General features: G+C 34.5%; 1 protein-coding gene and 1 pseudogene across 1 annotated transcript; both read left to right on the forward strand.

Moving 5' to 3' along the window:
• The first annotated feature begins 4,263 nt into the window (after positions 1-4,263).
• Positions 4,264-8,849, forward strand: LOC123560860 (uncharacterized; annotated as a pseudogene).
• Positions 8,850-34,956: 26,107 nt separating this feature from the next.
• On the forward strand, positions 34,957-36,823 carry LOC128546320 (nociceptin receptor-like). The gene has a single exon (XM_053516721.1). It carries the CDS (start codon positions 35,171-35,173, stop codon positions 36,281-36,283), a length of 1,113 nt encoding a protein of 370 aa, XP_053372696.1. The 5' UTR covers positions 34,957-35,170; the 3' UTR covers positions 36,284-36,823.
• The last annotated feature ends 35,266 nt before the right edge of the window (positions 36,824-72,089 follow it).

A 72,089-nucleotide genomic window follows, 5' to 3' on the forward strand; every position in this document is an offset into this window, starting at 1 on the left:
TTTGATAATGTTTGTCACTAGGTAGCAATCTTTATTTACATCTCATCATTGTACATACATTTTATAATTGTAATATAAAACAAGGTTAACAGCATAAAAGTACAATGCCACTCCTACATGGAGTTATAAGAGATGGCTGACAATATCACAGCCATTTATCGTTATCACTGTACAAGTTTACAGAACAAAACCGAAACACCACTGCTATCCAGATATTACATTTTGATTTCTTTAAAACTATGATGTTTTTAAAAACAATGAAAGTATAAAAAAGGTGCTAACACGCATGAGTTAAAGAGGTGATAAATGACATGAAATATAATTTCGCTTTGATCAAATCAAAATAAATAGGATTATACTTTAATATTTACCTTAAGTAAGAATATTGACATTATGTACAACATTAATCGCTATTTACAGATTAAAATCTGACGTCGCTGTAGAATCATAAAACAGGTTTTGGCACAACTACGAATCATATCTGCGTTCGAAAACAGAAACAATATCTATCATAATCAGATAATGAGAAGAAATTGGTATTCAAAGAATTTGCTTTTGTTAACAAATCTTGTCTTAAATCACTGTACAAAGAACAATTTAATATGACATGAAACTCATTTTCTATAGTAGCAATATCACAAAATGGACAAGTCCTAGATTCCACTGGTAAACCCTCATACCATCCGGTTTCAATCCTTATGGGTGCGATTCCCATCCGAAACTTGCAAAATGCAGAACGGTGTCTTGGTGATGAGAATCGGACAGCTGAAGCAGAATCGATTAAACGGTCCGATTCTGATCTCTCTCCGATTTGATTAATCGAAAGAATCGGAACCGAAAGACCAAAATAGTCTATTGTAATGTAGCAATATGGTAGTAACAGCAAACCATTCCCCGCACATCCCTGGCTGATCTGGAGATAGTTCAATCATCTCTATTAAGCTTTTCAATTTTCTTGTCGAGCTTATGACCAAACTGACAACACACAGAAAACAAGTTCCAAAGTATTTACCAAACATAACTTTCATATTGCATTTTGCAATTATATTTTCGATCCAGATATGATTAAATAGATCTACACATGTTATATCAACAACAGTATGTGAAGAAAACTAAACTGCCTTATAAATATAAATTATAATAGATCTTCTTAAGCGTAAGAATAATAAAGACGCTTGATTTGATTACGTGATCGATTCTGAACCGACACTTGTTTTGATCATGTGACCTATTCTGAAATCCAATAACTAGTTTCAATACGCTTAAAAAAATGTGTTCATGATTCTGCGTGAAAATAGCAACTACTATAAGCAACGCCACTGATAAGCCGATGGATTATTGATTTTTTTCATCACCGTGCCTCGACACTGTTGTGAATGTGTATTACGGAGAAACTTTATCAGTTTGCGGCGATCAGTACCGTTTATCAGTAGGCGAATCTATAAATATGCGGCAACATCCTATAGATCCCGATTCGCAATCTGTTAAAATATCTTTTCTGTGCAGATGTCATTTCTAAAATATTATTTCAGAAAATAGAGTGCTGAAATGAAATACTTTTCGCATGTCTAAGAAAATATTTTCAAGAGATATGTTATTTATAAAAATTAATACTATATAAAAGATAACGATAATAAAAATAAAATAAAAAATACAGTGGTTTACTTGAAATAGAATAGGTAGAAAACATTCATTACTTATTCGTCAGTTTGAATTTATGACTTGTTTGGTTCGTGAAGGGGAGGGGGCGGGGAATTAATTTGACAGTTTGATTTTTTGTAATTATTATCTAATCTAATAATCGTCAGTAGATTTTTTCTCTCGAATTATGTATATTATACATTATTATTACATTATATTATACATAATTATGTATATTATACATTATACATTATGTATATGGCTTGTTTAACATAATTATAATGTTCGGGAAATCCTTGAAAAAGGACCGAAGAAAACATTCATTCCCAGATTTTTATTAAAAAAAACCCCGCCATATACGCTGATCAAATTGGTATTTATCTGCAGGAAAATCATCGTTTAACGTAAAAAGTGCGCTAAATACTGTTATAATTGCGCGTACATATACGTATTTCATCATTTTTCAGACCGGGTAATTTTTTCATGCCGGAACGGTCCAGCTTGGTCGTTATTGGGTGTCAAATATCACCCTTGGGAATGAATTAGGCCGGTCGCTGGTCGCGGTCGCCAGGTGGTCGCTATTCACGGCCTTTTTATGAGCACTTTTCTACGGGGGGACCAAAGGCCGGTCGTTGCCGACAGGTGGTCGCTATTCACGGGTGGTCGCTAGCACAAGTTTGACTGTATTGTAATTATCTCTTGTTCATTAGATTGTATGTCTCTGAGTGTGAGATTTAAAGTATCAAATAACTGTTCTCTGTTATTAACTCTCCTGCATTCAATTAAAAAATGCATTTCGTCTTCAACTATATTATAGACTGAGCAAAGCCTTTCAGACCTTGATGTTTTGGGCCTCGTATATCTACCTCTTTCTATTTGTAATTTATGACTGGATATCCTTAGCGCAGTTAAATTCTTTGTTACTGACTTAGTTTATCCTATTGTGAGCTATGGTTGTAACTAAAACGTGTCATATGTAAAACATATGAAAGAAGTTTAGTTTATCATCCTTGGAGTTCCGAAGGTGTTCGATGTGGTTTAACATGTTTTGCTTACTGTTTTCATTTACAACAGTTTTGATTGACTTATTGTCCGTATTTTTGACTTCAGTATTGAAACCTTTCCTCCAGATCTTTTATGGAATTGAGCCATGACTTGGATCCGCTAGCCTGTAACATTTCATGGCATTTGAAAACATCCATGAGCAGTTTATTTGACGTGTTTTCACGAATTCTCTTATAGAATTTGAGCGTTTGTTGGGCAATATATGTTAATGACGACAGTCTACACAGTTCACATTTAGATGCAAGGTTTGAAGATTTTTTATGCACTCCGAGTGTATATTTACAAAATCTATTGTGTATTTTTTCGAAAGGACATTGATCAATATTCTGTTTACTAACGTCAAAATCACTTATTCATATTTCTGGTCCATATGTGTATATTGGCATTATCAATGAGTCGAATAATTTAAGGCTTAGTTCCATGCTTACATTTTCTACATTTGAAAGTTTTGATCTCAAGGCAAACTATGCTTTAAGTGATTTATTGTATGTTTCATGTTTCCGTTAAAATATAAAACTACCCCTAGATATTGTTTAGCATCAAAAAGCAAACAGTAAGTGTGTTTTTTATATATTTAAACTGTAACTTTCAGTGTCTCAGTAAATGAGACATTTTACACATAAATATTGAATCAATATATCAACTTTTACAACTTCTTCCAGTACCCTCATTAAATGTCTTTATATATATATATACATGTATCTGCAGATTTTCTTTCAAGTAAAATCATCCAAGCCACACTGTGTACAGTCTTTCAGGATTGATATTTTAATAAAATTTTGATAAGAAGAAATAATCATGCTTCATGAAATGCATGTATAAAAACCAGAAAATATGCGCTTTTGAGTCTGGTGGCTAGAATAAGATTGTAAAAGTCACCTGATTGTTAAATATTCCATGTATCACATGTGTTCATAACAATAATCTCTGGTTTTCCATTAATAGCATGTTGCAGATGAATTTAACTCAGTGTGAAAATGGCAGCATATATCTTAGTGACCTAGAAAGAAAATTAAAAAATAAGTTTACTGGGCAAGAAATTGGAAGAGCTATCCAACATGTGTTTGGTAAAATACCAGCCAAAACAGTCAGAAATAAATACTACTGGTCCAAGTTCACAAAACAGTATATTGGCATAACATGGAATGGCATACTTAATAATGAGGTACCCATACATTCTGGTGAATCATATAGAACAACAAGTCATTACACAAATTTTAGAGTACATTATAAAAGAAGTAAACATGCCTGAAAAAATGCTGCTATAAATCAAATCCCAGCTTGAGTCAGTACATAAAAACAATGGTAGATATATAGTGGAATTCTCAGCTCATTCGTTTGTGCCTCACTATTTACTGTAGATCTCCTAGAGCATATGAAGACTTATCAAAGAGTGGCTTTCTCTCTCTTCCATCTAAAAGGCAAATACAGAGAAATAAAAATAAAAATGACCAGCAGACAGGCATTTCTAAAGATGTATTAAAATAGATGTTGTCTGAAGCAAAACTAAGAAACTTGCCCACTGAAGGATATGAAGGTGGTTTACCAATTGATGAAATGACAATTCAAGAAGATGTTCAACTTAAACAGAACGGTGATTTCTTTGAAATCATTGGCTTTGTTGACTGTTGTGGTGAAACCGTATACATGTAAAAACTCATTGGTAACAGTGACCTTAAAATGGCAACGCATGCACTGCAACTTTTATTTCTTGGGCACACAGGATTCCGCTTTCCTGTATAGTGTGTTCGCTAAGAGCCATATTTTGGACCCCGTGCGATTGGAAAAAAGATTAATGGCGACATATACCAATCGGTTCCGTAATGTCTGAAGTTCATTCTAAGCATTGTCGCCTGTGTAAATTCTGCGACTGGACCAAGTTATGACGTCATCAAAATGGCGGCCATTTTTTAAAATGTAAATATATCATCATCTTCAAATGATTGATAGAGTTGTTTGTTTTTGTTGCTGAAAGTGAAGTTTGTTGTTGCTTACATCGTCCACATACATAATGATTAGCATTGTGTTATTTTAAATAAAAAGAACGTCATTTTTACAATATTATGCCCAAATTTCATATTTGAATATATGAACAATTGTCGCATATCATTTATGGAATTATAAAATAACCATGTTTGTGAGAATGAAAGATGTGGTGTGTAAGGTTCAAATTCTACATACTGATTAATGTGTAAATATATTACGCTACTAAAACTCTGGAAGTCTGTTTGAAACAAATGTTATTTTACAGACATTTAATTGTGATTGCAGTATACGCAGTTAGTTTATATATTTAGCCAAGGTAAAGATGTTTAATGTAGTTTTTCTAGATTTAGATCAATATGCAATTATGAAATATTTATATGTAAATGGTGAGCATAGTACATCTTTAAAGAGACGCGAAATAAAGGAAAAACTTTGATGCAGTAGTTTCTATGCTTCATCGTAATTAAATGTTAATCAACCTGTTGATAATAGTCTAATAACAATAATCTTACATAATTGAAAACAGTAATAATAGATTAGACAAACTTATAACCAAAAGCACAATCATCTCGCAGGGTCCTCACGACCCACGACCCTTCAAAATTGTATATTAATACACTGTAATATAATTCTACATGTATCTTTCTGAATGAGTGCACTATTTTCTTTCTAGTGAACTCTTCTTTTACTATTTAACACAGCTGGACATAACTATAAAATAAAAGAGTATAATATCTAATTTATCTATCACATTTATAAGTTACTCTCTACTTTCTACTTTTCGTTGCTGTTGCTGTGACATTCCTGTGTCTTCGCTATTGACCCATTCAAACAGATGTGTCGTCGCCAAATCCTTTAACCGTGAAATATCACTCTTCCGTAAAATATACACAGCATTCAGTGAAAACTGACATGATGTCTGTGGAGCATTTACAATCATTTCAGAAATGTTTAAGCTGCTGTATGAAACACTCATTAAATTTGCTTCAAACATTTTCTTGACAATGTTAGATTTGAAGATTGAATACTGCTTAAGCCGGTGCTAGGGGGTGTGAGCTGTGTTGCATTTTCCATTACTGCTCATGAACAGACTCAAACAACCCGAGTCTACAATTTTCACTGTTTGCATTGTTCTCGGTGTTTCCGAGTAATCTACTTTTCAGGTTTTATTTAACATATGTTCGTAAATATCTTCTCTGTATTGTTTTATACCTGTAAATATGTATCAAATGTCTGATCACAACAACACTAAGCTCCAGTAGCACAACTTTGCACGATATGGAAACTATGTACGGGTATGATATATTAAACATACAGTGGTAAAATGTGCCCTAGCGCTTATGCAACAGTCTTTTCTACCATTCGAGAATGCATTTAATGTGATGATCGCGATTTCTCTGACAGAGACTGACTTTGCATCTTGGTAAAGAGATTGTGATAGAGCCGCGTCAGTAGGAACACAATGGACCGCGCTAAAATCAGATACGAAACGATTATTGTTGCAAAAGCAATATAGTCAAATATGACTGAAAATAAACAAACACCCCTAGTGCTAACTAGAAGTGTTACAATGATTCTTTTAGGAAACAAGAGCTCCGCAATGCGGAGCAATACACGCCCGAATGTATGACATGTGACCCATATGTGTGACCTAGACCTTGAAGCCAACTATCCGAAACATGCACTCTGCATGTTGTCTTGATGTGGTGAACATTTGTGCCAACTGCTTTTAAATCCTTCAAGCAGTTCAAGAGTTACAGAGCCGATAGGAAACAAGAGTCATATTTGTGAACATCTGTGGCGATTTCTTCGAAATCCTTCAAGGGTTTCAAGAGTTACAGAGTGGACACGGACAGACGGACACCGGCGTCATAATATAATACGCCCCCTTCGGGCGAAGAAAAAGATTGTTTGTTTCCTGTCAAGACAGGCAATAGCAAATATTAGTTGTTGAAAGAGGCCAATGCTCTGTGGATGAAAAATTACAAACGGCGATGAAAAAGTCTTACGTCTAAATCCGGCAATAAACACAAAATATGCCAAACTATTGTCGATGAAACAATTACATACTCAGGATTAGCAATTCAGTTTTTGGACGGAAAGGCTAACAGACAAGAACTTTCCTCTACAGCTAAATTCTTTAGGGAAAAATGATACTCATTCCTCAGGCTGGTACTCAGTTACCGCTGACAATCAAGATCTTATTTGGAAGTCCAGACCTACCGGTATTACATTGCATGTTATCTACGTTGGTTGATTCTTGGTCCTTCCGTGGAAACCAAGAATGACAATTTGAACATGTCAACGATAGTCACGTTCCCAACTCGTCACAGAATCTTATGTGCTCGACGCATACATCCACAAACCTACTGAAACTTTTCGTGGTTATAACTAATAACATTTACAGGTTACAGCCGGTGTATTACACATTAAACATCAAGAAATATAGAACTAAAATACTTCTTACACGGGTTATATATTTATATAGACTACTCTTAGCCTATTAGAATCAGTTAGCTAATAATAACCGTTCTCTAACTAGGTTGTCTATATTCCAAGACACTTTGTGAATGGTCGCCATATATTCTTTGCTGTTGACAATTGTGATTTCAAGAAAGACACTTTTGTAACAGAAATTCTGTCGTAGAACCGTTATGAAAATTCTCCAAAAATGTTATTAAATGTTGTGCCAGCCCTTGACAACTGACAAAGTTATCACAGAACTTTCAGGAGTTCCTAAGAATGCCGGACGATGGCAAATGTTTCATCACACAATCGTGATACCCATCATGAAAAGTTTCCATCTCACAAACGGGGCTAAAATGACCGACATATTCTAAAATGAAGGTAACAATCCAAACTATGGACTATGGAAAGAATGTTTAAGGTCATTGTGGAGTTCAACGCGTTACGACTGATGGTGTGTCAGCAAATTGGTACTGTGTTCATGTGTAGCAGAGACATAAAGCACACATAAACAGCTACAGCACTATTGGAATATGACGATATTCGTATATTTTGATGGTATAGCATATATCAAACAAATATATTCAACAAGAAGATAATCTGTTAATATAAAGTGGATGGGGCAAGATATGTTTTATTATTTCACATTATTTAATTGTTTATATGCTTGAATATTGTTATTACATTGACAACACATATTCTAGAATGGAAAACCGGAGAGAATAAGATGACGTTTTGCTGTGTAACATAAATAAATAATGAATTACGCAAAGTTATATTTTCAAACTTTGCCGCCATTTTGATGACGTCATAGATCGGTCCAGTCGCAGAAATCGGACTGGCGACATGTCTTTTTGTGACATTTAGACATGGTCTTACAGTCTGGTATATGTCGCCATTAATCTTTTTTCCGATCGCACGGGATCCCCATTCTGAATACATTAGTAGGCCATTTTGTAACTTTGCAAACCAGTCCAGCTGAACTCTATTTAATTTTTTGGAAAAGTGTAAAAATGTTAGGTTTATTTGGTTTCACAGTGACATATGTAAGTCTAGATGGTGCACAAAATAATAGACTTTTCATGAAAATGCTGCTGCCTGAAAATGAACAAACTTCAAGTACTATGAAAACCATGAAAACTAAAAACATCTTTGAACCTAAAAAGCCAGACATATGTATCATAATGGATTATTCTCACTTAATGAAAAAAATCAGAAACAATATTTCTAAAAGTGGCATAACAAAAAGCTTTAAAAGGAATCTGGTTTACAAAGTAAAATTTATCATTTGGGAGCATTGGTACAAAGCTTACCAGTGGGCCACAAGTACAAACTCTTTAAAAGTATATCAGAAACACACAAATGACCACTTCTTTTTGAATCCCCAACTCAAAATGAGAAAAAGTTTAGCAGAAAATGTCTTAAACAACAATATGCTACATCTTATGAGAAAGTATCAAGATGCTAAAGAAAATATTTTCTCTCAGCAAAGGGGTCTGCACAATGGAGCTAATACCAATCCAAATTTCTTAACATATACTAGAACACAGAACAATGTAATTCTTGGTCAGTGCACCATTTCAAGAAAAAGCAATACAGGAGATACAGGTGCAGAAGTTTACAGTGGCCAGAGACAGGCTTTGAAGACCATACTAAACACCATGAAGAACTCCACTGTGAAAAGTATCTAAATGGTAAGTAACACAGACTATTCAATTATGACATCATCTATTATACATGTATCATTATCTATTATACATCTATTATATAAGTATAATAGATGTCAAATATGCAAATACAGCTCCTACAAAAATGTAAATTGTGTTTAGCTGTTCTAGCCCACTTTACTAAGATGAAGTTTCCTTGTTTTAGAATAACCATTGTACAGCTAGCCCACTTTACTAAGCTTTCATTAATGACAAAATCAAAATCATATAAAAATGAAATTTTGATTCTGATTATTAAAATCACTAGATTTCTGTCAAATTATATATTTATTTAAAGCTACTAACTCATAGCTGGCTAGTGTCAAAACTGATTTTTTGTCACATTTTATGCTCAGAGTACAAAATGTTTTTTAGACACATAAAAAGAACAAAAAAATGGAGTATATAGTTACAGTAACTGTCCATCACTCTAAATAAAATGCTGATTGGATATTTTTTTTGTTGCAGCCCTGGATAGATAAATTCTATATAACAGCACATCTCACTATGTTTAACCCTTACCCTGCTGAATTTCTATAATGAACTTTTCCATCTTCCAATTTGGACAGTACCATTTACTGTCAAACGATGTGCAGGCTAATCATTGTCTACAATGGTCGCAAAGGCAGAATCAATTGTGTCAAGCATGGTAAGGGTTAAAGCAAAAACAAATTTTATATGGATATATATTGCTATAAAACCAGTCCTGTTAGGATTTAGTAATTGCTATCAGTTAATATCAGTGAAATAGTGAAAACATTTATTGTATCAAAAATGTGGCATCATGAAGTGTATCAAATGTACATAAATAAAGTAAAATAAGCCAATCCATTGTCAACAGGTAAAGCTGGGTTCTGGGTTCAAATCCCTGGTGAAGTAAATTTTTTGTACATGAATTTAGAGGGACAAACTAAAAGCAGCATAGTCCCATCTACTGTCTTTTTTTGAAAAATGCTTGATAAACCTTCACTACCTTTTTGAACAAATAATTTTATCTTATATCTTACCTAAGTAATGAAAGGCAATTTCTAATTGGATGGCACATAGGGCAAATGAAGACTGCATTATTTCCTGAAAAGTACTTCCAGTCAACAGCATCATAAAGTCCAACACATTTCCTGTGACACCATAATAAACAGGCATCACATGATATCCAAAATTCACCTTCTTCTTCCTTTTTGGAGCAAATTCAACAGAGTTCACTATCGTCATTTATTTCTTCATCTGAACTGACAGGTTTTTTGATCCTCTTTTTAAACTTTTTACTACTACTCATTAACTTTTTAGAAACTGCTGTGCTTGTACTTTTTCTTCCTTTACCTTTCAGGACAGACTTTTTCACTTTGTGTAGACGAAGTCCTTCAAAAGATGAGTTAGGTTTTGGTTCACTGTCATTTGAACTATGTAAAGCGCCTTTGAACATGAAATTGATCATGAAAAGGGCGCTATATAAATCTGGTATAATAATAATAATAATAATAATAATAATAATAATAATAATAATCACGAACGACCCTACCAGATGTTCCAGGTTGTGGCTCGGATTCTGTGTTAAAAGGGATCCCTTTCCTCATTTCTGACACCACTTCAGACACTATTTCTGATGACTGTGTTGATTCTACAGAGATGCATTCTGGATTACTCATAACCAAAGTGTCTTCATTTAAAAGGTAATTGTATAAATGTTCACCTAATTGCATTTTGTTTACTTTTGCAGAAATACTCTGTCCATAACCTTTTAAAAGTTGAATAACTTCTGCCTTTTTGTAAGCCATATAGAATGTGGAATCTTGTATAGCAATAGCTTTCAACTTCAGATGTGATACTGTTTTCCAGAAGATCTATCATTTTTTATTGTTGCTAATGTCACTGTATCAGTATCTTTCTTTGCTTTCTTTTCCAACACTTTTTTCTAAAAGCCTTACCTTTTTCCCTTTTCAAAAACCCGCAAGTAGTCCTTTCTGAACTGGGAGAAGACAACAACTGTAAATAATCGAACAATTCTTTCATATGTTAACAGGACATATTCACATGTCAGAGTTAGTAAATCACATATTTCATTAATATCAGTGTCATCATGTTCACCTGTATCCTCATCCATTCTCTGATAATTACAACAGTCTTTCACAAAGCATTCAAACAAATCTGAATCTTATAAAAGTTTGTCAATGGTAAACCTATACATATACTTAGATTCTTTCATTAATACTTCATATGTCATTAATTTCCGTGATGTCGCTTCTGAAACGGTAAAAAAAATACCAGGTCTGAAATATAAGTTAAACTTTCACAGATATTTTGTTTTATAGATGTTTCCTCAAGACTTTCAATATATTTTGTTGTGGAAAATTTTTCACTAGCTGTAATAGTTATTTTATCTAACATATTTCTTTGGTATTTTACGTTTCTTACATCCTGTTCCATTCCAGGAGAGAAGAGGCAGTCTTTCATGGACCTACACAGTCTATACCTATACTTGGCAATACAGTACCCACCTATATACCTGATCTTTCCTTTTCCAGCTGATGAAATTTGAGAGTTGACATCAGGTAGCACTAAAATCTCACTATCTACAGATTGTACAGCTTCAGATTCTTTTGACAAGAGATTAGCTAGAATAACAAACATAGTAGATGTTAATATCTGATGAGAGAAAGGACATTTTAGCAGTTTTTATGACATCAAAATATTCAGCAGAAGTGAGATACCTGTTAAAAGCAGTATAAAATTCAGTAAACTGTTTTTGTATTAAATTACCAGGTGTTTCTGTAAAGCACTGTTTGTACATGTCAGTAACATTTGTTTGCTGTGTATGGTATTATTCTGTAACTTCACTCTTATCACTTAAAATAAAGTTGTAAGAATTTTTAGCAGCTGCTTCTTCAGGTGTGTCCAATTCACTGTCCACTGCCTTGTCAAATGAACTTTTAATTTCCTGACTGTCCAGGGTTTGTGGCATGGTTGCAATTTACTTCAAGGCAGGCTATACTCATTCCTTGAGATTTGTGAATAGTCATGGCATATGCCAACTTCAAAGGGAACCGACACCTTTTGGCAATACAGACATTTGTACTAGGATCAAACCTTGTGAAATTATATCTAGTTAACTTTGCCAATTTAGACTGACCATTTATGTAAAGATTTACTTCTACATAGTCATTATTCAATTCTGTGACATTTCCAACTAAACCACCATTTGCTAACTGGTTGTCAATATTTTTCAATAACATAACCTTAGCTGACGTTTTTGAGGCTAATTTCCTTAGAACTATCTTTTTTTTTCAAATAACAGGTGTCACCATAATCAATAGCTGCTTCAAATAGTTTTGTTTCACCATCTGCTAATTGTATTTGTTGATAATTGTACAAATCAACATCTATACTCAAACGCAAAAGAAAGTGTGCACTTTTTAAATTTGAATATTCTCAGTTCTAAAAGAGGTATCCGTCTACAATGCTTTCAATTTTACGACAAAAACTGGATGGAGTCAAGGTAACTAGCGATAGTGGACTTTTGCACGATTTGCACGTGCTGCCCATAGGAAATGTACATGTCTACAAAAACGTGTTTTGTCAGTTTTCTTATGCCTTTGGTGAAAGGAAAAACACATTAGATTTCAAATCTGTGCTGTAATAAAATGCCACGACTTAGTGAAACTCAGCGAATTGAAGCATTAACAATGCTTCTACGGGATGACAGCGTTATTTACGTCAGCAGATCGTTTGGGTGACAAAGTTATGTCATAATTCTTTTGCATCAGCAATTTCAGTAAACTGGTCGAGTTGCTGTACGCCACAGATCCAGCAGACCTCGGGTGACAACCGCTACTCAAGAATGGAATAAAATTCCTCGTGACGTCAACCTACTGTTACGTTAGGCCTAAGCGTTGCCATATCAATGCTTGAATAAATAGTAGAGGTAGTCACACACTATTTTTAAACAAAATAATGTTGGAGGAACAGGCAGTTTTTTTTATCATCTGACAAGAAAGAGATTTACAACTTCCGTTTTTGACCCCTGTTGGCTTTGAATAGCCAAGAATCTCCATAAATATCAAAATTTTGAAAATAATCGAAACCCATCAAATTGGTCATAAACTGCACTAAATTTTGGTACCAAACATACTTTTAGACAAAATAATCTACTTCGGACAACATCATCTACTTCAGTTGACGAAAACCTGGGTGCACACTTTCTTTTGCGTTTGTGTATGTATTTCGTGCAAATAACTTCACAGTCTTACTTTGGATCTCTGCTGGCAGGGGTCGTGACAGGTTCTGCAAAAATATATTTGTTTCATCGCTAGGGCGACCCATTTCAAGCTCATTTATGCAGTTTATCAAGTCTCTATCAGTTTGCCTATGTATTGTTTTTAAATTTATTATGTGTAGAAACATTGAACTAAAAAGTTTGTTTCAAAACAAAAATTACCAGCATCTCCGTATAACTCGTCAGGAATTGGTGGCAGCTGATAAAAGTCTCCTGAAATAACTATTTTAACACCACAAAAACAAGCATCATTACCTCTTACTGCACGGCGCACGTATTCTACACTTTCCATTACTTTCTTACTAACCATAGACACTTCGTCAATGACTAATTCATCTGTTTGCAGGATCCTTAATTTAGTTTTAGTAAAACGTTCATCATTATTTATTACAAGCTGAACAAGCTTCTTGTTACAATGTCGGACGTCTTCTAAACCAGCAAAGTGATGCAGAGTCATCGGTTGTAAATTTGGGTACTGTAAGCACGCAATACCTGTATAGCAACATACGCATACATTTTTACCTCGTACACGGAGTGCTTTTACACTCACTCTCTGATTTTCCTGTACCTGCCTGCCTTAATAGAACAATCTTGTGGCCAGAGAGTATGGCATTAAATGCTTTTGTTTGGTATAAAACTAACATCATTTAATTAAACTAGTTTGTTTACATGTGCGCTTTGTTTACATCCGGTTGCATGTGACTCGGTTTGATAATGCGCCGGGCGATAAAATCGGGAACCAAAATATAATAAAAATCAAGCCGCGCCGAAGGGACACTATTCTAACCGAACGTTGCGGATAATATAGCGGATGTCACTCCTTTAGATTTTTTAGTATACCCGAGTTTGTGAGTAATTTTTAAAAGTTGAGATTATGGAAAATTTGGATCATATTCGTAAAGGCTGTAAGCTCTGTCAATGCATAAAGGCCGGATAAGGCAGAAAAATCTGCGTTCCCGACCTCGAGCTCCTGTGGTTATACAATTTTACAATATTTCTCTGCTTCATATTCAGTTTTAAACATTTTATACACTCTCAATTTATTACGCCCGCGACCAGAGGGACCTACGACGTTGTTTATTCTTGTAGACCAACTATTTGTACAATTGCGAAAGAATGAGATATAGGATTAATAAAACTGGTATACATAGAAAAATCATTACCATCATAATAACATTTAACATTAAAATACCAATTCCTGCATGACCGACTAGCTTAACTGTTTGTCCAGAGTGCCATTCTTTTATTGACCCTTGTTATATTCATACATGATAACTTAGACCAGTATAACGAGATGCATTTCCATTGTCGGACTACTGTGAGTTTCCAACTCATATCGCCTGATTTACCATCATTTGGTGAATATTTGCCAACACCAAGAAAAAATCGTATTGCTCTATTATGAATGGGTTCGATACACGAATATGATCGAAAGCCCCAGAAGGGAGCACTATAACCGAAAACTGGCCAAACAATAAAATTGTATAATTTTGTAAAGACATCATATGGTACACCGCCGATTGTCTTGCATTTAGCAATAAGCAAACCTAATGCACGACTGTCACTCTGAGCAACAGATTTACCAGTAATATCGTAATACAAATTTTCATGCAGTACAACACCCAGATAAGTATATCTGTCAACAATGTTAATCTGATTTATACCGCACCCAAATCTAAACTGGGTGTACATAATTCTGACTTGGGCCGAACATGTACAACATTACTTTTATAGGCATTAACATTCATGTCATTTTGACAACGCCAGTCATTTAAAGCATTTAGTTTCACCTGTAAACCATCAGCAGGCTCAGACAGTAACACAATGTCATTAGCATAGAGCATAAAACAGACTAACTCGCCTCCAATGGATATACCATTTCCAAATGATTTAAGATAAAGTGACAAATCATTTATGAATAGATTAAACATAAGAGGTGAAAGTATACACCCCTGACGTAAACCACAATTTACATCAAACCATTCTGTCTTAAGATGATTAATCCTTACACATGACTTTACAGATATATATCATGAATTTACAGCGTCAAGCATTTTACCAGCTATACCTATACCAGATAAACGTTTCCATAACATATTTCTATTAATAGTATCATAGGCCTTTTTAAAATCTACGAAGGCACAAAATGTAGATTGGCGTAGCTTTTTTCTTGTGTCGATTAAGTTAGTTAGCAGTAGTACTCCGGCCTTTTCCAAACCAATTTTGTTCATCCGAGACTTTATCATTTGCCTCAGACCAAGTACTTAGCCTACTGTTTAAAATAGAACAGTATACTTTGTACATAGCGGGAGCTAGCGCAATACCTCTGCAGGACAGCGGGTCTCTTCGATCCAGTGTAGAAGATTTCGGTATGGGGTTTATTAAAAACTTACTCCATAATGATGGAACAATACCATTATCAAAACATATATTGAACAATATGTGAAGAAACGAAATCGCTGCGTCATTATTAAGTACTAATACAGGGACATTGTCTATGCCAATTGCTTTGCCCTTATTGACAGAAGTAATAGCTTTATGCACACAGATATGTGATTATTAAAACATATATTGTCGTTATACATACTCCTACTATCAGAAGTATTCGTAACATTATTTGCGGTTTGAAATAGAGAGCTAAAATCTTGTTTCCATCTTGCCAAAACATTACTGACGTCTTTAGAAATTGATCCATCCTCTAAAACAACTTCCATTGGAATTTTTTTTTTATCTTTTTTACAGTCTACTCCAAACTTGCTAATTGATTTCCAAAACTCAGATGTATCAACAGCACATTTATCCAGTAAATGAGCTTGTAAGGAGTACCAATGGAAACGCTTAGCTCTCTAAACCTCGCGGTCAAATAATTTACGGGTATAAACATAATTAGACTTTAAAGTAGATTTGTTACTTTTATTTTTACACGAGAGCCAGGCTTTTTCTGACAAACAAATATTACTCAGCAGAACTGACATTCTCAGACCACCATGACTTTCCAGGTGGGCGTCTTTTGTTACTCATACCATACTTTATCTCCTTACAAGGAAGACTATCATGCATAATCAGTTGTACAATACCACACCAATCACTATATACATCATCAATATCAGTCTACAGAGGCTGAAAACTACATTCCAGTTTCGAAATTGTTTGATTTACATAAAACAAAGTGTCTGGACTAAGCATGAAATCAGCTGGAACATTAACTACATCATATTTGTAATATTTATCACCCTGCTTATTAATATCACAAGTTTCTTGTTCATAAATTTCATCATCAGTGATAATACATTTTGTACTCCAAAATAGGGACCGAATGGTCTGGCAGTGTACTAGACGCAATGGAAGAAACAAGCTTAGTTTTATTATTGAGATCTGTCACTCTTATAGCTTTGAATTGTTCAAATATACCCGAACAATGATGGCTAACAAAACAATAGTCTACTACAGAACTACCTTTAGTAGAAATAGAAGTAAAATCATTACACTCATTGTTACATTGATTAAGAAATCTACCAATAATTCACCATACATTACTTATTAAAACTAAAATCAATTATTTCCCGGTCAGTTAAATTATCAATTTTTCTAATGTAATCATCATTATCTCCGCATCTACTATTAAAGTCACCACAAATAAACATAGTTCGGCAGTCTTTATACATGTACTGGTAAACAATAGAGAGCAAAGAATCATAACATTCTAGAAGAATTAGAAGTTAACATCAAACATTCTAGAAGAATTCTCAGGCGGAAGGTAACATACACATGGAAAGAAAAATTGTAATATTTGCAAACTTATGGCAAAGTTTAAGAAGTAAATGCCTTCATTAGACTTATCAACTAAAGATACAATAAATTGTTCGAATAAAGTGTTTCTAATAAAAACTCCAACACCGCCGGAACCGCTCCTGGAATTTCTGTGTACGAGGGTCCTGGTGTGACCATACCAAGTAAAACCCTCCAGATGGAGTATATCGTCGGCAATAAGATGGCTTTTGGCAACACCTAAATATCATTTGTCATTTGTTAAAACACACGACGAGCTAAAAACATAATTGTCAGAGTTCTGATCCACTTTCCACCCACTCACATTCCAAAATCCGACACGAATCTACCTACGCCCTCGGCTGTAACCACTAGGGCGTCCATGGTTAGAAGAACCCCTAGCAACACCCACCCCCCTTCCCCCCAGCAACATCGATTGTCATCACGACGGGCATCATTCCGGTCATCGCGGTGATTGTCCCGGCGGCTGTCACGTCGATCATCGCAGTGGTTACCGGCCCTCGGTCGAGAATCTAAATGAGATGTGTCTAGGGATCTGGCTGAGTTAGTACGATCATTATCGGTGGTATCTAATAACAACCTGCAATCCCCTGATGGCAAGCTTATCAGAGTTAAGGGCATCCAAAATAGAAGCAAAGTTCATACTCGCTTTGCGCTCGCGGGGTCTTGCTCGTGATGAATGAAGACTTAACAGAACTTATCTACAACTCTGTGTGGAGCTTGCTCTGGAAGATCAGAATTGTACAAAGGCCTTCTTGTTTTCACTTGAGTCCTGTGTTGCTGGTGAATTACAATTTCTGGCTTTCTTAGACGTAGCGTCGCAAGTACCGGACACTGATCGATGTTGTTTTCGGCTACTTCCACGCGGTGTGTCCACTTTAGAGATTAACTGTGAAGACATTATGGAGTCAACATAATCAGCAGCCTCCGAAACAAATTTTTATGATGACGATTTTACATCCATGGTTCCGACTAGGTGAGCCAAAAAGTCCGAGCAACTTGGCCCACCGTAATCTCTTGTTCTGGGGAGCGCGTCACTAGACCGTAATGAACTCTTGGCGCGGTTTGGTTAGCACGCTGCACCAGCGTTACAGGTTTATCAATACAATAATGTCCACTAAACGCTGCTAAATCAAGCGTGACGAATTTTTGGCGATATACACCTTTTACAGATTATTGTCACTGGTCAAGATTTATGAAGTACATCAACGTTACTATAAATAGTAACACACCAATACACAATCGATTAAATGGGCACAAAGTCATCAAAAACAAGTTGAAACCTGCGCTGCGACTCGACAATTAAAGAATACCTTTATCACAATCCAAATAATCACAGTCAATTATATCTTATTACAAATAAACACTAAAACTTTTGAAAGTGTTTTCTCTCCACACGCTTATTCACTAGCCGACATTGACCGGAAGTGTCTATGTTTTTGAAGAAAATGATCAAATCTGATATGAAATTGTTTTTTGCATTATTATTATTTTGATTTTTTTATCAGTGCAAAATTTGAAAAGCTTAGCATTCAATTTAATCATTTTTTTATCTGTGATAAAATATATCACATTAAATGATACAAACAACATTAGCATTTGACATCACAGTTCTAAATCTAACAAGATAAAAAAGTTTTAGTGACATAGTTATTCTAGGATTGCTCATTAATGTTTTACAACTTATTTCCAATATAGGGTCCTTTTGATAACATGTAGGGTCAAGGATAAAAACATTAAATATATATTTAAAAAGTAAATGATTAAATACTGGACTATACTAGCTAAATTTGAAATATATTGCAGAACCAAGATAATGTAAACTTTACATGCATGGAAGCCGTGGAGGGCCATTTAAAATTAATACTTAAAATTCAAAACTTAAAAGTTAATTTTTAATACTAATTGATTAAAACTTTATATCTAAATATTGCATATTAAGTAGAGATAGAGAGAGAGAGAGAGAGAGAGAGAGAGAGAGAGAGAGGGGAGAGAGAGAGAGAGAGAGAGCATGACACATGCATTCGGCGACGGCTTCCTAAAGGCAGTTGCATGAATTGGCATTTTAGGGGCAACTGTAAGGGATATTAACGAACTAGTTTATTTTGAAGTTGACTACCATCGACGTGGACCATCCAGTAAAAGTGACTCTCTTGTTAGTTGTGCTATCGCCGCTTCAGCAAGAGAACGGAAACACAAGACTGGAACTGATCATAGATTACTTTCATGAAAGCTTGAAATATTCAAAAAGAGTTTAACTTCTACTTTGCCGGTATAACATCCTTTAGGATCTTCGTTAATTAAGCATATACCGAGAGATAACAACTTCAGTCAAAGCTAAGTCACATATACTACATTATACGATGCGGAAAACACCACAGAGAAAGAATAACAATTAATTAATCATAGAAGACTTAGGATACGGAAGCATGTGGTAGCGTCTATCACATTATTATTATTTTAAAGTAAATAGAAAGATGAAGAGAAAATGTAAACACATACATTCGACAACAATTTTTCAGGCATAATCATAGTTGGGTTGGACAGTTTCGTGTATGGAAAAAGTACCATAAACCAGCAGATTTAACGTTGGTGGCGATACTGGACTGGAAGCAACTGGAATGAGTTGATTTATAAACACATTGAAGGATCTGTGTGCTCGAGGAAAACTTGATTTATTAAATGCGCTCCGTGTGAAATGCATGCGGTTTTGTGTAACAGATATGATTTAATCAGAACTTTAATTACCGCATTGATTTTCACTAGAACTCACACAATGTACGACCACAGAAATATATAGAAGCTTGTACTTTAAACAGAAATTCATGTCAGTACTGGTGATAAACGGAACCAATGCCAATTTGCAAGATGTTAAAATTTGCAAAGAAGTTTACACCATACCACAACAAATATGCAAACACTTTTAACGATTTGGTTTACATTCCAAATGCCTCATACTGCTAAAACATTAGAATTAGATGAAATATTAATGACAGTTTATGAATAAGATCAGTATGTTTGATTTGTAATAATGTGTAACTTAAAGTAGCTACGATTCGTATGCTTTTCACGCGCCTAAAGTTACACAAAATCAAACAATAGATAGTATTCGTATGATATATGCAATGCCAATATAAATATAGTGTGTAATCTGATAGACTTAAAAGTTTTTGTTTTATGATGTGGGGATAGAAAATTTAGAAAAATACCCAAAATGTTGTCACTGTGATTGATGGAATGAGGTTTTGCTGTTCAAGATCAATTTGACGTTGACCTATGATCTTTCAACCAAGAAATATATAGGGGTTAGCTTGTAATGAACTCATGAGGAGCTTATCCACGAATTTAATGACTCTAAGCTCGTTCTCATGAAATTTGTCGGACAAGAACCACAGTGACCTTGACTATTAATCTTATACCCAGTCATATACACCATATGATTATGACGAACGTCTCTAAACGTTTGAATGTTCTAGGCCTAACCATGTCTAGTATTTCGTCAGACAATTTGATGTTTCCAGTGACCTTTCTTTACCAAAATAGACAGAGGTCCTGTATTGATATTCACCTACATCCGTACCAAGTTAGAGGACTCTAGATTTAAGCACTGGTCTGGTAATTGGATGGGCAAGGATTTTTTGATATGCAAATTAATAATGGCCATTTATCTCCTAACCCAAAACTAAAGATGAACGAATTACGAGTCATAAAGAACATATCAAATTTCAGGACTGTGGACCTAAGGCTTACCCGTTCTCTGGTAAATGTTCGGACAAGAAAATGTTGTTCAATATCTAGGAGACTTTGGCCTTTGGCCTTCTAAACCAAAAATTAGTATGTACCATCTACTGGTCACGGCCAGCCACCTACCAAGTCTTAGGACTCTAGGCTAAGTCATGATACTCTAACTAGTAAGAGGATGTTTTGCTAATCAGTCAATTTTGACAGTGACCTTGACCTTTTAATCCCGTTATTAATACAATGTACGCGCCATCTACTTGTCATGACCAGCTCCCTACTAGCTTAATAGACCTGAGGCTCAATCATTCTCCAGTAATTTTTCGGATACTATTTTGTCTTGCGACAACCAAATAACCCACTCCAATGTGTTGAACAAATGCACCACTGTTTCTTTTGCACTTTGATGTTTAATACCCAATCTTCAATCGGGTACATGTGCGGTGAGGAAAGGACAGTGGAAAGTGTCATAATTAAATATACCTGACGCGACGTGTGTAAAAATGGTAATTAAGGGCAAATAACTTAACAAGTTAACAACGTTGCACTTTTTAATGGTCGGGTAGAATGACTAAATCATTGAAGACGTAAGCATAACAATGTATACATTTCAGATAGAACTTTTTCTTTATACATGTATATGTGATAAATAGACATATCTATTTTGTAATTTTGTCCTTATTGTCCTTTTTATCCGTCGTGTCACATACTTATATTAATGCAATATAAAATCGACCAAGGACTAACACAAGTATATCAGCTATTATATTTATTGGGAAAAGTATACCAACAATAAAGTTTTTTTCTTTAGAAACAAGATGTTGGTCAAAATGGCCAATTTTGCTCATCTGTGTAATGTCATTTCAAAAACTGTTTATACAGTCAAACTACGTTAAAACGGTCATTTAAAATATAATATTGTAGCAGCGTCCAATATAAAAACTAAAGAAATAACCTTCCAAAAGTGGAAACAAATCAATATTATAACAATAAAGATAACAAAACATATCATTATGTTTTTACCCTAAATTACGAATGAAAGATAAACACGTGAAGGCATACTGAACAAAAGTGAATATTTGGAAGATTTAAAGAAGATGAAGAATCAATAGAGCCAAACTTCAGATGGTTTCCTTAACACTTTATAGATATTAAAACATGTTTCAGCCTAAAGTCAAGCATATGTCATCTTTACATCCACTGATAATGTTTGTCATCTGGAAACAGTAAGCAACAGTTTGAGTCTTTCTGCTCTCTACATTCTAATTACGGAATCACTCCACTTCCATTGCCTTTGTACCTGCATGGTATTTAACTTTCCATCTCTGTAATTCAATAATGCAATTTGTGTCTTATACGCCTTTTTCTGGACTCTTTCTCTGCATTTGCCCGTAATATATTTGCAAAGTCAAATATAAATCATTTATCTCCAATTCACGAAGATCACACAAGTAATCCTCCGCTTAACATGTACTTATATATTGATCAATATGTGTTAAACTGTTAATACATAATGTTTTAACCTGACAAAGCATTGAGGAGAAAAAATGTTCGAAGAAAAAAGTTCACGAACCAACTGACTGACTTTGAACGACGGCAATCAGTTATTACCCTAAAAACACACCGGAGGACTTGAGATGCTCTGTTGAGCTATAAACGCAATACAACGGTTTTAAAACCATGTTTCATCGTGTTTTCTCCACATTAAGCATCTGCAGGAGTGCCCCGTAATAAATCTATTAACCTTAAAAGCAAAAGTCTTTTAAATCGTCAAATTTAAATCTTAAATATCAAAATTTGATAATTAAGCCTTAAAATTTAGATATTAAATATTATAATTGAAATCTTAAAATTTTAATCTTTAATCTTAGATATTAAAGTTTAATACTAAAATGTTAAAAACTTAAATTAATTTCTTAAATATTAAAATTTTATTCTTAAATATTAGAAGATTTATTAATTTATCTACGTCTCATCAATGTACACCAATTATATATACATAACAAGTACAAAAGTTGCTGCAAGATGCAGCAAAATGAAACTCCGCGCCAAACAAAGCAGTGTATGTAGTACTGATAGAACAGGAAATGATATAACGATACTTGTGTCTTTGTTGCAGACCCTAGGCAAACAGACATTATGGTGGGGTTTGTTGTTTTCTTCACATCCTCCTTAGGAGAAGAGCTTCTGAATACGCAGCGATGAATATTACTAAACCGTTCGCTACTATAAACACCTTTACCACTTTATACAGTCATATACTGATCAAGTAGTATTACATCGAAGAAGATTGCGCATTTTCAACCCCCTTCCGTTGTATGGTTATAGTAGTAGCTTTTATACCGGTTTATCAATACCATAAGTCTCCTTTATCTTATTTTTTTCCCTGTTAATTTTCATTTTCTTATTATAATAATTACATTTAATGAAGATCCAAGACTTACATAAATAATAGATACAGTTTTTCAAATAAAAATTCAGATACATCATTGATTAATAACCTCCCTTTATTATTTTTAATTTCTATATGGAAACCTACAGTGCTTAAGGGTATAGCGGATTTTAGGGTATAGAGGATAGGTTGTTAATTTTTGTATTTAGTCTTGAAAAGTATTGTATAAATTTTCATATCGTTCTTTTACTAGCATGCAGACAGACATTCTGACATACATTTTAAATGTTTGCTTGTTCTGTTATTTTTCATATGTCAACAAATAAAAATTACGGCTATCCTTTACTGACTAAATCAGTGTATATGTAAAAAACATCAGTGAATGGAAAGTATTTGATGGAAATTTAAAAAGCTAAATGTTTTAAAAGGGGATACATTAGTATTCTGATTTATAGTAAAAACATCTTGGAAATTTTGTTTAGATGTAGAGAAGCTGACCAAAGCTGTCCTGTACACCCTAAATCAGCGCATATGTAAACAATGGCATGGAGAAAAAAAACATATGAATTTCTATTAAAAGCTAAATGTTATGAAAAGAACAGCTGTTTTCTGACTGATATACAGAAAAAACTACTAAATTTTATTTCTTTGAATTTGAATGCAAGAAAATAAGTTAGCTATCCGCTATAACCTAAAGCACTTCAAATAACTTTCTATAAGTAGCGCATGTTTTTAAGTAGAAAGTATGTACCCCAATGTTGGCGGGTCTACGTCGATTGTATTGTTTACGTAAACGTCACTTCCGTGATTCCATATAACGTTACATATGCATTTGTTAGCCAGAATAATTGCAAAATATGTAATCTAAAAATTGCGCATGTGACTTGATAAAGGCCCTAGGCTAGCCTGGGAAGCCGTTGATAATATTTGTGCTTTTTCAGAAGAAATCATACTTAATATCTATGCATGAAAGATCGTGCTTTATTTGCGCTAATTAGTGTTAATTGGCATTCATCGAGTTTCTGATATTGTCAATTTACAGGTAGAAAAAAGTTAGAAATTGTCAGACTGGATTCCCAGGCTAGCCCTAGGCCGAAACGTTGTCGCAGTTAGTGATGATAAAAATTAAAAAAAATCCTACATTTATATAATAAATATATACACATGTACTAATTTATGTATATAACTTTATTATATATAGTACCAATAAAGATAACACAATGAAAAGGTTTAAAAATTAGCATGAATTAACTTTAAAAAGCAGTATCCGAAATTTCGTTGGAATAAAAGGTCTATACCCCCTATCATAGATAATAAATGTGGCAAAAAGCCAATGCCAACAATATAATAAGTCAATATTTAAAATAAAATAGAAAATAAAATTATTACACACGAAAAAGGAAACCTTTTTTCTCGCGCATTCAAACTGAAAACAAAAGGAATTTCCAAAGTGATGTCCGACACAAATTGTTTTCTTTCTACACTTTCTTTCGTCTTTCTTTCCTGTTTCTTTATTCTAGTGAAACTTATTTTTCTTGTTTGTTTTGTTTAATCTGATTCCATTTTTATTGGCCAGAGCAGACATTTAAAATAAAAATTTGAAATTTTGCAAATCGAAAGGAAAAAATCTTCATTTACGACATACACTGCCCACTGCACTCACATAAAGCCATGACAAATACTCCACGCAGAATAAAATAGTTTTAAGTGCACAAAGACATTCAAAATTGAATTACATCAGACTATTTCTGAAATAAACACTCTATCATCATTTAAAACATACCCCTTATGTCAATGGTATTAAGAGAAGCAAGGAATATTTCCTGTTAGAATCTAAAATGTTCATATACAGTTAAAAAAGAATCCATGACCATGTACACTTCTAATATTATCTATTTAACCATTATCACATTTGACCTGAAAACATTATTCTAGCATGTGTAACGTATGTTAAGTTAGAATAGAATTTTTTATATCTTGAAATTTGTTAGTGGATTCTTAAATCCCCATCAATTTATTTAAAGGCAAAAGTTTTAACCGGATCAGAAACAATGCATATCGACTGTTGAACTAAAATTATGTTATAGTCCAACCAAATAATTAACACACTATTTCAAACGGGTAATAGAGTTCATCCAAACATAAATTGTGCTACTGTTACTCTTATTGTTGTAGGTACTGTGTTTTTACATTTATATAGAAGGCCATATTGGAAATAAGTTGTATGTATACTACATGTATGTACTCTTAATATGTCACCTTCTTAAAATAAAGTTATTATTATTATTATTATTATTATTAAAGATTTTATGCACATTTTTAGCAACACAATCCATCTCGACAGCTGTGGTTATTTTGCATTTTTTTTGTAACAAGAGTCATACATCTCCGTCTACTGGACGCACTAGATTTTGAAGGAACCGCTGTGACAAAGCATCCAATTCTCAACTGGTGAAGTATTGGTATCATGCAATTTCAGCTACAGATAGCTCTTGTTGACCCAAATCTTATACACACAATATTAATAGTCCCCGGGCTACCATAGACCTCCCTTCACCCCCCTTGGGATTTTAGATCACTATTATATTTTGAAAACTATTTGTCTTAGGTATATTTTGCCGAGTGTTTGCCATTTTTAAAATTGAGATTGAAGTCGTGACAACGACCACTTTACGTTACCCAATAATTTCTTTATAAATTATAATTTTTGCAACACATTGTGTTAAAAGGTGTTAATGTCTCTCCAATATCAGGAAATAATAGTAACTATGTAGTTAAATAGTCAGTATATATTTCATTTATTAGTTTTAGAAACACAGACACGCTGATTGACAATTTTAATGATACATTGTAATAATCATAACGTACGTTACATACGTTACATAATTAATAAATGAATACTGTTCATGCCTACAGATATATGTAACGTGCAAGTAAATTGTTTTTCATTTAATAACCATTCATTGTGTTTTCTTAGCATAAGTATGGGTGTCAAAACAAAATGTAACATCCGTTACACGCGTTACTTTTATTACTTTATATTGATACGAATTTGTACAATATTAGTTTTACAAACACGATTAAATATGACATTTTGTAGGCCTCAAATGTATTTCTACCTTGAAGAACATATATATTTGAACATATATAATTGTCATTCAATTTATGTGACAGGTATAACATATATTTTAAATACGTTACCTAAAACGCTAAATGATCAAACAATTACTGAAGGACAGACAAAGTTCGAAAACTTAATAAAGTTATACAGAAAAAACCCATATATAATAAATGCCTCAGCACTGAGTTGACAAAATATAAAACATTCCCATAATTATTAAATGATCAAACAATTACTGAAGGACAAAGTTTGAAATATCAATATAAGTATACAGACTTAGATAATAAATGTCTCAGCATTGAGTTGACAAATTATAAAACTTTTCTATAATTACTTCTTTCAAATGGGATCACATCTTTGAGTTTATAGTCACAAACGCGCATTTAAGAAATTATGTGCTAAAACACAATTAAACAAAGTTACCGAACAAAAAAAATAAAATGTGAATGAATGTCAGATCATAACTACATAAAGCTTTCTCTGAACGTATGTTGACACTAAAAATATAATACGATGTTTTAATGTCTGGTTTTCGACCAAAAATTTAGTTGTTACTTTAACTCTATGAATTGTGGTTACTCATATCCATGATCAATATCAAGTCAATAATGATTGTTCTTCATCAATGTCTTCTTCAAAAGTGTCCACTATTTCATCAGTTAAACTTTGCATCTCTACATCTAAATCATCGTCATCCTCTGAAACACTACTGCCAGGGTTTGCTGCAGACAAAATATCGACCTGTTCTTGGGGTATAAACTTCCCGTCGCTCCAGTTGTATTCTATGCCCCCGTCTGAGTCATATTGCCATCCTTGATCTGCTGGATTAGTAATTTCGGGGAAAGGAACATGTGCATTTTTCCAAATCAATGCTTGGTAGTTTGAACGATTGATATGTATCTGTAGGCATGATCTACAAGATGGTAATAAACTCAAATCGATTCCGTCAAAATCTGACAGAAGAGAACCACTGCCAGTTTGAAATTTCCGTTTTGCTATATCATATCTCAATTTGTTGACATCCGTGTACGATTCCTTTCCATATAGGCGACATACAAATTCCTCTAAGTTACTAATTTGATCATTTGAAACAGATGAGCTGGATCCAATTTCTTTGAAATCCTTAAAAAATCTTGGTGTTCGCAATAATAAGAGGTTTCAATTTTCCTTTACGTACAAAGGCACTAGTGGTGTCACAACCAGTGAATGCATGTAATCCAAGAACTGATTCGCATGTATCTTTACCATGTTTCCTGATCTGATAAGCATGTGAATATCGAGTATTCTACACTTATTTCCGACACCAGTGCCGAAGAGAAGATGTTTTGTAATTTTGTGTCCATATGCGAGTAAGAGAAGAAATAGATCTGTATCCAGTGAACGAACTACAACATCTGGGTATCCTGAGTGCACATCAGCATGTAGGCAAGGTAAACAATTTTTGTATCAGCTTCTTCATGTGATGATATAAAGTCTACTACTGGATGGCATTCTGTACAAACTCCATCTTTGCTTGTCAAACGTACGCAGTTGTTCTGGCATACATACATAACTTCCCTCCCTACTAATTTCCCTGCGTATTTGTTACTTGACCATTCCTTCAATAGAAGTTTAATAAAGTTGTCTTTGTTATAATCATTTGAGAGAAAACTCTTCCAATCTCGTGGAATTTTTGTGGACGGTCCATTTATCAACTATTTTTCGGCAGACCCTCTTCTTTGTCTTTCTGCAGACTTGATGGAGTTGACTTTGTATGAATCTGTTACAAAATCTACACGTTTAGCTCTAGGAAGAACTGCAAATACCTCTTTCGCAAGTTCTTCGAATGTATTTGGTAATTTCGTCATGTCCCGTATAACAGCATTGCCATCTATGATGTAAATCTTTTCAGCTATCTCTTGCTCCTGCCTTGGTACGGACTGTATTGCAGTTTCTTGTTCTAACTTGTGTAGTAATGCCGATTTATCAGTCTTTGTTAGAAGTTCATCAGATGTAGCCAAAGACCAAGGAACAGGTCCAAGTGGATATTCTAGAACCTTTGCTAAGTCAAGACTGTGCTCTTCAGACAGTTGCCCAAAGAGATTTTTTTGCGCAGTAATTTCTACCACCTTCTTATCTGTTGCTTTAATTTTCGTTGGTGGCCTAAGGTCAACAAATGTTTTAAGTGATTGTCGTTTCAATGGTGCATGAAATGGGACTTCCTTTTTTACAAGTCTTAACTGCACAAATTCTTCGAAGCTTTTCCTTCCTAAATTATCTGCATTGATTAAATCAGGAGCGATTTCATCAGGTATGAATGCCCCTGACGACAAACATACTAAGCTGCCTTTTTTGTTCTATTTCAAACGGGTTGATAAAGTTCGAGAACGACTTCATTAACTTCTGTGTGTCCACCTCAGACTGTTTTATTTCAGCAGATCTTAAGTTTTTATGCGTTGTTTCTTCTGATTTATCCATACCTGCAAATTCAAGTGCTGCAGAAACATAGCTAGCGCGGTTATGTCTAGTTACACACCACCGATAGTAGGCTGGGTAATTTCTACTGAAGCCTATTATACCTCCACTTAACTTCGCATGTATGTTGACTGTTTGCTCTATGGTTAAATCAACAGCATTTCTCGAAGCAGGTACGGGTGATCTGGAAACAGAGAAACCTTTCTTGTTTAACAGTTCTATAGCTCCAGGATGGGAATGTTGCATGTTAAGCAGTGTTATGAAATAGACTGTCAGGTATCGTGCATAGCTGTGATGATCAGAACTGAAAAGCAATGGACATAGATCTTGCAGTCACAATACGTGTAATTGTAGGTCATTAACTTTTGTTGCCCTGAGAAATCGGAATATAAGTCAAATTCTATCAATATACTGCATCTTGCATCCAAAACTGTGCTGTTTTCCTAAAATGTCCCTGTCTAATGTTTTCCTTGATATATATGAACGAATTGTACCTGTTATAGAACTGTCTGAATGACTTATTGTTTGTAAGTTCGGTATATGTCTCCTTATTTAAATCAGTAAGAACACTTTTTGATTCTTTTTTCGCCAATTCTAAAACATCATGTTTACTCTCGTACACATCGAACGCTTGCAAAAGTAATCTTTCTAAAGCTTCTAAAACAAGCTTGTGTACCCTTATTATTCTGTTGTAATGTTTTCCTATCATTACTTTCTCGATTGAACCTCCTGCACAAACTCCTGAATCTAGTACTATATCTTCGAACCCAGACCCTCTCATAAGCTTTCCGACAGAACTGAAATAAGAGCAAACATTGTGGAAAACACCCATCATCCGAATGATCACTTTACTGTAATATTGAGGATATTGCCATGTTAAGGCATATGCAGTTTTTGCCACTGCAAGATCAAAAGTTACAACTGTGTAGTCTTGTCCTACTTCTTGAGTGCCTTACTGTGATATACGCAAAACCTCCTGTACAGTAGAACTTGCAGTTATTGGGGCATTTATGGGTGGCATATAGTCAACAATGCTCTGAATATTGTTTTCGCAGGCAGGGCCAATCGTAGCTGACAGCCAACCATTCCAGCTTGGAACGACTTGATTCTGAACATTACAAGAGAGTCGCGAAAGTATCCAGAGCATTTCAGTCAACTTTATGTTGCACGGTGTAACTGCATCCGTCATCTTCGTTTCAATAACAGTCAAGCTTGACTCTGCTTTTGACTTTAGGAAACAAGGTTTAATCTGTTCTACATTATATTTAACAGATCTCTTTTTATTTTATCTGGGTGACGTTTCCTCATCCCTGGTCCTCATTGAAGTACCACTCTTTTCTGAAACTTCTTAAGTAGCTATCGCATGAGTAGAATGGGTAGTTCCTGCACCAGATGGTGTTTCTTCGTTCAAATCAAAATTGTCCCAGCAAAAATTCTGTACACAATGTTGAAGGAATAGTTTTTTGGCTCTCTGTTTCTTTGTCGCACATTGCGGTTTCAAGTTCCAACAAAACTGATTGTGAAACGCAATGCCCAAAATGATTCAATATAATAACAAGCTCTGCATTTCCTGTTATATGTCTCACTGACATTCCCAATAAAAGATGCTTTTAACCCGCCCGCTTAGCTCAGTAGGTAAGAGCGTTGGTCTACGGATCGCTGGGTCATGAGTTCGATCCTCGGGCGGGGCGTATGTTCTCCGTGACTATTTGATAAACGACACTGTGTTTGAAATCATTAGTCCTCCACCTCTGATTCATGTGGGGAAGTTGGCAGTTACTTGCGGGGAACAGGTTTGTACTGGTACAGAATCCAGGAACACTGGTTAGGTTAACTGCCCGCCGTTACATGACTGAAATACTGTTGAAAAACGGCGTTAAACCCAAAAGAAACAAACAAAAAAGAGATGCTTTGCTGTTTTCCACTTACCACAGCCAACAATGTAACACATGTCCTGCGCAACCGACAATGCTAATGTCTCCGTCCTCTCTGTTGCATTCTTGTTTCGGTGTGATGAAAACATGGTTCGCAAAAACAACAGCAATTTATCTGGAGGATTGGGGGAATCGGACATAAGATGTTTAGCCGATGGTGGCCAAGGTAGTTGTCCTTGTTGTCTTTCTGCATCAATGATAAGTCGTCTAAGAATTACTGCTGACTCTTCTATGATTCTTTCTTCTGAAGATGCTTTCTCGAATGCCATTTCGACTGCATGACCCGTCAAAACTTTATCAGAATAAACAAGCTCACTTCCATAATTTGGCTTCCAGAATTTCAGTTTGCTTCCAAAATGCTTTACTAATTTGTTTTTTTAATTTGTATATTCTGTAATCAGGATTATACACATCCGGGAAGTATTGTTGCATGTAAGTACAGTATTTCTCTTTTAGCATAGACATTCTCTCAACAGCAGACCCAAAGATGATACTCTGCTGAACATACTCTGAGATATATCGGAATGCATGATAATGTGCTTTCATTTCTCCTGTTTCATCGTCACTGCTGCTGAGGGTTTTTTCATAATTTCTGGTACATTCTTTGCGACATGATTCATGATAATGAGCTCCATGAGCAATCAGATCACGATGTCCTACTTCTCCGATCATGCGGAAGTCATTTTTTATTTCAGCTGATAATCTGATAGATGTTTCTGCAGTTTTTGTTATGCATCTTACAAGCCGATCTTTTTGTCTTTCGCGATTTTTATACACGTACTTAACTTTTTTCTCGCAAATAATGCATTCATTGTCGGAAAGTAGTATTTGTGGTGGAGTGTCTGATCTTCTTCGTTTCTTCGATGAATATGTGAAACTGTCACTAGACTCCTCTTGTATATGTCTCTTGCGGAGATATTTTGTATTTGTAAAGGACTGATAACAAACTCTGTGATAACCATGTTGTGAAACATCTAACTCTGATGGAATATTCATACATACATCCTCCTGTCTGTCTTTAGTAGACACACTTAATAATCTTAGATGCCTGACTTCTTTAATTTTGTCAATTGTGATATCGTTTAAAGGTCTAACAATACCATCAGTTTTCAAATTTTCATAATGTATTATACACCTCTTCTGATGATCCGCCAGACAACGCTTTCTTTCTTCCTTATCCGAACAGGCCTCTCGTCCGACATTACTCAACAAAATATATATATAGGATTTGATTCGGCTAACCATATCTCAATATGATACTGCGCTTTGTTGATATATACATTTATGCATTCAGACCCCCTGTAAAGTGAAAAAGGCATGCAGCCGATAGTTATTCGTAGTAAATTACTGCGCAATTGCTATATATTCAAAGTATGTTGAACTATGTAGTATGTTGAACTATGTTTTACTTGTAAGTTTGCGATACGGCTGCCTCAAAGGTGGTGATAGAGATGGTAAACTATTCCGCATTGAACTACATTGAACAGCGGAAAAATTACAAAATAGTTTTGAGACAGTCTGTTCCTGATTAAATTCTGTGCGGTTTCATAGAAAAGATTTTGATAAAAACACCTTCCAAAAACAAATGATTCAATGGTGATTATAACTCGTGTGGTGCTTTAAAATACTCCGTACTGGATCTGTGCTGCTTAACTTTCCGACTTATTACAAGTTGGTTGATCTAACACTGCTGGCCGGTATTGCTCTTCGCACTTAAATGTATAAACAAGACGAGATTAAATTCAATTTTGAAATTATTACAGGAAATTCAATACATTTAAAACAAAAATATAGTAAAATATACTAAATTTGATAATTCTCAAAATGAATGGAAAATCTGATTTCTTGATGATATTCTACTGTACTACTCAGTCGATAGGAAGCTCACAATTTGATCTTCTTTTGTCAGCATATTATTGGAAGAATAACAATAATTAACACACATTAGTCAGAGTTAAGATAATATTCACACATAAGTGCCATCATTTCAATCATTTTAATCTGGAAAAAAATGTATATTCATTGTAAGAAAATGCATTCATCTTCGAAAGGTGGAATACAATCATTTGAACGATAAGACGTCAGTACACAACCGTGAAATTCAAGCTAATAATCGCTTGAAAACAGATTAATGTGTACGTGACCACGAGAGTAATTGTATACAAATGTAAAAATATGAATATCAAATCAAACTTACCTTATTCAAAAACATTTTTAACCATTAAATATCCATGAAATATAAAAGTAACACTTTTTACTGATCCACAGGCACGTTTTCGCAATTTTGACGTCATGATGACGTCACTTTTACGTCGCCTAATAGAAATGGAACGTTAATGAAGTTACCAATTTAAAACAAACTTAATTTACTACAAATTGGTGTATTTTGAGAAGTTTTGCGCTTATTTTGTATAAACTGTGCTTAAATCTTTATGTGTACCCCCATTTCATTTCAATTTATGTAAATTATGGGGTAGGGTCCTTAAATCGAACGTACTTTTCTAAATCTCAATTCTAAAATTGGCAAACAAGTAAAATTGGATGCTAAACATATCATATAATAATTCTATAATAGTCTGCCAAAATCCCTGGTGGGGTGAATGATTTCACCTAGTGGCCGGGGGACTATAACTGTCATTGTATATGATCGTATAAAACTGGTGGGATACTGACGTTAAAAATATGTTTATAAAATTGTGCGTTAAAAGTTAAGAATATGGTACCTCAAAATTTGTTATATTCGTTCTCGTATCTTGTCATTTTTATTTTTGTTCATAGTGTCCTTAAGTACAAGTGCAAGACCCTAGCTTCAGAGCAAACCGATCAGTGTCTAAACTGTTCGCTGTTTAATCTCTGGCAATTATCATAAAACTTTGAGAGAATTTGTGTTTATCATAAAACTTTGAGAGAATTTGTGTTGGACAGTGAACTATAAAAACTCCGGACGGATGAACAGACGGGCGGACTACAACTTTGTCAGAGGGGTAAAACTTGGCCGTAAGAGTCAAGAGAGCAGATATTATCAATTGTCATCATAAAGTTACCATTGTGTTTCCTACTCTTTTTGTCTTCTGTTCGGTCCGTATAGCCTTCACAAAACTCCCATCGGTCTTCGAAATTAATGTTCTTTCTGTAGTGGTGAATTATGAATATCACACAGTTATAGATATTATGCAGGTAGCAGTCGGGGCTCTTTATCTACAGGTAGTTAAAAAGGAAATTCGTGCGCATTTAAATGTTTGTAATTTTAAGGTTTTCAAACAACATATACAGTTTAAAGGGCCACTCTTACGTCAATGACAATAGCAGTTTTTGAAACTATATACCGAGAAGTGCTACACACTTGGGCTATTTGGTAATATTATTTCATTCTCATCTATACAACCAATCGTAGCGTTAAAAACGTTAAATACTTATAGCAATATTACAAAATCAATTTAACTGGTCAGTATTATTCTCTTGGCCATGCGACTACCATTTGAAAACTGTCATCAGATGCATGTGCGCGCTTTGTGTTTAATTTACTTAGTATGCAATATTAAATTTAATATTAAAATTAAGTTTTAATTATTTAATATTAATAATTTACTTTTAAGCTGTACATTTTAAGTATTAATTTTAAATGGCCCTCCAGGGCTTCCATAATAGAAATCAGTTTATGGGTGTATTATCATTCAACAGTGTTTATATAAGAAGAATGTTAGGTTGTTACCACATTTGGTAAACGAACGTCATTAATAATAAGTTGCAATGTAAATGTAATTTAATTAATTACATTGCTAAATTTCATGTAACGGTAATTGTAATTTAAGTGAGCACTGTAATTTAATTAATTACATTTTAAAGTGATTGACCCTAGGTTTGTAACATGCAAAAACTTAACCAAACCGGGAAGCGGACGCAGACGCGGACGCCGATGAAGACGCGCGGGTGTAGCAAATAGCTCTACCTATTCTTTGAATAGTCGAGCTAATGAAAAATTCATTCATTCTTTAACTTAAGTTCTTCAGTCTAATCAGAATACTTGCGACTTTGTCTTTTGATGCAGAATAACATGTGTATAATTTCATAACTGTTTTCAGAAATGGTATCCATGCGATTAGGTATGATTTCTCTATCAAAGTAAGATAGTTTAGTCTACGACAACAGTCATTTTCCGGCAGTTCTAAAAGATGTACGTTTCTATCCAAATATGGCCGAATATATCTGTGTTATCCTGTCGCATAGAAAAAGACGCATAGAAAAAGATTCACTGAAACTCATTTTGTCCACCTAACAAGAATAGTAATTAATTGCCCGGTAGATATTTTTGTCTTTCCCAAGGGATTAATTTTTGTTTCATTTTTTATTAATTTTCTTAAAACACATAAAACATTTTCTTGTTTCAGATTTGAATTGAAGACCAAACTAAACGTAGTAAAAGATTACAGACGCAGTGATATATAACTTCTCATATAAAGTGACGATGAAACAGGTGTCGGACACGGTAGTTTCTCTTTTTCCAACCAGAACCGCTAATGCAGCATATTCATAGATGAAACATTAAATGGACCGGCATTCGGGCTAACATCTTTTAACATCATTGATAAATTTTCTAATTACAACAAGATGAATACCACGGAACGTCTGTGTTATCAAAATGATTCTGCTGCAGCGTTTTATGACACAGCGCAATTCATAACTGGACTAATCATATACCCTGCACTATGCTTTCCTGGAATTGTTGGAAACATATTGTCCTTAATTGTGTTATTTCACAAAGATATGGCAACATCTACAAATGTTTATTTGTCGGCACTGGCTATATCAGATACTGTCAAACTGATTAACGACCTCTTTTATTTTATCTTGATTCTAATGAAGCACACAGAAGCTGCAAATGCTGGAATGATTATGGCGAATTTGTATCCCTACGCGCACTACATTTTCAACTTCGCAGTTTGTGTAACAGCATGGCTTACAGTGTCTATTGCAGTAGAACGATATATTTCAGTGTGTCATCCAACACGCGCTAAGTCAATCTGCACTATACCAAGAGCACGAACTATATCTATCTTTGTCTTTATTACAATGAGTATTATAACAATTCCCTCTGCTATGCGATATCATGCGGTTTTTGTAACAGATCATATTTACAACTTGACGTGTTATGTTGTGCAGCCCACGCATATTGGCAACAACCAGGTTTTCATGAAACCATACACTTGGATTCAAAATTCCTTTCGTTCAATAGTTCCATTAGTGGTTCTAATTATTCTAAATGCCAGAATCATAAACGAACTGAAACGTGAGCGTATAAAAGGTAAGAGTCTCTCTGGCAGAAACAGAATAACTCTGATTATGATAATAATAATAATTGTCTTTCTTGTGTGTATTACACCTGATGCAGTTATGTCCATGTTCTTCGGATTTGGTTACGTGGAAGAAAACAGTATTGTTAAAGGAATACGCGAAATAACGGACTCATTGTTGGCTGCTAATTCCGCATTTAACTTTGTTCTGTACTGTACCATGAGCCAACAGTTTCGAGGGACATTTTGTAAAATATTTGGAATTACGTCTGTACATAGCAAAAGATCTGAGCGTGATAGATTATTAAGTACATATACAAAGTCGGTGAATGGACGTGTATCTACACATGAAAGCAAACCTGTGGCTCCTGTAAGCAACACCGAGTATGAAGGAAATTCTGCTCTTACTTTACAAGAAACATTTGTTTAAATTGTTTATGCGCAATGTACATAGTTTTCGTCATATTGCAAAACACTGTCACTAACTTGGGGTTATTATTTATGTTTCGTTCATAAAAGAAAACAATATATCCGGTTGTTACATCAATACTTTGTTCATAACCATTTGCCAAAACTACGTTCTGCATGTAGAAGTATGTGAAAAACTTCAACCCTGGTCGTAGCATAAGATTCCAAGGAATTACATCGAAGATATATTTGACATCAAATTTAATGCTACTGACATTTGTGAGAAGTTAGAATACGTGGCGAATTTTAGAACATCTGCAACATTTATTTGTATGAATAATGTTTGGCGATTCATCATTTATCAATAACACTTTTCTTTAATGTGAATCTTGAAAATGGCTAACACTTGTTGAAATATAACAATCAATGTGTATTGCCTGATTTCGATTTCTACATGTTCTGTTGTATATTATAAACTCTTAATTATTACAAGAAAATACTAGAAACATTGTACCAAAAATATTATTCAATACATATTTTGTTGAAGAGTTTAATAAAAGAGCTTTTTATCGGTCAGTTTAATAAGTAAATTGTACAGTAAAATTGTGTATAGATTTGTGTAATTTATAGGTTAGTGGTTTTGATTCAAACCCATGAAAAAGATCAAGTACCATGGAAATCAATACAAAGTAGAGTTTGTTACTAGATTTATTTCATTTTGCTACAGTAAAGCTATGTCTGCAACTATCAAAATTTAATGATAGTTATATATCATCCCTTGAATAGCATATTCATAACAGAACATTTACACTTTCGTGAACGAGTAGTCATAAAACTGCTAAAACTTAAGATACGTAAGAAATAACTAGTCAGAAAATAAAATAGCGTGGTGAGTACGATTAAAGTGTTGTTTTCAGATAAAAGCACTTTAAACATAATTGTGCATGTGGTATCTGTCTGAAATTAATGTTTTTTTTTTAATGTTTTCGTCAACAATAAAAAACAAGAATTACTTATTAAGTTGTTTTATGAATAACAAATATACTTAAGTAAAATAAATTTCTAACCTAAGTAATACTTAAATAAATAATCAATTTCTTATACTTAAGATGCTTTATGAATACGGTCCCTGGTTAGGAAAATAGGAAAAATTTGACCATGACTGAAACATACTTTCAAAATGGCTTTCATAAAAGATGATACTGGAGAGATAAAAAAACATACAAGAGCCTTCTTTTACGATGAATGGCTTATAAACAAGAACTATCTGTTGACAGCGCGCTCGTCTATTCGAAGAATTGATGGAAGTATGGGGTCAAAATATTACCAGAGATTTTCAGACAAAAGAAGCAAAATTGACAAGACAAACAATGCACCTGTATTTGCGGATTTGGATAAGTCTTGCAGTATATGGCAATATGTGACCATGATGGGAAGCAAGCGTTCAATTTTTCAAAGCCATATATCAGTTTAGACAAAATATGGAACGGTATGCCAAATTTCTATGTCAAAAAGGGCCATAACTGAGCTAAAGTCCTTGTCATAGTTATGTAGTAATGCCTACATATGTAGACTATGATGGTAAACAAGTGTTCAATGTTTCAAAGACATGACAAACAGGTTTGGCAAAATATGGACTGGTATGAAAAATTTAACTGATTTCCAAGTCCAAAAAAAACTTAACCAAGACTTGTATATTAAAAGGGTCATAATTCAGCCAAAATCCTTGATGGAGTTATGTACTCTTGTCAAAAACTGGACATGGTGATGGTGCACATAAGTTGAAAGTTTCAAAGCTTTATCTCTAAAGGTTTTGTCAAAATGTGGACTGGTACGAAAAACTTTACATAGGTGTGACGCCGACGCCGTTGTGAGTAGGATAGCTCTAATTATTCTTTGAATAGCTAATAACTATATTTTATCGCCAGCAAAGAGTCAAGACGGATTTGATAGGATACACGATATACGATGAGTGGTATTCTAATTTACACGCTTTACCCAGATATCATTTAAGAAATTATTTGTTTTTCGGTCTTCATGCGAAATAAACGACAGAATAGGCTAATCGCGTTAGCGATTCATGTTTAATTTGCTGATCAATTTCTGTCGTTCATTTCGCATGAATACCAAAAAATGTTTCATTTCTTATATTAACATTATATTTCGATTCCATTTGTAAACAAGATTATATTATAAATTGCACACATATTGTATTTAAAATAAGTCATATTAAGTATATATTACTTGTACAAGGAATCATGGTGATCAAACGTTAAATAGTATAGTTAAAGCTGTTGAAGTAAGTCAATTTTGTATGTAAACGTGCAAACTTCAAATCCAACAGGACTGGTGCAAATACGCAAGAAACCAAATATTTGTTAAATAGATTAGTTATATACTGTAACATGAACGAAAAGTTATCAAAAGTACACATATAAGCAACGTTAGAGTAGTAAGATTAGAGCTGTTGAGTTAAGACATTATAGCGTGCGAAAGCGCAAAATTCACCAGAAAATATAATGCAAGGCGTTTTGACATATTGAAGCAGCACTATAGATATCGCACAGTATTTCGGCGTTTTGACATATTGAAGCAGCACTATAGGTATCGAACAGTATTTAGGCGTTTCGACATATTGAAGCAGCACTATAGATATCGCACAGTATTTATCGCACAGTATTTAGGCGTTTTGACATATTGAAGCAGCACTATAGGTATCGCACAGTATTTAGGCGTTTTGACATATTGAAGCAGCACTATAGATATCGCACAGTATTTAGGCGTTTTGACATATTGAAGCAGCACTATAGGTATCGCACAGTATTTAGGCGTTTTGAAATATAAACAAAAAAAAAACAATAAAATTAAATCAAACATACTAAACATTTACATCCTCGTTGACCGAGCGGTAACGGTATTCGTGTTATTCTTTCTCGTCGTGATTTCAATTCCCAGACACGTAAAACGTTTAATTTTCAAAACTTTATTTATTTCTTTCTTTTTCAATACGACACGAGTTAGTTAATCTAGTTCCAACTTGTTCACTGACTTAAAATGTCACTATTAACATGTAATTCTATTTAAAACACATCGCCTTTAATATAATCTAATGTTTTTAAGCTGTCCTGTAATATTGTTATTGTTATAACTCAACGGGTTAGTTTTATAAATTTTATAATAATCTTGCAGTTCACTTTGAAAATCATTGCCCAGTCATAATTTCAGTATCGACTGATTTAAAGATGCTACCGATTTTATACGAAAAAAAAACCCACAAAAAAACAATGAATTAGAAACCAGAGGGAAAAAACTTACACAAAGTATGTAAAGCAAAATAAATAAATAAAAAATTGGACGGATGCAAGGTTCCAACCGTCAAAACTATCACTACTAAATAAATACATATCTATTCTCTCAACCTACTGCACCAGCAAGCCAACTACAATGTATTACATATTGTTCGAAAATCTTCTTTTTTAACCCCACCCTGCTAAATTTCTAAAATGGACTGGTCTAACATTCAATTTGGGCAGTACCATAAATTATTTGACGGGGTGTTCACTGAAAATTAACAGACTAAATAGCGAACCGTGCAGACAATGATCTTGCTCTGCACTGGTCGCAAAGGCAGAATAACTTTCCACCAGCAGGCTTAAGGTTAGACAAGGGTGCTACTGATTGTTTATTTACATATTGCAAAAAATAAAAACGCCATAATAATGTGCGGTACTTGTACGTAAACCCATAGATAACACAGTGTCACAAAAAAATATGTTGTTTTCCAAACAAAGGATGGTATGGACACTAAATTGTATTGTGAAGGACAAATACTGATTTGCCTATATGCTCGTTTCAAATATTTTTTAAACATCAAACAGCATTGACCATTTGCTAAAATAGCTTAATAAAATCATCAATTTTTGGAAAAATTAATGACTGGCTCATTCAAGTAAAAGTTTTTGTCTATATAGTCATTGACCGCATTTGAAGTACAGCTACTAAGATCTAGAATAATTCGTCTTTCTGACACCGATTTCTTTGGTACTAAATTTAAAGAGGATATTCACAAATCATAGATTACTTTTGATAGGTCGTATAACAGCTTTATGTGACATTTCTTTCTCCAGATAATCCTCTATTTCGACTGGAATGTCTGTAGCCCCTTTATAGTTTTTGTATTTCCATATCGTTTTGGAAGGTCTTCATTACCTACAAAGCCTAAAGGGAAACCAAATTCTGATAAATCACACACCAGCAAATCTTTATATTCAAAATGAGTCAACCAAGACCGAATGAAATTAACACTGATCTGATGATCTACTTTAATACGACAACCTTCAAAATTGAATTTTCTAGAATCTTTTACTAATTTATGTACTTTGACCTTTTCTAATATGTTCATATTTTTATGACCTTTACCTAGTTCATTACAAGATTTTGAATGTTTACAAATGTGCGAATCTGCCGAGGTCCCCTAATATTTGCTATCTTGTAGACCTGAGCTGGTAGAAATATATTTTCAATGTTCTGTTCGTTCAAGAATTTTGTCTTTAGAATATAGTTGTCATGATAAAGTATGTGGACAGGAAGAGGAACTTTCTCAGTGTGGCAACTTTACTTTATCTTTGAGCCAACAAGTTAAGGAAATATGTTTGGCCAAACGCATCCTACCTATTACAACAATTGTATGGTTATTTTTGTGCTCACAACGATTGCGTTAATGAAGGGAACAGAACCAAATATGTGATTCTTCAAAGGCATTGTCTGGTTTGGGGTTATGAGACGCTAGGAATGTTGGCGCCATGATGCAAATAACTCTTACTAGCCATGGGAGTAGAGTTATCTCTAAATAAGTAAAATCATCATTCCAAGTTTCTGAACCAAATTCATAAATATTTGTATCTATTTCCGAAGAAATATACTTTTTATTTTTCATTTATGATAAATTGTCACAAAATAAAATCTCTCAGTATGAATATGTGAATAAAGAAAAATATTTCTACTTGAAGTTCATCAAAATTTGATACAATGCCATGACTAAAACGGGCACTAATTAAACTTTATGTGCAAACTTTCATCTAAGACAGGATACATAATATGAAAGTAAAAGATGCTGGAATAAGTCAAACTTGTATGAAAATGGGCAAACTATGATTATTATCAATATTTCTGGACAACTGAAGCAATTATCTTCCTTTCTCTAGACATATAAACCGGTCATACTGGCCCAGTGGTTAAGGCGTCCGTCTCGGGATCGGAAGGTCGAAGGTTCGAGCCCCATGGGGAGCGTTCGTCCAGGGGATGTTTGTCATTGGTCTCGTTCCGAAAAGGCCGGTTCGTGACCCGCGAGATAGTTAAATGAATGGTTACCGACTTCTATCCGCCTGGCGCCTGGTGTAATGGTAGGAGTTGGGAGGTAATTGGTACGCACAATAAATGTGTCTCAAAAGCCAAATTGGCTGGCCCTTTCAATAGGGGTGACACTATAATAAACAAGACCTTTACCTTTACCTTTTTATAATAGTAATTACATAATTCAGTGCATTTATAACTGTAATACTGACCTACATAATATTTGCAAACTGATATGAATCCAAGCACTTATAACATGTATGAACTTAGTCCGAATCAAACACACCATGACTTAAAAAAAAAAAGTAAATTCGATGAATGGAATGGCAAAGAAATTTATCCGGCAAAAAACTAAAGATGTTTCTAAGAAGCAAATAGTTTCATTACATATGAATTTAAAAGAACAGAAGTCCTTAAGTGAGCACAGTCAAGTAAGGAATCTTGAACGTAGGTGGTGACGGGGTGGGGGTTTACAACTTCACATGTTGATAAATACTCATGGAATGAATTATTGTTTTCGGTGTGTGTGTGTGTGTGTGTGTGTGTGGTGGGGGCGGGGGTGGGGGGGTATGAGGGTACAAAACTTTACATAGATATTGACGGAAAATAAAACTGAAAAAAATAGATTGGCCAGGGGCATGATTGGGGTAGTGGGGGAGAGTGGGTTGAGTAGTGAGGTGGGGGAAGGTACAAACTTTCAAACTTTTCATGTTCATAAATATTCATGGAAGGTTTAAGATTTAATAAAACAAGAAAAAATGAAGAAAAATAAAAAACTGGGTGTGGAGGGGAGAGGGAGACGGGGTGTGACCAGGGCGGTGAGGGGTGACCGGGTGTGGGTACACAACTTTACGTGGACAATAAATGAAAGACGTTTAATGAAATTCTACCAATTGGTTAGTTTGCTATGTACAAATATGTGCATTTTTAAACGATTAAAGGGCAATAACTCTAAAGTTACGACAAAGATCCTGACTGACGAAATTGAGTATGCACTGCCACATTGTAGTGATCTAAATTTGATTCAAGTTTCGTAGTTCTAGGTCAAATATGTTACAAGGTATGAAGCAGAAATTGCCATATTTTAGTACCCTATATAGTTAACATTAGAAACTACTAAGTGTCATAGCTCTGGTGTTACTTCGGCAATCTAACTTAAACGTGACAGGCCGCATTTCCCTTTGGTGGTGAACATGTATATGAAGTGTTATTTAAATATTCCAAACCACTTCCCAGATATGGCTCTTGATGGACCGACGGAAAGACGGACGGACGACGCAAAAAGTGAATCTCTCCGCCTTCGGCGGGGATAACAAATTACGCCGTTATATCAGAAAGAAACCTAAGTTTATATGAGAGCTGGTACGTGTATACATGTGTTGTACTTATCGCAAATATACAAGAAACGGAAAATTCTTTGGTGTGCGAAACCGTGAACTGTGCGAAACCGAGTACACTTACTCTAAACAAAACATCGAAACAGCACTTGAAAGAGGAACTCTATATTTCAAAACATATCGGACTCTCTGATCAAAGATATACTCCAATAAAGACAAAGATGTACATAACACCTGCACTAGTCTAACATAATAATGTAATAGAAATCATCACTTTTTTCTAACATGTGTGACGTCATGATCTTGATCTGACGATATGATGACTTGCGCAGTTAAGAGGGCGATATGCTTCTATGTATCTAAGCCCTGGAGGGCCATTTAAAATTAATGCTTAAAATTCAAAACTTAAAAGTAAATTGATAATATTAAATAATTAAAACTTAATATCTAAATATTGCATATTAAGTAGAGAGAGAGAACACGACACATGCATTCAGCGACGGCTTCCAAAAGGCAGTTGCATGAATTGGCGCTTTAGGGGCAGCTATAAGGCATATTAACGAACTAAAGTCTGTTCCATTCCAAAGGTTTACCCCAACTTTGGTGTCATATGACAAAACTACGACACTTACCGGCAAAGTAAATATGGTTTGATAAACTAAAAAAAGTCACCATCGAGAAATTTAACGATTTTTTTCTGCTTTGCCAAATATCCAAATAAATGACATATTTATATTTTCAACGGCAGTCTCCCATTGTAGTTTCTTGCCGCCATTGGAGTTTGCTCTCTAAATTTAAGTATAACAGGAAAATTCACGTGAATTTTATCGGGAGCGACTCAAAACTCATTTTGTTTACAATTCCCTACATGTAAATGCATTGAGTGAACTGAAATTTTGTGTTTAAAAATATGTTATTTAGATTTAACAAAAATGTAAATTGACTCACTTTTAACCTATCAAGGTGTAAACACTCCAAAAATCTTCCTAGTCCTCTGTAGCTCTATCCAATCCTCAGTGAATCAGTTGTAAACAAACAAGCTCTTTTACACATCGATGAAATTCAGGCATCAATCGCACCATGCCCTTGAAACGATGACTTGCTCAATTTAACATCATTTCCAAACGCATGGTTCAAAGATAACCTGTATTTTAGCATCCTTACTGAAGTATTTACAGTCCGCCACATATCCAATTTCTTTTACAATTTTCAGTTTTCAAAACACAATATTCGCCATACCGAGTCCCGGTTGTGTATGCGTCTTTTTCTCCGAAAGAAACTTATGACGTAGATAAGATAAATGACGTAGTATTGCTGGCAATATGCAGATTTATTCGAGGCGCACAAGGGAAGAATTACACAGGTATAGATACACAATTAGCCGATAGAAGATAGACATCTTGACGTACATCACGCTAGAATTAAATTTTACTTTTTGAAATATATGTTTAAAAAATGCTTAATTGCTTATCATTTCATCAACCTATCTGGTTTTTTTTGTTTGTTTTTTTTTTTATTATAATTTTGCTGTTTAGGCCTATATGAAAGCATCTCTTTTTAAACCTGTGACTTACTCTTGATCCGAAGGCTGCTAATTTAGATTTCTTTAAAAGCGAAATCGGATCGCGAACACATTCTCTCTGTTTATTAAATTATTATTATCATCATTATTATAATTATTATGTCAGATTTATATTTGACTCAGAGAGAAGTCATAGAGCGTAGAATATTGTTATTTATAACCGCCGATTTCAATTATGAAATATATCCCCGAACTATCATTTTATCAACTTTTATTGTCCACCGGAGATACGATGTTCAGAAACAGATCTAAACATTCAAATACTATTTTCAGATCATTCATGAATAATTAACGGTAATGTGAGCTGAAACTTTTTTCCGTTAAAGTTTTACTTTAGTCTTACATTATTCTTGATTGAAACTGCCAGTCAGGGTTTTTAACAAAGGTTTGATATTTTCTTTTTGTTTCTGTTCATTATTTTTATATATCGTACATTTCTGTTGAATATGTAGGCTGGAGTATGCTTTTAAATTCCACAAGATATGACATTGTACGTACTCGTCGCAAGTGTTACGTCACTTCAGTTTTCTGCTGGATTAAACGAGCACAGATTAATTATTGTCTCTGGCACAAAGTCTTGTTGATAAAGTCCACGGAGACCGATTAATAATTCTTTTTTTTCCGGCCTTTTCTCACACGTGTATCATAACTGGCACGTGACGAGGCGCGCGATCGAAGAAAATATAATAGAATGTTCAAAATGATAAGCAGAAAGTGTAACATAGGCTAGGAGCAGCGGGACCTGAAGGACACCCACAAATATGGTGTACAGCATGTATTTTGTTTGCCCCCCCCCACCACTCCCCGTCGTTCCCCGCACTTTTAATTAAAACAAGAGGTTTTTCCATAGAAGTAACAGAAAAGTCCATTTGAGGGAGCATTTACATAAGAATTTGATGCAACGCAAATAGTCCAAAGATCATACTAGCCGAGGATGCCAGCACAATAACGTAGTCAGTGACTACCTGCGAACGACAAGAACTAAACTTTTAACATAAAACAAAAATCAACTCTCTCTCTGTTCGTTAAATGTAAGACTTATGGGGCAATGGTGATTGAATTTTGTAAACACGAAAGTACTCATGGCGCGGCTCATTTCTTAATACATGTATTGTGATAGGTCAGACGTTACAAGTAATCGTTATAACAAAATTATCATTCATTTCAGTACACTGTAAACACTGTAAAGGTTTTCATATATACGCCGAAACCTAAACCGAAATAAAAGCATGCACGTCGGGGGCCTAAATCGGGTTGAAGATGATTAAAAAGGACAGTCTTGCTCATGCAAAATGTATGTCAAATAATCATACAGGCTTTTTGCCGTGCAGTTCCGCGGGAATTAATATCTCTATGTATATGTAATTGTTATGTGTTTTATGTTATCCGTTCCTAATTTTGGCGGGAAAACTGCACGTGTTTTTATTGCGCTCCACCGGTTCATTAGCATAAAGTTTCATGTTGCCGTCATGGTTTTATATCAACAGAAACGATTCTGATTTTATTATTGAACGTAATCTTGAATTATTCTGTAAGTTTACCAAATGAAAATACGCGATTCTGAGCGTGAATGAATTTCGTTTCTGTACGACGGTGACTATATGTTTATGACTATAAATATAACTTTTGATCAATTTTCAAACCAGTTACTCTAGTAGAAGTTCTTCAAGCTTTTACTCAACCATTCCTCTTCACTAGAATATGTTTTTTACGTTTTTGTTTCTAGTATTAGTTATTTTTGTTTTCTGTTTTCATGCTTGTTTGTATTTTTGTTTTTGTCCAGCTTATACAATTGTCTTGTCTACGGTGAATACTATTATGTCTGCTTGTACTGTTACCCTTCATCTTTGGTCGCATATCTCAAGTGATCAGCTGTACATATTACCCAATGGGTAATGATTTAAACCTCTATAGAGCGGCCATAGGGTTATTTTACGGTAAAGTTCAAAAGCTTTTCAAGAAAGAAAAAATGTACATGCACTTTTTTTGCTCTGACTTGTTAATTATTTTCTTTACATCTTGCATTACTTCGCTTAAGAAATTTTGTCACATTTTAACATATTGTTTTCTAAACACAGAATTTGCATTTATGTTATTTACTCTAGTACTTATGTCTGGAGATGTTGAACAAAATCCAGGCCCTCAAAATAATGAAAACAAAAATCCCAGTATATCTGTTCTTCACTTAAATATAAGATCTTTAAGAAATAAAATTGAATTTATACAAGATAACCTCCTTGATTTCGACATACTCTGCTTCACAGAGACACATCTTACTGACATTGTTGAAAATGAAAAATTGTTTATTCAAGGTTATAACGACTGTTTGTATCGTCGAGATTCTACTGCACACTCAAGTGGAATTTTGATATACGTTTCTGAAAAAATAGTATCTTGCCGAAAACTAGAATTTGAAAATCCTTCAGTAGATGCTATTTGGTTAGAAGTTAAATTAGGTATTATGTCTTTTTTACTGTGCTGCGTTTACCGACCGCCAAATAAGACTGTAGCATTTTGGAACGATTTAGCGGTAATGCTAGACAATGCTTTAGATATGAATGAAAACTTAATTGTCGTTGGAGATATAAATGAAGATCAGTTTAAACATAATTGCCACTTAAAACAGATCATGCTTTTATATAATCTAGATAATGTAGACACAAATCCGACACGGGTCACGGCGACCTCATCTACCCTTATAGATCCAGTTCTAGTTTCTGATGATTTATCGTGTCTACACAGTGACGTTTTTACAGTTCCTGACAATATCAGTGATCATAAAGCGACTTGTGCATTTTTCAAAGCCCCGTTTTCTTGTCAAATGTCCAATAAAAGGAAAGTATGGTTATACAATAGAGCCGACTTTCAGTCCCTAAATAACTATATTGCAAATGCTGGTTGGTCGTTTCTTTACTCTATTAACGTTAATGATGGTGCAGTTTTATTTACTGAAAAACTATTAGATTATATGAAAAAGTGTATACCATATAAAGAAGTCACTATCAGACCATACGACAAACCATGGTATGATTCAACCATAAGACTGTATTCTCGCAAACGTGATAGACAAAAATCCATTGCAATTTCTAATCATAATACAAACCATTGGAATACTTATAAAAAATTAAGAAACAAAGTAAACAATTTAAAAAAACATGCCAGAGAAAAATTTTATGTTAATTTGGAGGACAGCCTTGTCGATTTGAATACAAACAATCAAAAACAATATTGGAAGCTTCTGCGTAGTTTTCTTAAAACTAAAATTTTTTCAGAAGTTATCCCCCCTTTGAAAACTTGTAATTCTGACGGCACAGAAACGTACCATTTCTCTGACTCTGAAAAAGCTAATTGTCTAAATGAATACTTTGCATCAATATCACACCTTGATGACGTTGATGAAGTGCCATAGCATATGCCCGACTATACAGATGCTAGTTTATCTACTATAGAAATACAAGAATCAGAAATTCAGGACATAATTAAAATCTTAGATATTAATAAAGCGGTCGGTGAAGACCTAATTAGTCATAAAGTATTGAAAAATATTTGCAAAACAATTTCCAAACCTCGTTATACATTATTCAATAGGTCTTTGTCAGAATGTGTTTTCCTGAAATTTGGAAATCAGCAATTGTAATGCCACTTTTTAAGAAAGGAGATAATAAATTGACTTCTAATTATCGTCCTATTTCACTTTTAAGTTGTCTAGGAAAACTTATGGAAAGAATTCTACACAAACACATGTATAACCATTTGGTAGCTAATCAACTTATTTACTCTAAACAATCCGGCTTTTTGAAAGGACATTCTACGGTTTATCAATTATTAGATATGTACCATCAAATTGTTCAATCTCTAGATACCAAAACTTATACTTGTATTGTATTTTGTGACATCTCTAAGGCCTTTGATAGAGTTTGGCACAAAGGTCTCCTTTATAAACTACAACTAAATGGTATCAAAGGAAATTTGTTAAAATGGACCAAGAGTTATCTTGAAAACAGAAACCAGAAAGTTTTTGTTGGCTCTTCTTTATCTGAACCTCTCAGCGTCAATGCCGGGGTGCCCCAAGGCTCAGTCCTTGGGCCTCTTTTCTTTCTAGTATATGTTAATGACATCATTGAGAATTTGTTATGTATTGCACGTCTTTTTGCGGATGACACTTCTTTAGCATGTACTACATTTTCTTTGACTGATCTTGAAGGAATTGTTAACCATGATCTTGCAATGATAAATGCATGGTCTAAAAAATGGCTTGTAGATTTTAATCCGAATAAAAAAGAAGCAATGTTTTTTACTTTACAACAAAATATCAACAAACCATTTTTGACATTTGATAACGTACCTGTAAGATTTGTTGAACGACATAAACACTTAGGTTTAACACTAAGTTCAAATGGAAAATGGCATGACCACATTGACCAAATAACTACATCAGCTTTAAAATTGTTAGGTATGATGAGAAAATTAAAGTATACTCTTAATAGACAGACTCTTTATCAAATATATATATATCTTTCTTAAGACCTGTTTTAGAATATGCTTCTGTAGTGTGGGACGGCTGTACTCAGTACGAAAAAGAAACACTAGAAAAAATTCAACATGAAGCAGCCCGTATTGTACCTGGACTTACCCGGTCTGTCTCAATTCAAAATTTATATCAGGAAATTAACTGGCTCTCACTATCTGACAGACAATTATATCAAAAACTTTTAATCACATTAAGAATTCGCAATGGTGATGCGCCCGAGTATTTGAATAATATTTTTCCAAACATTGTCAACAATTCTACACATTACAACTTAAGAAACGCTGAAAATTTCATAATCCTCAGTCGAAGAACTCAGATATTTTCTAATTCCTTTGTGCCTTCTGCTATTGATATTTGGAACAATTTGAGTCCTGAAATAAGAGCCACAAACACCTTATCAAGTTTTAAAAGATTGTTAAAAAATACCGTTTTTCCAACTACAGAAACTCCAAAATGGTATCTTGTAGGAGAAAGAATATTTTCTATAATTCATGCAAGGCTTAGAAACGCGTGCAGTAATTTGAATTTTCATTTATTTTGCAACCATCTGTCTCAGGACTCAATCTGTTCTTGTGGAGAAGATATTGAAGACGTTAAACATTTTCTTTTCACTTGTACGATATATACAAAGCAAAGGATTAAACTTTTCCACGATCTAAGGCAATTTCATCCTTTAAATACCCAACTTCTTTTAGTTGGTAATTCCGAGTTGTCATATGAAGACAACTGCAAAATATTCTGCTCAGTCCAACATTACATAAAATCAACCAAACGCTTTTGAGACTTACCATATTTAGCAGGCAATATTCAATTTATTCATATATAATTATATAAGTTTATTATTGACAAGACCTCAGTTGTTTCTTTTTTATGTTCTTTTCCCCGAATGTAGTACATGTTAATGCGATTGAATTGTATCTTCTTTTTTTGTACTCTTACACCTTTTTGTACACTGACTAGTCACAAATATGTTTGTCTATATAAGTCACATGTACTCGTTTCTCCTTTTTAAAGTTTTTTTTCCCTAATGTAGTACATGTTAATGCAAATTAATTGCATCATTTTTACTCTTACATCTATCTATACATTGCCACTAGTCACAAATGTGATTGCTTTTATAAGTACACATGTACTTGTACCTCATACTTATTTCAACTCTTTTTTTTTCTTTCCATTTTTTTGTAGTTATTATATTGTAAATTTATTATTTACCACACATGTACCTGATTAGTTGTCATTGTTGTAAATTAAATATGTAAATATTTGCATTAGGGAAGACCCGTTACTAATGTTGCGAGAACTTGTGGGTCGACCCTTTTGCCTATTATATGTACAATTGACGTAGCTATCTGTTTATATATGTATATATTGGCAATAAAATATGTTTAAACATATGTTTATAAAAATTTTCTTAAGGAAATATTAATATTTTGATTATGCGTTAAACTTTGAAGGACGTCAAGTTGAATCACAAAAAGACTTTTCACTTATTCTGGCGGACAAAAAATTATTTGCCAGCTGAACAATGTTTAATATAGCACTGTACATCTCGTAGTCTTACAAGCTCATATTGCACCTGTCAATATTTTGCCCGTCCGGGGGGGGGGGGGGGGGGGGGGGGGGGCTGATCCAGGGGAATTTGACATTTCAAAAATGTTGTTGTCTAAATCCCCACCCCAGAGACAACCTTTTTTGTCTAAATCCTACCCTAGAGCCTGGTTGGTACATCAAATGTTTGTCAAATTCCCGCCTGTCGGGAATGGTCGTCTGTCTAAAGTCCCGTGTATGCCCGCCGCTGCCCCGGGCGGGCAAAATATTGACAGGTGCATATACTCTCCGTTTTTGAGGACAAACATGTGCAAGATACGGATCGAAATGGGTATGATTAACCAATGTTGCTATCAAATGTTATTTTAATAATAACAATTTACAAAACGTTAAATTGTTACCTATGAAAATGAGGCCATGGTCCGTTCTACATTAATGATTTTTTATCCACAGTGGTGACTAAAGGATTTTACATGCAACATAATTATGGAGTCTTAAAGAAAAAATCTTTTTAAGTTATTATTTTTCTGTATGTTTTCCGAATACTCACTGGTCAGAGTTTAAAATTTGGTGTTTCAGCGGAACATTTACATAAACTGATATTTCTTTGTTAGATCTGGGTCCTAAATATAACTTAAAAATACAGAATATTAACAAGATTATTTAGAAAAACCTAATATTTGTAATTCTAAACGGTCACGATGGTTTTTGTATGTATGAAATTATTTTAACGCAAATATTTCGAGTTGTAGACATCTAACCCTTTTATGTTTAAAATAGTTTTTTCCTTGCCCTGTCCGTTCAAATTCAGTAATGCGACGTGTTGAAAGGGAATATCCTGACGGACTGCGAAGTTTAGTTATCACTTTTATTAATTAAATCCATAAAGATACTTCCGAGAGAAAATATCTATTTAGGTCACATCAACTGAAGTTAAGATATATATAATTTTCTTTCAACGACAGAAAACATGATATAAGGAGAATGCCCATGTGTTACTAAAATATCGAGACGTTCGCACGCACGTTAATTTTGTTTTTCTTTTTAGAATGTCCTTGTTCTTTTGTGTTTGTTTCTTTCTATTTTCTTATATATTTATTTATTTATTTATTTATTTTCATGTTGAGGTGGCCTAACCCGAATTTCCCCAAGAATTAACATATTATGATAACAAAAACAGTCTTTTCAAATATTAACTCGGGCGTTTTAATTTTGAGTTGACACCTAGTTTATTGCGCTACGGGCGCCGCCATATTGGAAAGTCGGCGTAACGTCATATAGCATTACGGTCTATGGGGAAAAAAGAAAAATCCAAGATTATATCTTTGAAATACACTTTATTGAAAAAATGAAAAAAAAGGTCTAGACTTATTGATGTATGGTATATAAATATGTTTTTTTGGACGATGTTACCGATACTGATAATTCAGAAACGAGGTAAACGTAATAGGTGGAACAGACTTTAGTTTATTTTGAAGTTGACCACCATCGACTTGGACCATCCAGTAAAAGTGACTCTCTTGTAAGAAATTTTGTTATCGCCAGTTCAGCAAGAGAACGGAAACACAAGATCATAGGTTACTTTCATGAAGGCTTGAAGTATACAGAAAGAGTTTAACTGCTACTTTGCCGGAATAACACCAGTTAGGATCTTCTTAAGTTAAGCATATACCGAGAGATAACAACTTCAGCCAAAGCTAAGTCACATCAGATTATTATTATTTTAAAGTGAATAGAAAGATGACGTGAAGTTGTTGAAAAAGCTTGACCCAGAAAGCATCCACTTAAGAAAAGCGTATAAGCTTACATGAAGAAAATACATTTTCTTATCATCTTATTATAATGTTGTTGGTTCTACTAGAATAATCTGAAGACGACAGCAAGTATTACCTTGACAGGGTTTCAAGTCACAGGTTTGTCACCAGAGTATGGCGCACAAACCGTGGAAGAGAAAATGTAAACACACACATTCTACAACAGTTTTCAGGCATAATCATGGTTCGGTTTGACAGTTTTATGTATGGAAAAAGTACCATAAAACCAGCGGATATAACGTTGGTGGGGATACTGGATTGGAAGAAACTGGATTGAAGGACTTGTGTGCTCTAGGACAACGTGAAATACATGCGGTTTGTGTAACAGATATGATTCAATCAGAACTTTACCGCATTGGTTTTCACTAGAACTCACACAATGTACGACCACAAAAATATATAGAAGCTTGTACTTTAAACAGAAATGCCTATGTCACAGAACAACTAGGCACTGGTGATACATGGAACCAAGGCCAATTTGAAAGATGTTAGAATTTGCAAAGACGTTTACATCAATGCCACAACAAATATGCAGACACTTTCAAAGATTTGGCTAACATTCCAAATGCCTCATACTGCTAAAACATTAGAATTAGATGAAATATTTATGACAGTCTATGAATAAAATCTGTATGTTGGATTTGTAATAATATAACTTGCTCAATTGATAATCTAGACGGTTAGTTTTGTTATCATTCACCGAAAATTAAATATTTAGTAGCAAAAGTTAGATTTTGGTACGATTCGTATGCTTTTCACGCGCCTAAGGTTACACAAAATCAAACAATAAATAGTATTCGTATGATATATGCAATAACATAATATAATCAATATTAATATAGTGTGTAATCTGATAGACTTAAAGATTTTTGTTTTATGATGTGGGAATAGAAGATTTGGGGAAAAAAATCAAAAATATTGTGAGAAAGAATGTTTGGAAAGTACAAGTTTTACGGTATTATGTTCTGCGTTTCTGTATATACATATACAAAAAATGTTCTCCCAAACATGCCCATTTTAACAGTTATGACACAATTATTGGTAACATCAAACGTGTTTGATTACATTTTAACCGTTTTCAGTGCTGAAATAACTTTGTTCAGACGTATGTCTTTTTGGTGATATTAAGTGGACTGAAAATAGATCATGTGGTCTTATTTTAAGTGAAATTTTATTTTGAACTGAGTATTCTCCCTTAAGCCCTAACATGAATAATGATCTCATCTAATGGTCGTGGCGAACCTCTTCAAACATCTGAAGATTCCAGGATTAATAGTTCTACAGTCACTGTGATTGCTGGAATGAGGTTTTGCTGTTCAAGATCAACTTGGCGTTGACCTATGGTCTTTCAACCATGAAATGTTTAGGGGTTAGCTTGAAATGAACTCATGAGGAGCTTATCAACGAAGCTTAATGACTCTAAGCTAACCGGCAGGAAATTTGTCGGACAAGATCCACAGTGACCTTAACTATTAATCTTATACCAAATCATGTACATAATATGATTATGAAGAACGTCTCTAAAAGTTTGAATGTTGTAGGGCTTACCATGTCTTGTATTTTGTCAGACAATTTGATTTTTCCAGTGACCTTTCTCTACCAAAATAGATAGAGGTCATGTATTGATATTCACTGACATCCGTACAAAGTTCGAGGACTCTAGGTTAAGGATTTTCTGATCTGCAAATTCATAATGACCATTTATCTAGATCTACTACCCAAAACAAAAGACGAACGATTTACTAGTCATGAAGAACATTTATACATCCATACCAAATTTGAGGACTGTGGACCCAAGGCTTATCCGTTCTCTGGTAAATGTTGGGACTAGAAAATTTTGTTCAATGTCTAGGAGACTTTGGCCTTTGACCTTCTAAACCAAAAATTAGTATGTACCATCTACTGGTCACGGCCAACCACATACCAAGTCTAAGGCTTATTTCTTATTAACATAAAACAGTGTCCAAAATACGTCTAATACATTACAGGTGGGTGGGGTATTGCATATACCACTGATACAATCAACCCGCGTTATAAATTTAACCCCGCTAGATCCACGGGTCTCGAACCTTGGACCCCGACGACAGCGTTATAATGGGGTCCCAGTGTATATATATTTCCATTCCTTTTTTTAAAAAAAAAATGTTGAAACCTTCAGCATGTTAAGTTGTAACTGCACAAATCTTGCCCTCAGCCATGTTCAAGATATCTTACTTGATTGTGTTCATCTGTTCTTTTAAGTTCAAATGTACATGAACTTGTTAAACAGCAACACCTGGTGCCAAACCACTCAAAGACAGTATTTCGTTCCAGTTAAACTTCAAGCTCACATTTCAATTAACTGCATTTAATTTTAAAAGCTAAGCTTATTACAGTATGCATATCCCATTCAAAATAAATTCTTTATTCAGGATCAAAGTATCATACATTTATTATGTACTCTTTAATTATGTCTCCCCAGGAGACATATTGTTTTTGCCCTGTCCGTCCGTCCGTCCATCCGTCCGTACGTCACACTTCATTTCCGAGCAATAACTGGAGAACCATTTGACCTAGAACCTTCAAACTTCATAGGGTTGTAGGGCTGCTGGAGTAGATGACCCCTATTGTTTTTGGGGTCACTCCATCAAAGGTCAAGGTCACAGGGGCCTGAACATTGAAAACCATATTCCGATCAATAACTAGAGAACCACTTGACCCAGAATGTTGAAACTTCATAGGATGATTGGTCATGAAGAGTAGATGACCCCTATTGATTTTGGGGTCACTCCGTCAAAGGTCAAGGTCACAGGGGCCTGAACATTGAAAACCATTTCCTATCAATAACTAGAGAACCACTTGACCCAGAATGTTGAAACTTCATAGGATGATTGGTCATGAAGAGTAGATGACCCCTATTGATTTTGGGGTCACTCCGTCAAAGGTCAAGGTCACAGGGGCCTGAACATTGAAAACCATTTCCAATCAATAACTAGAGAACCACTTGACCCAGCTTGTTGAAACTTCATAGGATGATTGGTCATGAAGAGTAGATGACCCTTATTGATTTTGGGGTCACTCCGTCAAAGGTCAAGGTCACAGGGGCCTGAACATTGAAAACCATTTCCGATCAATAACTAGAGAACCACTTGACCCAGAATGTTGAAACTTCATAGGATGATTGGTCATGAAGAGTAGATGACCCCTATTGCTATTGGGGTCACTCCGTCAAAGGTCAAGGTCACAGGGGCCTGAACATTGAAAACCATTTCCGATCAATAACTAGAGAACAACTTGACCCACAATGTTGAAACTTCATAGGATGATTGGTCATGAAGAGTAGATGACCCCTATTGATTTTGGGGTCACTCTGTCAAAGGTCAAGGTCACAGGGGCCTGAACATTGAAAACCATTTCCGATCAATAACTAGAGAACCACTTGACCCAGAATGTTGAAACTTCATAGGATGATTGGTCATGAAGAGTAGATGACCCCTATCGATTTTGGGGTCACTCCATCAAAGGTCAAGGTCACAGGGGCCTGAACATGGAAAACCATTTCCGATCAATAACTAGAGAACCACTTGACCCAGAATGTTGAAACTTCATAGGATGATTGTACATGCAAAGTAGATGACCCCTATCGACTTTGGGGTCACTCTGTCAAAGGTCAAGGTCACAGGGGCCTGAACATTGATAACCAGTTCCGGTCAGTAACTTGAGAACCACTTGACCCAGAATGTTCAAACTTCATAGGATGATTGAACATGCAGAGTAGATGACCCCTATTGATTTTGGGGTCAGTCTATTAAAGGTCAAGGTCACAGTGGCCTGTTCATGTAAAATCATTTTTTGGAAATAACTTGAGAACCACTTGACCTACAGTGTTGAAACTTAATAGGATGATTGGAGATGCAGAGTAGATGACCCCTATTTATTTTGAGGTCACTTGATCAAAGGTCAAGGTCACAGGAGCCTGAACAGTGACTTGAGAACCACTAGGCCAAGAGTGTTGAAATTTAGCGGGATGACTGGACATGCCAAGTAGATGATCCCTATTGCAGCCAACCATCAGTGTCTCTTTGACTTTCGCTCCTGACCCCTATTGACTTCTTGCCTATAGGACTTTGCATTGGGGGAGACATGCGCTTTTTAGCTGTTTTTGTGATCGCTCGATGTCCGGCGTCTGTCTGTCGTCTGTCTGTCGTCTGTCAACATTTAGCTTGTGTATGCGATAGAGGCTGTATTTTTCAACTGATCTTCATGAAATTTGGTCAGAATGATTATCTTGATAAAATCTAGGCAAAGTTCGAAACTGGGTCATCTGGGGTCAGAAACTAGGTCATTAGGTCAAATCAAAGAAAAACCTTGTGTATGCAATAGAGGCTGTATTTTTCAATTAATCTTCATGAATTTTGGTCAGAATGATTACCTTGATGAAATTTAGGCCGAGTTCAAATATGGGTCATCTGGGGTCAAAAACTAGGTCACTAGGTCAAATAAAAAGAAAACCTTGTGTACGCGATAGAGGCTGTATTTTTCAATTAATCTTCATGAATTTTCGTCAGAATGATTACCTTGATGAAATCTAGGCCGAGTTTGAAAATGGGTCATCTGGGATCAAAAACTAGGTCACTAGGTCAAATCAAAGAAAAACCTTGTGTATGCGATAGAGGCTGTATTTTTCAATTAATCTTCATGAATTTTCGTCAGAATAATTATCTTGATAAAATCTAGGCAAAGTTCGAAAATGGGTCATCTGGGTTCAAAAACTAGGTCACTAGGTCAAATCAAAGAAACACCTTGTGTATGCGATAGAGGCTGTATTTTTCAATTAATCTTCATGAATTATGGTCAGAATGATTACCTTGATAAAATCTAGGCAAAGTTCGAAAATGGGTCATCTGGGGTCAAAAACTAGGTCACTAGGTCAAATCAAAGAAAAACATTGTGTATGTGATAGAGGCTGTATTTTTCAATTAATCTTCATGAATTTTGGTCAGAATGATTGCCTTGATGAAATCTAGGTCAGATTTGAATATGGGTCATCTTAAGACAGAACCTAGGTCACTAGGTCAAATCAAAGGAAAAGCTTGTATATGCGATAGAGGCTGTATTTTTCAATTGATCTTCCTGAAATTAAGTCAAAATGATTACCTTAATGAAATCTAGGCCAAATTTGAAAATGGGTCATCTTGGGTCAAAAAGTAGGTCACTAGGTCAAATCAAAGAAAAACCTTGTGTATGCGATACACGGCCTGTAAACACTGGCTCGTCCTCTTTGAGGAGATGAGTTGAAAAAAGAGCCAATGATACTTCCGAGGAGGCGCTAATGACCGGAACTTTATGCAGAATGTAAACAAAGAAGAAGGGTGAGTTGATTGTTTCCTTTCTCAGATAATGTAAGGCCCTATTTCAAAAAATAGCCAATGTAGTTCCACTCAGAAATGATTATACTTTTTATATATGCAGACCATTTTTCAAGGTAAATGCATTCCTTGACGTGAGAACTTTTGAAAGTTGGAAAATGGGGCAAGTTCGAACCAAAAGTGGAGATTTACCCATATATTTCGCCCTAATTTACACAAATAAGAGTAAACATACATTGTACCAATTTTTGCCCATAATGGTATGTTAAATCTGAATTATTTATGTGTTTTAACGGCGGGTTTTACCCCTCTATGCTCAGTTTTGGCTAAGAGGAGGAGCCAAAGCCTTGGAGGAGGCGCAAATGTCGAGAGTCGGAGCCACTGACCAGTTCTTTTCCTGGGTGATTAACACTCGTATAAAGCGTTTTCGTTCTCGCAAAGTAATATCTATTTCGTTTTAATGTTTGTAATTTGATGCTTGAAATTGTATTATACTACATAATCTACCTAAAATAACAAGAGCTGTCCATAAGACAGCGCACTCGACTTTCTTCAGTGCTTGACTCTGAATTAGAGCTTTGCCAGAAAAACTTTATTAAACTTAAAATTCTAAGTTAAAAAGGGGCATAACTCTGTCAAAATTCAAATCAGAGTTATAGGGATTGTTTCTCTTGGTGTAGACTTTGATAGTAAATAAGTGCTTTAAGTTTCAAGTCAATAGCTTTGATAGTAACAAAGATATTTGATGCTATCAAAAGGGTTAACCAAAAAATCTAAGTTAAAAAGGGTCATAACTCCATCAAAATTCAAATCAGAGTTATAGAGATTGATTCCTCTTGTGTAGACTTTAATAGTAAATAACTATTTTAAGTTTCAAGTCAATAGCAACAGAGATAGTAACAGAGATATTTGACTTTATAAAAATAAATAACCAACGGCGACGCCGACTCCGACGCTGACGCCGGTGCGAGTGCAATAGCTCTACTTTTTCTTCGAAAAATCGAGCTAAAAATATATGTGTATGTATCAACGTAACGGTTTAATGTTAAATGATCAATTTTATTTTAAATGTTTGAAAGGAATCGCAAAGAAAGGATGCTCAGTTCTGTATGATATTATTACTTTTGTTCGTTCCAGATGGGTCTGTTTAAAGGCAAACGTAGGAAAGGGTTATCATTAACAACGAAAAAGAACGCGTAACATACAAATGTAAAAGAAAAGAAAATAAAACACAGCAAAATACATCAAATTTAGACAAACAGTTTAGAAATGTAACCACAAGCGCCCCAAATAAAAAGAAGCGTAAGAAAATGGCTGTCACCAGCAATAAAGTGAGCACATTCAGATCTCATTTGCACAAAAAATGTATTATCACCGATTGTTCGCTTGTACAATACACACCAGGACCGGAAATGGTAATACTTCTTACGGAAATGATGGCGATTTATTCTGCAAGGCCATTAATCAACTTAGTATGTGTGTAAATTAAGCAAAACAGTTGTGCTATTTGACATTTGGTTTTATACTTGCTACTAAGTAAAATGTTTGATTAATCTTCGAAGCGCTATTTCTGGGCTATTCGCTAAATACAACGTCGTCCATGTGACGTAAACACAATATCGTTTTGACGATTTAAGCATTGCTATTCATGTTAGAATGTACACTTTATTTATAAAACTCCCCCGATATTTTTGCTAATATGTTGTTTTATCTTTTCAGTATGTCTTTTCTAGTCCATTTAGAAACATTCTTTAAGAGTTTATTTGAAAGCATAAATAAAATCGAGTAAGGCAGTGATTCTATATAATGTAAATATAAGAAATGATTTTTTTCGGTATTCCGCAGAATAGGATCGGCAAATCAATGAATCGCGCTAGCTGGAAATTAAGCATCAACATACATGTTTCGGACTTCCTTACAAACGTTATTTAAGTAAAATTAGAAAACTGTATTTATAATTCTGTAACTGTAAGCTCAGTAACGGTCAATACCCATGCTTACTACGTAGCATTAATTAAAAAACAAATCTGACAGCAAATATTGCCTCAACAGATGGCACCCTATTTACAAACTCCCAGTACTAAATAATAACTTAATATGACTTTGACTGCAGAACGACTGGCAAACGGACAAGGATAAGACAAAACTTATATAATACATGCGGTTCGACCGGGGAATAAATATCTAATGTTTTCAGTTTCATTGTTATCGTTAGAACATCTGGGAGAAGTATTTTGAGTGTTAGCATTTTCATATATATGTAATCGAATTAAGCAATTTACAAGTAAACAGTTATATTTATTTAGCATTTGTAAGTACCTTGTGAAGCACATATTGCAACTGCATTTCAAGACTACCACAAAGTTAACACTAACTATTAAAAAATCCAAAATGCGTTGGACATGAAAACCGTTGTGCATTAGGAAATGTCCCTTTCACAGAAAATGTCATAATTATACAACTTAAAACGCAATGATAGCCCATCATTAGACAAGTGCAAAAGAAAAGAGAAGTGCAAATATCTCAGAATACATTCTAAGGAAATGAATAGGATGTTGTTACAGTATCATTCATCAGATGTTTGTCACAATCCAAGGGAATCATGATAAAGCTCTGGTATGTGAGAATTGATGATACATTAAATAATCTCAATTCCAAAGTGCTTTGGCTCCCACTCCGGTTCTTAGCGCCTCCTCTGTGGCGGTGGCTCCTCCACATGGTGATAAATGCACATGTACGGGATAAACACGCTAGTAAACCACATTTAAGTCATGCAGTAGTAAGATATGATTTTCGCAAGGTTGATGCAGGGACTATAAAATCTTAAATTTGTGTAAATTAGGGTGAAATATATGGGAAAATGTCTACTTTTGGTTCGGACTTACTCTATTTTCCAACTTTCAAAAGTTCTCACGTCAAGGAATGCATTTACTTTGCAAAATGGCCTGCATATATAAAAAGTATAATCATTTCTGAGTGGAACTACATTGGCTATTTTTTGAAATAGGGCCTTACATTTATCTGAGAAAGGAAACAATCAACTCACCCTTCTTCTTTGTTTACATTCTGCATAAAGTTCCGGTCATTAGCGCCTCCTCGGAAGTATCATTGGCTCTTTTTTCAACTCATCTCCTCAAAGAGGACGAGCCAGTGTTTACAGGCCGTGCGATAGAGGCTGTATTTTTCAATTGATCTTCATGAAATTTGGTCAGAATGATAGCCTTGATGAAATCTAGGTCAAGTTCGAATATGGGTCATCTTGAGTCAAAAACTAGGTCACTAGGTCAAATCAAAGAAAATATTTACTTATATCCAATATTTTTGCTCCAATTTTAATGATAATTGGTCAGAATATTTTTTTCCATGAAATAACTAGGTCAAACATGTTTACTCTGTTTAATATGCTGTGTTATGGTGTGTTTCTCAGGTGAGCGACCTAGGGCCATCTTGGCCCTCTTGTTTACAAAAGCATTTTCTAGTTAAACATTTGTTTTCTGTTAAATTGATTTTGACTAATGATATTATTTGCTTCTTATTAACATCCTAAACTTTTTGCTGGATATATTTTTTTGCCATTCCTCACTAAAAACCCTTTCGGCGGGGGATACCAATTTATCGAATTTGCTTGTTATTACTGGCCATAGGAAAAATCGAGACCATTTTTCTTTAGTACAACATGCATGTTATGTCCAATTTTTATACGCCCGTTTGAAAAACGGGACGTATTGTGGGAACGCCCCTGGCGAGCGGCGTTCACAGACTTTGTCTGGTGCATATCTTCTTCATGCATGGAGGGATTTTGATGAAACTTTGCACAATTGTTCACCATCATGAGACGGAGTGGCATGCGCAAGAACCGGGTCCCTAGGTCTAAGGTCAAGGTCACACTTAGAGGTCAAAGGTCAAATTCAAGAATGACTTTGTCTGGAGCATATCTTCTTCATGCATGGAGGGATTTTAATGAAACTTGGCACAATTGTTCACCATCATGAGACGGAGTGTCCTGCGCAAGAACCAGGTCCCTAGATCTAAGGTTAAGGTCACACTTAGAGGTCAAAGGATACAAGAATGAAAACTTTGTCAGGAGCATTTCTTCAACATGCATGGAGGGATTTTGATATAACTTGGCAAAAATGTTCTCCGCCATGAGACGGAGTGTCGTGCGCAAGAACCAGGTCCCTAGGTCTAAGGTCAAGGTCACAGAGGCCAAAGGTCAGATACAAGAATGACTTTGTCCGGAGCATTTCTTCTTCATGCATGGAGAGATTTTGATGTAACTATATAATTAACACAATTGTACACCATCATGTGATGGAGTGTCATGCGCAGGTCCCTTCTTTAGAATTACTTGCCTTTGTTGTTACTATAAATAGCTTATATTGTAACTTTTTCATTACTAGTCGTAGGGAAAAATTGAGACCACTTTTCTGTAGTACAACATGGATGTTGCATCCAATTTTGAGGTGTATTTTGACCTATCTCTGCCTGGTAAGGATTTTGTGTAGACTTACAATTTTTTTTTCCGAAGATTTTTTTTTTTTTTTTTTTTTTAAAGATTTACTTCCCTTAGTTGTTACTTTAAATAACTTATATTGTAACTTTTTTATAATTGACCGTAGGGAAAAACCAAGACCACTTTACTATGGTACAACATAGATGTTACTTTCAAATTTTAGGTGTATTTTAAGGTATCTCTACCTGGTAAGGAGTTTTTTTGTGGACTTAGAAAAGCAAAAGAATTACAATAATTACTAAACAACACAAAATTAAAATTCCATTTGCAAATACAGGTGCTAGTGTAAAGAAATTTGCTGTGACCGGCGTATATTGTGACATTCTGGCACTCTTGTTAGGTGTATTTTGACCTATTGCTACCTTGTAAGGATTTTTGTGTGGACTTATAATTTTTTTTTAAGATTAACTTCAATTTGTTATTACTATAAATGATATATATATTGTAATTTTTTAAAATTGACTGTAGGGAAACATCAAGACCACTTTTCTGTGATACAACATAGATGCTACTTTCAAATTTTAGGTGTATGAGCTATTGTGATCGCCCACCATCAGGCGTCCGGCTTTGGTCCTCACTTTCCTTTTAACAACATCTCCTCCTAAACCACCAGGCCAATTTTAATGAAACTTTACAGCGATGTTCCTTGGATCGTCTTCTTTAAAAATTATTAAAAAAATTCAATTCCGTACAGAACTCTTGTTGCAATGGCAACCAAAAGGAAAAACTTTAAAAATCTTCTTGTCCAAAACCACAGGGCCTAGGGCTTTGATATTTGGTATGTAGCATCATATAGTGGTCCTCTACCAAGATTTTTCAAATTATCCCCTAAGGTCAAATATGGCCCAGCCCTGGGGATCACATGGTTTATACAGACTTATTTAGGAAAAAGCTTTAAAAATCTTCTTGTCTGAAACCACAAGACCTAGGGTAGGCCTTTGATATATGGTATGTAGCATTGCCTTGTGGTCTTCTACGAAGATTGTTCAAATTTTGCCCCTAGGGTAAAAATAGGCCCCGCCCTGGGGGTACCAAGTTTTACATAGACTTATATAGAAATTTAAAAAAAAATCTTTTTGTCTGAAACTGCAAGGCCTAGGCATTTGATATTTTGTATGTAGCATTGCCTGGTGGTCCTTTACCAAGATTATTCAAATTATGCCCCTGAGGTGAAAAGAGACCCCACCCAGGGTCCCAAGTTTTACATAGACTTATATAGGCAAAGGAAAAGCTTGTTAACACTCTTGTTAATTTGATGTGCATGAAACTTGGTCAGAATGTTTGTCTGCATGAAATATCATATAAATTTTTATCTGGGTCATGTGGGGTCAAAAACTAGGTCACCAGGTCAAATCAAAGAAAAAGCTTGTTTACACCCTAGAGTGCACATTTTTTATTCTATCTTCATGATTCATTATTTTGGTCAGAATGTTATCATGAAGTCTTGGATGATTTCAGCTCAGGGTCACGTGGGGTCAAAAACTAGGTCACTAGGTCAAATAATAGGAAAAGCTAGAGGCCACTAAAATTGTTGCTCCAGTCTTCCCGAAACTTTGTCAGAATGTTTGTTTCACGGTGCACAGTCACGTGGTCTATGACGTCATACTGTAGGTATCGCGCCAAGCATTTTTCGTCAACAAAGCGTCGATTCAAGAAGAAAATTCGTCGTAACTATTTCTTTATGAATTCCTGTAAATTGTCTCTAGTATGTTGCAAGTCCGTTTATACATGCGTACCTCCGGTCATACTGCATTTGTACGTTTCTGCTTTAGTTTGGCTGGAAAACTGGACAAACTGACCAAAATCTCAAAATCGCTCTTGCTATCGCATCAAGCTGATTCCAGAACCGCATTAAAACCAGCTTTCTTTTGCAGAATTCTCCAGATGGCCGTTTTGGTTTGTTACTTTTTGTCTCAAAACTGTCGCTGATAGATTATTTTTCATGTTAAAAGTGTAATTTTCAGGTAAAACCAAAAGATAAAAAAGTATGCTATTGCGGCAAGTTCTGGAAGATAATTGATATCGCAACAAGCGTAAAAAGTATGCTCTAGCAGGTAATTCTAAAAGATAAATTCTATCGCAACAAACTGGAGCATTTATGTGCGACGACGGCTTGAAAGGTTTAAACGTGATTTTCAGAATAAATCAAAGGCTTTGAAACAAAATAAATATGTTTATGTGTTAAAGTAGAGCGGTATATTCGCGGGGCTATTATAATCATGTTACAAGATTAAAGTTTAGTCGTCTAAGAAGACTAATAAAACATATACAGTTCTTATGTTTGTAATTTAATATGTGATTTATACCGATTTGATTAATGCCAGTATTTTATAGTTCAAAGTCTAAGTTTTGTTGCAGTAGTCATTAAATCCAGGCGTCAACAATCCGTCTAATACATCGCCCACTCACAAGCACGCTTGAACACACCACACACGCTTGAAAAATCACCAATGCACTTGCACTACCTCCCAAAATGGCCAAAATACATATAGGTATCAAAACTTCTAAAAACTGGATTGGATCTTTTACGTGATGTGAAAAAAAACAAAAACAACAACAACAACAGAAAAATGCTCCTATTTGCCGCCATTTAATTAAATATAAGCATATCATTTTAGGCCATCAGTGCAGTTTATTTCCGGATGTATAATATTTTTGTAACGGAAATGTCCATAAGTGTAAGCAATATATAATGGAATTCATTGGTTGAAATTTACTTTACTCAGCCTTCTTTAACAAACAAACAAATTGACGTCATACTTCTTTTAATGCAAAATCAGAATTACGCGATTGAGAAGTATTGACGAAGTCTTTCGATTTTCAGAAAAGAAAACGTATTCTTGATATATTAAGCCTTGTTCACTTTATATACAGATAAACATTGGGTCTTTAAGAAAAACAAGCTAAAGCGATCAAGTGCTAAAGAATTCTGGCATTATTTTACAAAGTAAATATATCAAAGCCTTGAGATGTCTGGTGGTTGCGGGGTTTTGCTAGAGTTATTTTCATTTTAAATGCAAATCTATAAATATACATGTATAAGAAACAAATACTAATGTGCCTCATATCTAAGATAAACTCTGCCTGACCTTACATGAACAGCTGCAAGTCAGTGATGTAACCATGGGCTGGAATACCTAATCATTGACAGATCTTATATAATCTAAATGGCCAGTGTGAATGGAAAGAGGATAAATAAGAACTGTTTGATCATTGATAATTCATCCGCATTGTTCATGAAGGGGACTATTTTGTGTAGCACATGAACATCCTTTGGATGTGATTTGGAATCAAATAAAGATACTACATGATTGTCAGAAATACACTTAACTTTGGTAGCGGGATAAACCTGCAACCAAAAATGAATGTTCAGAAAATTCATTCCACTTTTTCAGTAGCTAAAAATATAGTGGCTATATATACATAGCCCTTAAAATTGTAGGAATTGTAATACAGAGGAAACAGTTTGCAACTGATACAACTATCATCAGCGGCTTCGACATGTGGAACAGTTACTGGAAAAAATATTTTGAAGTTTCGAAATACAAAATTTTAATATTGTATGTTACATTCACAGTCATTGGCAAAACTGGTGTAAGCGTCTAATTTTATCCGAAATCCATAATTACAGAAATAATACAAATATTTTAGATACTATAAACACAAACGTAAACGTTCTTTTAGCACATTATGAACTATTGTTTCAGAAAAATAGGATTTCTTACTTTCAATGTAGAGATAAGGTAAATGTAAACCAAATATTCATAGGAACGAATTTTCGGGAAATGATACATTATTTTACAATCATATGATAAGTGTGACTTTTATCTTGTTTAGTATGATTGATTATATATGAAGTTACATGTCTTTAAAAATAATAAAAAATGAAGCTGAAAGTTCTGGAATGTGTTAGTATTACAACTGTCTAAACGACATGATTCAGGAAAAGTCCAGTCTACATCATGATACATAGCCTTAAAGGCTTACGAGAGTTAACTGTCGCCTCAGTCACAATCAAATGCATACTTTTAGGTGCTCCATGTTATACACCCAAATTTAAAAGTGCATGTTTATATATTCTGTCTTCAGCACTTCAGGAGTTACATATCACTACCTAGTTGCAGGTAAAACTACTTTCAGGTATCTGATGTACATATAAAACGAACGCCTTGCTGTCCAATAACAGAAAAAAGACCAAAATTCAGCGTTATATTGTTTCACCTAAAAAAATGTGCTTTTTGTCTTTTCATTTTAATTAAAACCTGAACCAGCAAGATCTTTTTGTGCTATTTGGTTTACATTGAAAATTCGCCTTCTTTCAGCTGCAAGTTATTTCAACTGTCTATGTCACCCACAACAGAAGATATGTACTGAAGACTGACATGACCGTTTTGTTATATATTTTGCCTTTTTGGTCTTCCTCATATCAGATAATGTGATTTCATTATGAAAGAATTCTTTTTTTACTGTCTTATTTGTCTCTGTGTGAACTTCAGTCTACCTTCTTCTGAAAATAATAGCATTCTTTCAGGTGGAAGTTTCTTATCTCCTCAGATTTGACTCTGAACAGACAATGATAAATGCGCCAATTTTTTTGTCCTGTCCGTAGACACCTATTTTCTTTGTGAAGGATACAATATTAGAGTTTAATCACTGTTGGTATGAAAGCTGCTAGGATAGTGTCTATGTTGATAAACATAAGACGGAATTAAACTGGGTTATATAGATATAAATAGTTGTTGAATTGGAAAATGTCTTGTCCGTAGACACATGTCTTGTCCGTAGACACTAAAGAAACGGAGGTTTTTTGACAAATATCATTTATAAAATCATACTGGCTCTTTTTATCAAGTTTCAATGATACACTACACTTAATGTTTATACAAAATATAGAATAAATATATTCCTAATGAAACTTACTTCTTCCAAATGCAAAATGTTACCCATTTATTCTTGTGTGTACAATCTGAATCTGAGAAGTACAATGGATATGGAATATGTTTTAATCTTATACATGACTTATATAAATGTTAAAAACTATCAAAAAAGGAATAATACATTTCTTTCTAACCCTCCCTTTGTTATGGCAAAAACAAGGCATGCAATGAGGGTGTCTACGGACAAGACATTATGCAAATACTATTCAATATATTTTCTGTTTTCAATAAAAACCAGCACTGGATCTTAGAAATAAATCAAAAGATCTTTAAAATAAATAAAGAGACTCTGAAATGCAAAAAAAACAACAACAACAACAATCTTTTACAAGTTAGTGGTAAAACAGAAAGAATGAGAAGATAGAAGCAAAAACTTATATAAATAACTGAAAGAAGTAAGGCATATAATGGGGACATCTTTTAACCATATGCAATCACCTTAGTTTTTAGCCCACCATCATCAGATGGTGGGCTATTAAAATCACTCTGTGTCCGTGGTCCGTCCGTGAGCATTCCGTCCGTCCGTCCGTCCATTAACAATTTCTCGTTATCGCATCTCCTCAGAAACTACTGGGGGGATTTTGACCAAACTTTGTCAGAATGATGTATTGGTACCCTAGTTGTGTCCCCCTGAAAATCAGACTGGTTCAACAATTTATGAGTGAGTTATGGCCCTTTGTTTATTTCTATATTTTACATAGATTTATATAGGGAAAAACTTTGAAAACCTTCTTATCCAAAACCACAGAGCCTAGGGCTTTGATATTTGGTTTGAAGCATCATCTAGTGGTCCTCTACCAAGATGATACAAATTATTTCTCTGGGGTCAAATATGGCCCCGCCCTGGGGGTCACATAGTTTATAATGACTTATATAGGGAAAAACTTTGAATAACCCCTTGTCCAAAACCACATGGCCTAGGGCTTTGATATTTTGTATGTGACATCATCTAGTGGTCTTCAACTAAGATTATTCATATTATACCCCTAGGGTCAAATATGGCCCCGCCCTGGGGGTCATATGATTTACCTAGACTTATATAAGGAAAAACTTTGAAAATCTTCTTGTCCAAACCACAAAGCCTAAGGCTTTGATACTTGTAATGTAGCATCATCTAGTGGTTCTCTACCAAGTTTGTTCAAATTATCGCCCTAGGGTCAAAAATGGCCCCGCCCCAGGGGTCACATGGTTCATATAGACTTATATAGGGAAAAGCTTTTAAAATGTTCTTGTCAATAACTACAACATTCAAATTTGGACCACATGTATATTTTTGAGTGGCAAGATGACCCTTGACATGAGTTGACCTTGATTTTGACCTAGTGACCTACTTTCACATTTCTGTAGCTACAGCCTTCAAATTTGGACCACATGTATATTTTTGAGTGGCAAGATGAACCTTGACATGAGTTGACCTTGATTTTGACCTAGTGACCTACTTTCACATTTCTCAAGCTACAGCCTTCAAATTTGGACCACATGCATAGTTTTGTGCACTGGAAAAAACTTTGACCTTGATTTTGACCTAGTGACCTACTTTCACATTTTTGAAGGTACAGGCTTCAAATTTGGACCATATGCATAGTTCCGTGTTTCAAAATGAAATTTGACATTGATTTTGACCTAGTGACCTACTTTCACATTTCTGTAGCTACAGCCTTCAAATTTGGACCACATGCATAGTTTTGTGTACCGAAAAAAAACCTTGACCTTCACATTGACCTAGTGACCTACTTTCACATTTTTAAGGTACAGGCTTCAAATTTGGACCACATGCATAGTTTTGTATTCCGAAATAAAATTTGACCATGATTTTGACGTAGTGACCTACTTTTACATTTCTCAAGCTACAGCCTTCAAATTTGGACCATTTGCATAGTTTTGTGTACCGAAATGAACTTTGACCTTTACATTGACCTAGTGACCTACTTTCACATTTTTAAGGTACAGGCTTCAAATTTGGACCACATGCATAGTTTTGTATTCCGAAATAAAATTTGACCTTGATTTTGACGTAGTGACCTACTTTTACATTTCTCAAGCTATAGCCTTCAAATTTGGACCACATGCATAGTTTTGTATACCGAAATGAACTTTGACCTTTACATTGACCTAGTGACCTACTTTCACATTTTTAAGGTACAGGCTTCAAATTTGGACCACATGCATAGTTTTGTATTCCGAAATAGAATTTGACCTTGATTTTGACCTAGTGACCTACTTTTACATTTCTCAAGCTACAGCCTTCAAATTTGGACCACTTGCATAGTTTTGTGTACCGAAATGAACTTTGACCTTAAGATTGACATAGTGACCTACTTTCACATTTCTGTAGCTACAGGCTTCAAATTTAGACCACATGCATAGGATTGTGTACCGAAACAAACTTTGACCTTGACATTGACCTAGTGACCTACTTTCACATTTCTCAAGCTACAGCTTTCGAATTTGGACCACATGCACAGTGTTGTGTACAGAAATGAAATTTGACCTTGAGGTAGTCAGTAAGTCTTGAAATTTGGAACACTCAAAAATGGCACATTGGTGGGCGCCAAGATCACTCTGTGATCTCTTGTTAAGTTTGGCTCTTGTTATTAGCCAAAGCATTCTCTACAGTAGACACTGATTAGAAACCAAGTGGTTTACCAACAGGCACAACAACCAAAACACCTTTCTATCAATTTGGTGGAATGGCGAACAAATACTGGTTCAAGGACCATAACCTTTTTGTAAGTAGGTCAAATTACACACAGAACATAACATGTCTACACCCTTATCATTTGACATTTGGTCATATTCTAGTGAAGTATGGATCTATTGTTAGACATGGTGTGGGCTGTCCACTTTCAACTTAAACATTTTGTTTTAATCAACTCAAGATGGCATATTCTGTGCTCTTCAGGGCCAAAGGGCCAAGATATAATGGTGATTTGTTCTCAAGATTTCATTCTGTACTATTCATTTGCCTTTCAACTTTTATTCTGTAACTGACTGATATCACATAAAATTGAAGCAGTTTAAATCATCTTTAAAAAGAAATTACAAGCAATTTACTATGTGATTAGTCTCCTTGCAGCGCTTTCTCCCTTTCAAAAATGAGAGTTATATATATATATATATATATATATATATTTTTTTTTTTTTTTTTTTTTTTTTTTTTTGGGGGGGTGGGGGGGGGGGGGGGGGGGGTTAATGCCCTTTTTCAACACAATTTCAGTTATGTAACTTAACAATTGTTAATTGATTCTGTATTGTACAAACATGTTCTCTGCAAGTAACTGCCAACTCCCCCACATGCATCAGAGGCAGAGGTCTAGAAGTTAGAAATCATAGTTTGATTTACGATTGGAGTTACTAACATTTGTTCCAGTATTTTTCCAAGAAAGTAATATTAATATAGGTGATAACATGAAAAAAAAAAGAAGTAAATGTGATAAAAAGATAGTTAAAAACCTTTGTCTCCGGTCATACTATCTTATATGATGGAAAAAAGTCAATATTAATCAAAAATATTACTGGCTAGAAAAAGAGAATGTATGTTGGGAAGAAAAAAGCATAATATGTAAGTCATTAGCTGACTCAAAACTAATTATATTGAAAATAACTCATCACAGTGAACATTTATGACATGATCAAATTATTCTGTAAACAGGTTAAAATTCACAGGAATTTTATTTTGCAGGACTACTTAAAATATTAGTATGAGTTATGGATCTCACAGAATAAATGTCATATGAGTATTTTACAACATACAGCTATTTAAGCAGTCAGCAAGGGAGTTTGTTTAATTAGTTTTCCATTTAAGACACAGTTGTTATCTTTTTTAGATGTTGTTCTTAGCTGTAAGTTTAACAAGTTCTTCCTACTTTTTTAATGTTTCTACTTTTATAAAAGTGTTTAGATGAACTCATAGTCTTCTGTTGTCAGAGGGCAATGTGACTGTCTTGTCCATATACACTTGCTCATGTTGAGTTTTCACAGAGTTCTTCATGTTAAACTTTGTGTTTATACTTTTTTACCATTTCTTGATTGATATGGTTGATAACAGCATGTAAATAATTCGCCTCAACAAAGTCTAGTCAGGTGGTTTCTTCCACCATCCAATTTCAGGAAGATTGTGGTTTATTTTGTTTAGTTGATGTTAAAAGTTATTACAGATAAATAAACATAGTCTAAATAGTGTACATAACAGGTTGCAAGGTCAGTTCTTAAGCACATTAAATGCATGAGCATCGATCAGAAACATTATTACTCTATCTGTTCTTTAGACAGAAATTATGGTCAAATGTCTTGTCCGTAGACACCAAGCTGAAGGCGATTTTTAACAGCCTATTTCAGTGAGAATCCTTACAAGTATCATTATTTTTAGTATATAGTGAAATAAGAAAACAATTAGTTCTAATTAATGTAAGCAATAGCACAGAACTTGTCACACAATGACATTTTGATTTAGTCACAGTTGTTCAAATCCTTCAGTTATTCGAAGACACATTCCGAAGACCGTCAATTATACTTCTTTTCTTAAATTTGTTTGTTATTTACTTATTCTTGATCATTTTAAACATAAAAGTTCAACAGGACTAAAATACTGTCTTCTAAAACCTATGTAGAAAGCACTTAGCGATGACGTCTTGTCCGTAGACATTTTGGGTAAATTTTGGCTTTCATTTTAAAATTGCGATATCTCTGCCAAACATAGTCGTAATCACAAAAATGAGACCATTATTTAAAGAGAAATGACTGAATTTTTAGAAAATAACATATTTGTGTTGCATAAATGCATTTTAAAAGGTATACAAAAACTGAAAGCAAGTAGAAAACAAAAATTTCTAGAATTTTGAACTTCAAAAGAAAATAGTAACTATA

Source organism: Mercenaria mercenaria, chromosome 10 (genome assembly GCF_021730395.1).
Source record: "Mercenaria mercenaria strain notata chromosome 10, MADL_Memer_1, whole genome shotgun sequence".
NCBI lineage: Eukaryota > Metazoa > Mollusca > Bivalvia > Venerida > Veneridae > Mercenaria > Mercenaria mercenaria.

Excerpts from the sequence above, each read along its gene's own strand:
- LOC128546320 (XM_053516721.1), top strand. The coding sequence starts at position 35,171 with ATGAATACCACGGAACGTCTGTGTTATCAAAATGATTCTGCTGCAGCG.